The sequence below is a fragment of the Rhamphochromis longiceps genome, linkage group LG4 (assembly GCF_057381845.1).
Source record: "Rhamphochromis longiceps isolate RC_006_pf linkage group LG4, R_longiceps_female_GT1.1, whole genome shotgun sequence".
In the NCBI taxonomy this organism is placed as follows: domain Eukaryota; kingdom Metazoa; phylum Chordata; class Actinopteri; order Cichliformes; family Cichlidae; genus Rhamphochromis; species Rhamphochromis longiceps.
Genome location: NC_140560.1, coordinates 37,499,477 through 37,569,162, shown reverse-complemented (window position 1 = coordinate 37,569,162; position 69,686 = coordinate 37,499,477). Strand labels below are relative to the sequence as shown.

The 69,686-nt window shown below is 44.3% G+C and overlaps 6 protein-coding genes and 1 long non-coding RNA gene across 9 annotated transcripts; 5 read left to right on the top strand and 2 right to left on the bottom strand.

The window, feature by feature from the left end:
- Nucleotides 1-6,327: 6,327 nt before the first annotated feature.
- LOC146672315 (GTPase IMAP family member 9-like) lies at nt 6,328-8,108 on the top strand. Its single transcript, XM_085405317.1, has 2 exons — nt 6,328-6,352; nt 7,360-8,108. Exons 1-2 carry the CDS (start codon nt 6,328-6,330, stop codon nt 8,106-8,108), a joined length of 774 nt encoding a protein of 257 aa, XP_085261443.1.
- Nucleotides 8,109-17,119: 9,011 nt separating this feature from the next.
- On the top strand, nt 17,120-19,423 carry LOC146672314 (uncharacterized). The gene is made up of 4 exons (XR_014911623.1): nt 17,120-17,447; nt 17,805-17,955; nt 18,322-18,412; nt 19,007-19,423. It is a non-coding gene; the product is annotated as an uncharacterized LOC146672314 (long non-coding RNA).
- Nucleotides 19,424-20,514: 1,091 nt separating this feature from the next.
- LOC146672313 (GTPase IMAP family member 9-like) lies at nt 20,515-21,386 on the top strand. Its single transcript, XM_085405320.1, has one exon. The coding sequence runs from the start codon at nt 20,622-20,624 to the stop codon at nt 21,384-21,386; it is 765 nt and encodes a 254-aa protein (XP_085261446.1). The 5' UTR covers nt 20,515-20,621.
- A 3,237-nt stretch (nt 21,387-24,623) lies between these two features.
- mettl23 (methyltransferase 23, arginine) lies at nt 24,624-28,461 on the bottom strand. Its single transcript, XM_085404896.1, has 5 exons — nt 28,194-28,461; nt 27,347-27,451; nt 26,762-26,999; nt 26,122-26,206; nt 24,624-25,349 (listed from the first exon to the last, which is right to left on the bottom strand). Exons 1-5 carry the CDS (start codon nt 28,296-28,298, stop codon nt 25,154-25,156), a joined length of 729 nt encoding a protein of 242 aa, XP_085261022.1. The 5' UTR covers nt 28,299-28,461; the 3' UTR covers nt 24,624-25,153.
- Nucleotides 28,462-28,584: 123 nt separating this feature from the next.
- On the top strand, nt 28,585-37,600 carry jmjd6 (jumonji domain containing 6, arginine demethylase and lysine hydroxylase). Its single transcript, XM_085404895.1, has 6 exons — nt 28,585-29,018; nt 29,823-30,211; nt 31,312-31,598; nt 34,797-34,932; nt 35,090-35,228; nt 36,491-37,600. Exons 1-6 carry the CDS (start codon nt 28,890-28,892, stop codon nt 36,620-36,622), a joined length of 1,212 nt encoding a protein of 403 aa, XP_085261021.1. The 5' UTR covers nt 28,585-28,889; the 3' UTR covers nt 36,623-37,600.
- Nucleotides 37,601-42,195: 4,595 nt separating this feature from the next.
- LOC146672310 (uncharacterized) lies at nt 42,196-62,379 on the top strand. Of its 3 annotated transcripts, XM_085404893.1 has the most exons (5): nt 42,198-42,706; nt 50,975-51,557; nt 52,866-52,965; nt 54,740-54,810; nt 58,724-59,254. In XM_085404893.1, exons 1-4 carry the CDS (start codon nt 42,458-42,460, stop codon nt 54,771-54,773), a joined length of 966 nt encoding a protein of 321 aa, XP_085261019.1. In that variant the 5' UTR covers nt 42,198-42,457; the 3' UTR covers nt 54,774-54,810; nt 58,724-59,254. The 3 variants fall into 3 exon arrangements, with proteins under 3 accessions (XP_085261018.1, XP_085261019.1, XP_085261020.1); XM_085404892.1 differs by lacking the exons at nt 54,740-54,810; nt 58,724-59,254 and adding an exon at nt 61,667-62,379 and having other exon boundaries at nt 42,196-42,706; XM_085404894.1 differs by lacking the exon at nt 54,740-54,810 and having other exon boundaries at nt 42,199-42,706; nt 58,724-59,248.
- A 2,425-nt stretch (nt 62,380-64,804) lies between these two features.
- Nucleotides 64,805-65,629, bottom strand: LOC146672309 (GTPase IMAP family member 4-like). Its single transcript, XM_085405316.1, has one exon. It carries the CDS (start codon nt 65,600-65,602, stop codon nt 64,805-64,807), a length of 798 nt encoding a protein of 265 aa, XP_085261442.1. The 5' UTR covers nt 65,603-65,629.
- Between the last annotated feature and the right edge of the window lie 4,057 nt (nt 65,630-69,686).

The window sequence follows — 69,686 nt, the reverse complement described above, 5'->3', positions numbered from 1 at the left end:
GGGACAATGGGCTGGGAGGTCAGTTCCTTAATCTTAATTATGCAAATTCTCGAGGCCTGGAGTTCGAGACCCCTGATCTAAGTGCTCTGTTGGGATTGTATAAGTGGAGGAGTTCAGAGAGATAGCTGGGCGCTAAATTATTTAGAATTTTAAAAGTGAACAAAAGAATTTTAAAATCTATGCGATATTTAACAGGGAGCCAATGTAGTTTGGCTAAAATTGGAGTGATGCGTTCATAGATTCTCGTACCTGTTAAAAGACGCGCAGCTGCATTTTGAATTAACTGAAGCCGGTAAAGAGAAGAGTGTTGGAGGCCGGAGTAGAGGCAGTTACAGTCGTCCAGTCTGGATGTGATGAATGCATGGATAAGCTTTTCAAGGTCCTTTAAAGGAGGGAACGGCTTTGCTTTGGAAATCTGACGCAACTGGCAAAAGCTGTTTTTTTTACCACAGTGGAGACCTGTTTCTCAAGTTTTAAAGAGCCATCCAGGAACACTCCGAGGTTTCTTACAGTGAGCGAGAGATGGCTAGCGAGAGGGCCTAGGGCATCAGCTAACTGGTCTAGCAGAGTGTGACTACCAAAGACTATGATTTTTGTCTTATTCTCGTTCAGTGTAAGAAAATTATGTGATAACCAAATTTTAACTTCATGCAAACAGTTGAACAGAGGTTGCAAAGAAGCAGACACATTGGATTTCAAAGGTGAATAAATCTGGATATCATCAGCATAACAGTGAAAGGAGATGTTGTATTTACTAAAAATTAATCCCAACGTCAACATGTACAAAGAGAAAAGAGCAGGACCGAGCGCGGACCCTTGAGGCACACCACAATAAATAGGGGCAGAAGCTGAGGAGTGTTGCCCCATAGCAACAGAGAACGACCTCTCTGAGAGGTAGGATTTAAACCAAGTTAAACCGTACCTTTGAGACCAACAACATGTTCCAGTCTTGACAGAAGAATGTTGTGGTTAACCAAAGCAGCAGTCAAGTCAAGTAAAACTAAAACCACGGAGTATCCAGAGTCAACAGTTAAAAGAAGATCATTAACAACTCTAAGTAAGGCTGTCTCTGTGCTGTGGCGAGGTTTCAAACCAGACTGAAACTTGTCATTAATACCATTTGCATCTAAAAAGGCCTGAAGTTGTTTTAGAACTACCGTTTCCAATATTTTGGAAATAAAAGGGAGTTTGGAGATCGGCCTGTAGTTAGTGAGACCATTAGGGTCAAGATTTTTCTTTTTCATAATAGGTTGCACAACAGCATGCTTAAAGACAGACGGTACACAACCTGATGACAATGATGCATTCAGCAGAGATAAGATACAAGGACCAATAACATGTAAAGCTTCCTTAAAGAAACGAGAAGGAAGAATATTATGCGGGGAACCAGAGATTTTGAGATGATCAATTATATCTTTTAAAGCAGAATAAGACACTGGCTCAAACTGTTGGAAGACAGTCAAGCATTCAGAGGCTGGAACTGGGTCTAAAACTGACGATGAATGAGATGGATGAGAAGCCCTTAGAGCTGAGATTTTATCAGAGAAATACTTTAAGTATTTATCACAAAGAGCAGGGGAGGCATCCCTATAAGTGATAGTGTTAGGGTTTACCACAGAGTTAAAAGTATTGAAAAGGGCTCGGGGGTTGTGGCTATTAGTCATGATAATGCTGGACAAAAAGGCAGATTTGGCAGCTTTAACAGACTTTTGATACTTTTGATATAATTACGGAGGATGTCCAGAGAGACGTGGAGTTTGTCTTTCCTCCATTTTCATATCTCATCACTCTCCACTTTCTGTTCATCTGAGAAAAAGACACAATTTGCTATTGCATTGATCGATTATTTATTATCCACACTTAACAACTCTTGCACCTGATCCATAATAAAGCAATGATAGAAAAAATGTTATAGAACCAAAGCATTGTGTTTATTTATTTTTTTCACTAGCTGGGCCCACATCCTCATTTTAGGTTTGACAGCGTTTTAGTAGGTAAAGGTGATGCTTGGACATGAGTTGAGCTGTGGTTTGGGGAAGGCCTCGAAGGGGACTGGCGACGGCTCCCATGCCTGGCAGATCCCCAAAGAAGGCGTCCCCTAGAAGGTCGAAGATCTCAGCAGTAACAATTTGATTTTCAATTCAACGTATTTATACGGCACCAAATCACAGTGACAGACGCCTAAAGACCCTGCAATGATGTCTGGCAGAACCAGGCTCACGGAGTGGCGGGGCCATCTGCTGTTTTTGGGGTGAGAGAGAGAGAACAGGACAAAGATAAGTGCAGGGAGAGCGAACGCCGAGTGACATCCCCACCGAAAGGAGAGGGAAATAACTGGTGGCAGGCCAGCGAAGATGAACAGCCCTCAGTAAAGTAGTCGAGGATTTCATGAAGTGGAGTGGATGAGCTCGGACAATTAGGAAGGAATGTTTGGAGAAGAGATCAAATGAAGGGTTGATTAATTGAAACACTGACTGGAGGAAAATTGCCTTCTGTAATGATCAGCCCCCAAATTGTCAGAGAGCAGAGTGCGAGTCCACCAAACTTCATGGGAGATGATAAGATGTTTAGACGTAGTCAGAACTGTGAGTTGGCTTAGAGAGCGGTCTTGAATGACGGTGTCGAGGGTGGATGCTAGATGATGCTAGTGAAAGCACATGAAAAGTGATGGGACGCCATGAAGAATTAGGCGCATTGTGCGGTTTGGATGTCTTAAAAGGGGCGATAGAGGACAGAATCTGGTATCCCCGAACCATGAAAGTTCGCTGGTGCTTTGCAAAGACAGGAAAGATGGCAGAGAAACTGGCATCTCGGTGCCGGCAGGGTTTGTTGCTACATCTTGCGGAAGACTGGACAAAACGGAGAAACTGGTTAGAGGAATGGGATCCCAGTGCCGAAAGCTTGCTGCTGCCATTGCAAATGATGGAAATAGGGAGCCTAGCATCCCATTCACACACACACTGACACAGATACACACTCACTCCCCTTCCCCACTCCAAACTCCTCCGATACTTGCCTCCCATCCGGCGCAGACGGTGGGTCAGCTGGAATGTGCAGTGATGCAGCGACCCTGATGCCGCTTACTCGGCTCACTCCCTGTTGCTTGTCATGTGTTTTCATGGTGTTATGGTGTGAAGATTCATGCACTTTTGTGCTGTGATGTTTTTGTTTTCTGAGCAGAGTTTCTTTGTTCCTCCTCGACTGTCCATTGTTATTATACATTTCATTGTTTTCTTTACATTACCTGTTGTGACCTGCCTCCCCAATGTGATGTATGTACGTTTAGAAAAGGTCCAATTTTGCTGCAGGCAACTGCAAGGGACAAATAAAGGCTTAAATCAATCAACTATAGTCTATGTGCACTTTCCCCTCCTGAGTCACCTGATGGTTTGCCAGAATCTCTTCGAGGCAGTCCAAAAGTCTTTTTCCATGGCCTCTCTGAACTCCTCCCACACATGAGTTTTTGCTTTAGCCACTGCCCGAGCCTTGTTCAGCCTGTTGGTTCCTGGTTGGCTTCCTCTGAAGTTATCAAGGCTAATCAAGCCTGATAGGACTCCTTCTTCAGGCTGGTGGTTCCCTTTCACCTCTGATGTCCACCATCAGGTTCGGGGCTTACCACCTTGACAGACACCAACCACCTGGAAGTGCTGAACAGGGTCCATTCAGACTAGTGCGCCCTTGCAATGCTGTCAAAGATCTGCTGCAGGTGGGTGTTGAAGATCAGTAACTCTACCCCAGATAGAGCAAACTATTTCCTGGATCTTCTGCTCATAGGGGTTTTTGAGTCGCTCTTCATCTGGTCCCTCACCCAGGACCAATTGGCCATGGGAGACGCTACCAGGGGACAAAAAGCCCCACAAGACACACAAACCCCTCCACCTTGATAAGCAATGGCATATAGAAAGTATTATTTTTATGTCATAGCTGATCAGAGGTAATATAGGCATTGATAAATAACAATTAGCATCCTGAAAGCCTCTGTGATCCAGGCACTTTAAGTATTTTAAAAACCTTTTCCAAACTTAAATAAGTTAAAATTTAAAGTAAAGTAAAAGGAGACTTTTCATCAATCTATCCCACATGAGATGAACCAGATCAGAAACAGATTCAACATCATGGCATCAGCACTGCTTTCTGCTCCTCTGCATCACAGCCATGAACCTGCTGCAGGTGATTCACACTGTGATGGATCCATCACACTGATGCTCACAGCTGGGTCTGGAGAGCACCGAGCTGAACTTAACCAGATGTTGTCTTCAGACTGTGAGTCTTGGAGTGTAAAGCTGATGGGGATCAGCTCTCATCGTAGCTGCAGACACTTCAGGTCACTTCACCATTTAGCCTCAGCCTGTGGCTGTATCCCAATTCAGGGTCTGCAGCCTTAAAGGCCGCATTTTAAGGCCGATTACATCACAGCGACGCGCCGAAGGCTGTCCCAATTCAAAGGCTGCTCGAAATGCGGCCCTCAAATGCGTCCTTCATTTCCCTGAATTTTAAGGACGTGGCAGTGTAGACTTCGTGGCCCAACATATCCCAGAATGCATAGCGCGGCGGTGGGTGTGGATAAATTTGCCGAAAAAAACGGCGGATGAGGGGCGGCTGAAGAGTAAACTTTAAGTACTGAATATTATGTCACTTATTTATGTGCAAATGTTTAATAACGAAGAACATTAAACATTCCTGTTGGCCACATGTCGGCAAAGTCATGTGACATTAGTGACGTTTGTACTAACTTGGTTTTAAAGCCTTTACTTTAAAATATACGCCGTTCAATAGCTGAGCTTAATCTTACAGAGAATGATCAAAGCTCATGTAGAAACAAACAAATGAACAAAAGATTTTCTCCTTCATTTCTGTCAAACAAAGCTGTATGACACATTTCCAGCTGTTAGTATCATGGTTGCTAGGCAACCTGGGCAGCGCAACAGAGGCTTTTTTTTTTTTAACTTTATTGACAAACAACAGTATCAGCGCAACGGAGGCTAGACCGTCCCATTACACAAGCCTCGCACTTCCGGCCTTAGCGGTCTTTGAGTACGCGGCCCTTGAGGATCGTTGAGGCTGCGTACTTTAAGGCTGCAGACCCTGAATTGGGATACAGCCTGTGTCAGACGTTTCAAACCCAGACAGACCAGCAGGTGTAGTTTCTCCTGTGGCCACCAGAGGGCAGACGTTCAGCAAACAGCTGCACTGCTCCTCAGAGTCCAACATCCTCAAACCAGGAGGCGGGCTCAGTGCTGGGGAGGAGCTGGACCATCAGAGAGGAGGGGGTTATCAGAAGTGAGGAGAGGAGCGCGCTCAGTCAGGACGGCTCACTGCTCCTCTGAGCATCACAGGGAAACACGAGTGATTTAAGCCTTAAAGCTGTGATTTTTAAAGTGTTACCTCAACCACACTGATGTAGCTGCTGTTGTAATCAGAGGTTGTCAAAGATTTTCATTTCAAAAGCCAAAATACCTCTCGCCCACACTCTGACCCACAACTTTTCTCAGTCATTTATGATAAAAGAGTTTAAGGGTTTGAGAACAGCTTGGTCGTTGAAGCTGCAGCTGGTAGCTTATAATAACATATAACCTCCAATAAAAGTCCTGGAAATTCACTCACAAAACTGAAGCTCAGATTTCTTAGAGGGTCTGTTAGTACAGTAACCTCACAGACGATGTGTCATATCAATGAAAATGCTCCAGCAGCACAAACACTGTGCAGAGATCTAGTTCAGGGACTCCAGTTAGCTGAGGTGAAGCCTAGAAGACTGCTAGCGGCTACCTGTGTCACCATCCACCTGTCTGAGCGTTTTCTGGTCTGATTACTGACCTGGAAGATCCGCAGTAAAAACAAAGGAGAAATGCACATTTCAAGACAAGAAATAGTCGCCTAACATGTTTCATTTTTGAATAGATATTTCTGATTCCTGTGTAAAAGAAAGGACGTGTCCTTTCTATCAAAGGTCGTCGTACTGATGTGCACTTCTGCCAGCTCTACGCAGGATCTTTGTGAACGGCTTCATTTTATTTTCAGGTCCTTGCATCATCTTTTTTGTACACACTGTTTTAAATACCACGTCCCACTTTCTTAAAAAGAATTAAACTAATTAAATTTTAATAAGTGAAAAATCCCAGCACCCTGTTGGTTGAACCTTTCTTTTTTTGGTCCTTGAGTCTGCATCTCATTCTGACTCGTGCTCTGTGATTGGACGGCTCTTTCGGAAACCAGTTTGGTGATGTGTGTTCAAGGGGAGGGAACTATACAGACGTTATTATAAAAACATGAAGTTACAAAGAAGAGGACCCACTCGTGACTGCCCACCAACCACATCTAGCAGGCAGGATGGCCGGCAAACATGCAAATGATGGTAAGAACGTTTTATATTTGAGCTTTTGGATGAACCAGCAGAGCGAGGACTCGTTCTCTTCCTCAGACTAATATTTCCAGGTTTACGTTCGTGTATGTTAACTGTCAGCCTGTGGAGTTACCTGTAACTTTGAAAGTAACTTTCCATTTCTCACACTTTGGTGTTTTAGTCAAACTCAGCTTTCTTGTCACATTCAACAGATGCTGCCAATATTCAGTGACGCTTCCACCGTCACACAACAGCTGCTCGTTATACTGTTCATGTTATTAGACAAAAACACAGAGAACAGCAGTTCATCTGGAGAATTCAGTGAAGTTTAAAGACTTCAGCTGCAGATGTTCACTGCACGATTTAAACTAAATGTTTAAAGTTTAGAGTTTCACTCAAAGGTCCCTTACAGATGTTTTACTAACTTGGTGTTTCAGCAAAACTAGAAAGTCATTTTGTTTCTGACATGATGTAATTTATGTTATTTATTTATATTTATAATGGAGTGCTTTACTATCATTGGTTGTAGTTTAATAGTTACAGTTTCAGACATTTTCTTCCTTTTAGCTGTTTAACTGTATTCTCAGGGCAGAGCTCCAGGAGGCGTGAACATCATTAATGCTCCTAAAATTATTTTCATACTTAAATAAAACTTTACTTTCATTTCTATCCATGTATTATACTGAAAGGGTTTTCTTTAAATAGATGGCTGCCTGGTTCACATGGCAGGTGACTGCTGCAGAACTGAGACGCCTTAAAAACCATTTGAAGCCTTTCAGGTGTTTTGCAGCATTAGACATAAAGAGCACCGAGTCATCAGCAAAGCAGCGTTTAGCTCAGTGAGACTCTACAAAGCTGGAGTCAGCTGTTCAACCCAGACTAACTGATCATGTCTTTGAAAAGCAAAGGAAGCAAATAGGATCAATTTAAGCTAATGTCAGTTGTTGTTGTCTAGATCAGTCACACTGTGACTGCTGCAGTGTTGATGTGTGATGAATGTCGTGTAAATTCTCAAACAGGGCCGACAAAGCTGAGGATTATCCTCGTTGGGAAGACTGGAGCTGGGAAGACTTCAACCATCAACACGTTCCTGGGTAAACCTGCTGTGAAGAAGAACCGCCTTCTCTCAGATACAACACCGTGCAAGACGGAGACGGCACAGTTTGGAGACCAAGAACTGGTTTTAGTTGATACTCCTGGTCTGTGCCACACCAACTATAAAAAAGAGGAAGTGCTGAATAAGATCACTGCATCCGTGTTTGAGGCTGATCAGGGTCCTCATGTGTTCCTGTATGTGCAAAAATGGGTGGGAGATAACACACAAGACGAGAAACGAGTGGAAGCCCTGAAGAAGATGTTTGGCGACGCGTCAGGGCCTTACTTTTTCCTCTTGATGACTGTAGATGGAGCTGAGGATGAGGATAAGATAACAAAGTTTACTCAGAGAGTTGGTTTTAAAACAGAGAACTATTGTGTCCTTAACAACAAAGGTGAAAAAGACCAGAAAACTGAAAAGGTAAAGGAGCTGGTGGACAAAATCAATCAGGTGGTGCAAACTAACAAGGCAGAGGGCAAAGAATATTACACCAAGGAAATGTTGGAAGAACATAAGAACAGGCTGAAACCAACATATCAGGTCAGTGATGCAAACAGGGACCTGACCTCTGTGGTGGGGGGCTTGTTAGCTTCTATGCTGGGTGAAGAATTAGCTCAGAAAGTGATACAGTTTAATTCTTACCTGGCAAAGGAGTGTGATGAATGGCTCTGACTGTAGCCGTGCAACAGCCACTTACAACATCCAGCACGATGAAAAGGATCAGCGAGGGTCATGAGACTTTTTCTTAAACTGATTATGTGACTTAAAGCCTTCAGACTGAGTTTGAAGAAACGACATTAAACATCCTTTGATGCATTAACGACCATCCAGCCCTGTTTTTAATGCAGCGCCGCCCGAAGATCACGAGCGTCCAAACCTGATGAACGATGTTGTTGCACAGAGCGTCTCTGAGTGTTGATGTCACTGTGCTGTGGCTGATGATGAGCATTATTCTGAAATTGTTCTCCAGTTTGTAGATGCAGGTTTGTGCTGATTGGTGAGCTTTTATTTCTGACGCTGCGTCTCTCACCCTGATCGAGACAACCAGCGGTTTCCTCTCAGTACCTCTGAGACGTGTTGACATTGTCATTTCATATGTATTCTTCATGATTTTTAATGTTCCCCTTCTGTTTTTCTTCACATTTGAATGTTTTTGGAGTTAGGTTCGGACACATTGGCAGTTTACTTTCATGCTTTTGATCGATTAAAACTGTGAACATTTTTGCTGCTGCAGGACTTGTTAAAGTTGCTTCCTTATATGTTTTTTCTACAGTTTGTTAAATTTGCAGAAACAATGATAAAATGTCCAAATTAAAATAAATTGGCCTTTTAAATGTCACCTGTCCCGACTCTCTTTCTACTCGTGTGCTGTTTTTTTCTGTTATAACGTTAGATTGCCGAGTGCTGCAACTTTATTCCAGCATTAGTTGGGATGTAAGTATAAAGGAACGAGCTCTTTATGCGCAGGTATTTATGGCTGCAGCTGTATTACCAATGCTAACATTCTCTTATTTTGAAAAGCATTGATACGGCCTCTCTTTCCCCTCTTGTCCACAGCTCATATAGCTCAGCGCACACACAGGCATGCATTAGACTGGATCGTTAGCCTCACTTCTATAAACTTGATTAATTTTGTAAAGAACAATTCTCACACACAAACAACGAGTCCTCTTCAGCTCTGCGGTTCAGAGTCAGCAGCAGCTGAGATTTAATCATGTGGAGTTTATCAGCACTGACAGAGACATTCAGGCTCTGACTCAGCTCCTGTCCTCCTGCTGTGACCTGAAACAGCCTCAGTGCTCCATGTTTATGCCTCAGGTCCTAAAATGCATCAGAGGTTTGTGAGACCAGCTCTGCTGAGTTAGTGATGTCTCTGTTGCCTGTCCATACAAACATAACAAATGTTAATTATGTTCGAGTATTGTTAATGACTGAGGGCGGGAGTAATGTGGACACTGCTCCAGTCTGTCGTGGTGAAGCAAGGAGGGGAAAGTAAAGCTGTCAGTTTACCTGTTCCTGGTCTCATCTGTGCTCATGAGCTTTGGGTAGTGAAGAAATGAAAGTGTGAATACAAGAAATGAGTTTGCTCTAGAGGATGGCCGTATTTTCTGGAGTGATGCGGTCAGGAGTTCAGTCAACAGCAGCACACTGACGTGGTTTGGGCACCTGACGAGGATGCTTCTGGCAGCTTCCTGTGTGAGGCGTTATGAGCATGTCCATATGAAAGGAGACACCTGGGCAGACTGAGGACACTGCTCCTGAAGACATAAGAAATTATGTCTCTGGGTGACTTGGTGTCTCGCTAGAAATAAGTGCTTGGGTTAAGGAGGTCTGGGCATCTCTGCTGAGACCACTGCCTTCATCATCTGGACCTGGAGAAGAGGCAGAAAATGGTTGGATGGATGTGGCAACTGTGTCAATCAGCTAAATGTGGCACTGCTGCCTGACCCCCAGATCTGTCAGACCCCATCAGGATCCCCCTCAGAGCTGAGGACGCCATCATCCACCTGATGCCTGTTATCGGACCCGGAGTTAGCAACATCCCCCAAGAACCCGAAGAGCAGAGTCCTGGCCCCTAGCCCTGCCAGTGTAGCAGGAATGATGAGGATGATGATGCAGCAGCAGCCGTTCTTCTCTGCGTGAGGAGCTTAATGTTGTTCGTGTGTAATTTACGTTGAGTAGGCTAACCACGTTATTACATTAATGCATGTAAGGTGAACTAGCAAACATCATCATAGCTACATGCGGCTGTCTTCTTGTTTGATGGCAGATGCTCCCTTCACCCTGGCCAAAAAGGCTAAAATGACCAAAGAAAAAGAGGGAAACAGCTGAACATGAGAGGTTTAGGACAAAGTTTGTGTTTTTTCCATTGTTTAAGCACTGCTTCCAGCCAAGAGTGATACCATATATGCCCCATAGCTGCAGAAAAGGCTAACATTGTTATCTTTTTACAAAAAAACAGCTGAACATGAGAGGTTTTTGGACAAAGTTTGTGTTCTCCATTCTTTAAGCACCGGTTTGAGCACCGTTTAAGCACCGGCACCGTTTCAAAAGTACCGGTTTGGCACCGGTATCGGATAAAACCTAAACGATACCCATCCCTAGTTAAAACACCACTGCACTTTACAGGAAGAGCCAGAATCGTCTCTGAGGTCTTTTAACATCTGTCGGACAATGCTCAGGATTTTCTATGATTTTCTATGAGTCTGTTGTGGCCAGTACCATCATCTGTGCTGTTGCATGCTGGGAAAGCAGGTCAAGGGTCACAGATGCTAACAGACTCAATAAACTGATCAAAATGCAGTAATGTTGTAGGGATGGAGCTGTAAAGTTCACCTAATGCACAGCACACAGAGCAGTACACCCTCTTGCACATGCTCGACTGTAAAAATAACAAATAACAAAGTTCTACAGTTTAGAGTAAAATGTCAATCATATATATTTACTCTCTGTAATATTTTGCATATTTATATTTCTTAAATTTTGTCAGTTTCTTTGTAAAATATTTGTATTATTTGATTTAGTTCAGTCTGTTCTTATTGTCTTGGAGCAACTATAACCATATCATTTCTTCTGGGATTAATAAAGTATTCTGATTCTGAGCAAGGTTTTAGTCTCCCACCATGGTTTTATCCAACACTGACAGATAAATGCTCCGTGAAAAGGCTGCGTTAGGACACTGGCTGTGGTTAATAACCTGGGTTACAGACCGAGTGTACATGATCTTTGGTGTTTGTTTTTCCTCCTTGCCTTTTAGTTTACGTTTCACTAACAGCTACAGTCACCTGTGTCACCATCCACCTCTCAGTTAAAGAGACCACGCCCCTAATTATGCAGACTTAAAGCCTTAGTTGAAGCAGGTGCGTTGTAAAAAGCTCAGTGCAGGAGCCTCTGCTGGACATTAGAGGAACTGCAGGTTTTGGTGCTTCAGTGCTGATGGTTCATCTCATCCTGACATTTGATCTGAATAACAAACACATTAATGCTGTTTTATTGTGATGTTTCCTGTTGTCGTCAGAAGGTTAAGTGTGAGGAGGCAGACCTGTGGAAATGCACTCTGATGATGCACTTTTTTCAGCCTTCTGATTGGTTTCTTTCAGCCGGACTTCTGATTGGACAGCTGAAGTTTAGGGGAGGGAACCAGGAGCAGACTTGAATATAGAGGTGAGTTGGAAATGTAAACAGTCAGAAGAAGACATGGATGGTCGTACTGCAGTGGAGGTACTGATTGATCCACAGCCCATGGGTGAGTGTATTTGTCCTGCAGTGATCCTCAGGCTGGTGTGTGCTTTGAGTTTTGGGACAGTCATTATTTCCTGAAACATAAAACAGGAGCAGCTCTTTGCTTAAATCACTGGGACACGATTTCAGTTTCAGTCTGAAATGTTTTTTAGTTCACACATGTTAGGTTTGTTCATTTACTCTCAGTCTAAAGCTTGATCAGCACCAAGCTGCACTCAAAGAAATCATTTCTGATTTTTAAGCTGTAAAGATTTTATATCACAGATAAGAGGAAAATAACCAAATGAATCTCATATGACTCTTAATATTTGAGTCAATAATAGAAATTATAAATATGTAATAATTCAAGTTTTATAAAACTCTGAGCTGATGAGTTGATATTAATAAAAGTTTTAAATGTATCATCTGCTCATGAAATAAAACAGTTTCTGTTTTTTTAATGTGAATATTTTTATCGCACTTTTAAAACAAAGTTGTTCAATAATCAGATCCTTTCATTTTATAGAAAAACTATTGATGAGCTGTAAAATCATCATCAGGTGATCTGACAGTAAAGGTGATAAAGTCAGCGTTCAGTCCTGATATTTTAGGAGGCTTTATGATGGTGAGATGATTTTTTATTCTGGTATTTCTGGACGTTTTCTGTTTCAGTCAGTTCAAATCTATCGTGACAGCATTTCGCCGCCATTTTCCTTGCGATCCTCTAAACGTCTCGAACCTGTGCGGTTAAATCCATCACATCTACGACTTTAAACTATAAATGTGATGAAATCAGTTTCTGTGGATTCACTGAAGTCTTTGTTCTTGGAGTGAAGCTGAAGCTTCTTCATATTTGGTTCTGGACACTCGGACTTCTTCACCTCTGTTCAAACTTCCTGGTAAGTAAACTGATTTATTAACAACAGTTTGATTTTTAATATGATGAAATAAACGAGGGTGACAGCGAGCAGTTAACCAGCTTTACTTTGGTATCAGTAGCATTAGCTTTTGTGTTGATGTTAATCCAGCTAATAAACTGTAATATGCAAATGCTATAAATGAACTTTTAAACCTGACTTTGGTCCAGTTCTCTCATTTTCACTGCCTTGTTGTGTCTGTCGGTCTTTAGATGCAGTTCTCTCCTCGTTGGTAAGGATGCAGACTTTCTTTTCAGCAATAATTTTCAGATCATGAGTTGAATATTTTTGTAAACACTAAATGTTTCATGTAAAAAGTCCTGACTCCTCTTCATGTTTAATCCTCTGCAGCTTCTATCAGATTCAGTCTGCAGCGATGTGGAACCGAGTCTGAAATAATTCTCCTTTGGTGAGTGCAAAGTTCTCAGACATGAACAAACTTATATGGAGGTTTTATGACTCTTTACAGACACAGGTTATATAAAGCAGGATCACAGTGACGGCTTCATGTTCTGACGCTTCTCTGAAACACTTCCTGTTAAATCTGTTACTCCCAGTATTTCAGTGTATCACAGATACGTTAAACAGCTGGTAGCTGTCCACAGACGAGACCCAGGCCTTCCATTAAACTTCATGAGTGGCCGTTACCTGCTGGCATAGCAGCTGTTTGTACTGATGACCCAGAATGAAGCTTCTATGTGCACACCTGTGCTCTGCCTCAGCATCGCCCAGCTAAATCTGTGTGCCATCGATTTACTCAAGTTTCCAGAGGACATAAAAATAATGAAGTCCATGTCACATTCAGTCCAAAAACCTTTCTTCAAATGTTGATCTCAATCCTAACAGTGACATTTTGTAGTTTTATTGAATAACACTGAATTCAAACAGTGACCACATCCCTTCATTTTTATATTTTATGAATAAACCTGATTATATCCATGTGAAACAATGAGTGTGATTTGTCCTCATATGTCTCGGGTCTGTTTTTTACAGAAGCTCCATCATCGGCTCCGTTTATTTAAAGAGCAGATGAAGATAACAGGCGTCATATGGGCAAATCAAATTTGTTCTATTTTCAAACAAAAGCGATATCATGAAGTCTAAAGGTTCTGCCTTTTAAATGTTTTTTATGAGACAGTGTCAAAATAAGACCATTTTTATTGATTCTCATTTTGTTTTGTCTTTTAAGCCACAGTGGGACTCCATAAACTGTTTCATGGCCGAAGTGTATCTCTACAGGACGAGACACTCAATAGAAAGATTGTTGTGTCTGGATGTCACTCTGAAACAGGTCGTGTGATAAATACTGAACTCTGGGCCATCTCTGTCCCATCTTTGCCAAACCATGTGCCATATTTTATTTGGGATTTTTGGTTAGAGTTGGGAGCCTAAACTGGGCTCTACATCTGCAGATGCACCAGAGCATGCCCGGTCAACAGGACCCCACCAGAGGCGGAGCCAGCCATTTTATACACCCGGGCTTAGCCCTATCCGGTCTTTAAGTGATGACGTGACAAATCCTACTTCCAGGCCTAAAGTAGTCTGCGTTTAATATGGCTTTTGTGTTGTTAACATGTTTAATGTTTTGTATTTTCTTCAATTTAATCTCAAAAAGCTCCTAAAACAGTCAGTGATCACTGTTGACCTCCCTCGGCTTTTATTACCGCTAATCATTTATTTAAGCTCAGTTTTTTTTTTTTGTATTGTATTGTATCTTTATTTCAGACATATGCAGAAAAAACAACAACAATAGTTTTAACAGTTTTAACCTTACGATGTAGCTACAGCCCAGGGATTCCAAACCCCCTCAGTCAGGACATGCTATATTGTATTTAGATGGAAGCTAGCGAGCTAACTTCCTTTAAAACTTCCTAACTTCCTTTCCCCTTCCATCAGTACATAACTGAAACCGATTTAGAGAGTTTGTTTAGCCGTGGAGGGTAACAACAGAAAGTATGAAATAAACACACATGTAAGCAAGGGCTGGGCGATATATCGAGTTTTTTAAAAATATCGATATATTTTTATATGAGATATAAGATGTGACAATATCTTTTATATCGATATAGTCTATGTTACGTTATAATTATAGTTGTGGAGCCACAAGTTTGCCTCTCTTTCATCCACTTTTGTCTTTACGCAACGTTACTCGACCTTGCCTCTCCTTCACTGAACACAACTCCCCCTCCTTCCCCATCGCTTCACCTGCAGGCAGCGACAAGATGGACACGGCAAATCTCCGTTAACGAGTTACTGCGCATCGCCCCATGCGTGGGGCTGGACGGCATCAACGTGTTAACGAGCTAACCACGCTAACAAGCTAACCACGCTAACGCCACGCTTTTTGTTATGCACAAAAACAACAGTTTTCTTTTATTTATGGAGCATTATTATTTAATAAATGCTGATAATTTATTTTTGAGTAGTTTTTTTCATGTACATCTATGCTGTATGTTAATAAAAGTGCCTGTGTGACATCTGGGACACAGCTTTGACTAAGAACTCTCTGTTTGTTCTTACTTTATGGCTTTAAAAAAAATATCGAGATATATATCTTATATCGCCATCCAGCTAAAAAATATCGAGATATGAATTTTGGGTCATATCGCCCAGCCCTAATGTAAGCTAAGACTCTCTAAAAAACAGCATTGTTGTTGTTCAGCTTTTCATTTCGCCATTTGTTGATTCACTCGAAGAACAAGTAACGTAATATGGGTCAAGTGATCAGTTTGATATCAATCTTTTGTGATACACCGTCATATTTACATTATTTGTACAGTAGGAATGATTTGCTTTTGTACCTGGTGAAACTAAGCTCTCCTCTGTGCAGCAAACTCGCAGGCAGCAGCTTCTCCCCCCTCGCTCACATGTGTAAGTGCTCAGTCGCCCAGTGCCTGAGCTCGGATCATACCAAAATTAGGGGGGATTTACGACTGTGCGTCATGTAGTTTTTGTTTTATACAGTTGTCAGTCAGGCATCTAACTATGAAACAAATAACACTCCAAGACCCCGGGCTTCTGATAAGATTACCCGGGCTTAAGCCCAGTAAGCCCGGGTTTGACCCCATCCCCCCCCAAAAAAGAAAACATCAGTATATTAATCAGCAGCTTAGAGTTGCTGGTTGCAGCATGCTTTGCTAGCTTTAAGTCAGCTAACTTTACTTGACCAGGAAATTAATCCCGACTCCAGGTTTCTCCAAACTCTAACTATATCCATTCCTGATTAGAGCCACACCTTTTTGTCCTCATGCTGAAGCACACTTGGGTTCTGCTGCAGGACTCTGTAGTGACCTCAAAGTCCCGACCTGAATCCGATTGAGATGCTGTGGCATGACCTTAAAAAGTTGGTTCATGCTCAAAAACCCTCCAAAGATGAGTGGGCCAAAACTCCTCCACAGTGCTGGAAGATTCATTGGCAGTTACAAGGTACATTTGAGATTCAAGAGGTTGTTCTTCCGAAACATGAGATACGAGCACGAGAGATTTTGGGCAATCTTTTTTTGTGTCTCTGCTGAAAGATTTTGTGTTTCCTTGTCTGTGAACGTTCTTAGTCATCGTAGTCTAAGGAGCTTAGAAAGAAAAGCTTCTGGACTTTCTTAAGTTGCTTGAAGACGTTTCACCTCTCATCCGAGAAGGTTCTTCAGTTCTAAGGTCAAATGGTGGAGAGTCCCAGATTTAAGTCCAGTGGCACATGAGCCAAGGTGTGAAACTGGGTGTGGGTCCCAATCAGCCAGAGTTTCGGGTGTGTTCATTGTGAAACCTGGCCCCACCTTATCATGTGATTTCCTGAGGACAGATGGCCCAGGATGTGAGTGGGCGTTAAGGCGTCTGGGAGGGATCTCAAAACTGGAGATAGATGGCAGAGAGTTGGTGTCGTAAACCCCGCCTCTGTTCAAAGATGGTCACTCACAGTGGACATAGATGCTTCTTTCACTCCTCTTTCAAACCATCTGTCCTCTCTGTCCAAAATGTGAACATTGGCATCCTCAAAAGAGAGGATCCTCTTTTGAGAATTTCTAAGCTCCTTAGACTTTGTGTTTCCTTGTTAATAAACGCTGATTGTTCATTCCTCCTGCCTTCATGTTTTATATTTCCTTCCTCGCAGCTGCTTTATGATTTATGTCAATGCTGTACACTGAAAAAAAGGGACTGGCCATCTCTTGGATTTATGTAAGCATCTTGCATGTATTTAACACAATTGCCTCATGTTTTAAAGTTAAATGTAACTATATAGTGTAAAAACTACATGATATGCAGAAAGGGTGTATTAAATTGTTCATATCATGTTCAGGTGAAGTAAGTTAATAAGATAGCAACGTTAAATCTCGTGAAACCACGCGTGATTTCATCTCGCGGGCTTTGGATCGTGGTTTAAAAAAGGCATCCATCTCAGTCAAGTCGAGCAGCCAACTCTACGTTTTTGGTATGTCTTGATTTTTTGAATTAATTTTTACCATATTTATGTAACATGCTAAAAAAGAGCCGTTAGCTTATTTGCTGTTTTATCTGTTGTCAAAGAATTGGCGCTTTTTCATCTGAATTTGTCTTTGGCACAAGAGCCGTAATATCACATTAAACCTAATTACGAGGCACTCATAACATAATTTGGTTTTCTGTGTGAATAGATTTGTCAACTGACTCTTCAGTTACATTGTGTATTTACTGCACCGTGGTGTTAGTGAGATTTTGGACATTGAACAGCTTTAGCTAATATCATCAGCGGCATTATGCTAGCTTACATCCCTACCCCTCCTGCCCTCACCTGCTGTCCTTTTGTTTTTGTTTTTGTTTTTTTTGCTGCACATTGAGAGACCACATCTATTCTGCATTTCACCAGGAGTCAGCTGATGGATTGTGGGTTCAAGGTGTTATGGTAAGAAAGTATATTCTATTTTCGTTTCTGTAACTTAATTATAATAGGTTTTTTATAATTATTAGGTGCATGCATACTCACCCTATTAATACAACTGAGAAATCCAAAATCTGCCATAGGTTTATCTTATACCTGTATGTATTGCCAGAAAGGTGATTACTGGACTCGCATTAATGCACACTTGAACTGAAATGAGGTTGTAACTTGTGGGTTGTTGGGTTGCAAATCAGAAACAAACATCTTTGGATTTTTTTAATCCCATAAGATCTGGAAACACAGTTTTTATTCAACAAAACATTACTGATTAACCAAGCACAGTGCCTGCTGTTATTTCAAAATAATTTTATGTTATTTCAGATAAAATGCAGCATTCCAGTGCATCCCAACCATGCATACAGTCAAGGTTTCTGACGGAGCTGAGTTTCTCTCTGACAGTCTGCTGAAAGTGTTTGCAAAGTGATCGGGGGAACAGGGCACAAAGCTAAAGGATGTAGCTGCCATGATGACAGTAAGAACTTTAAAATTCTTTAACTACAAAGTATATATGTATTGCATTAGGTCAGTAAAAGATTTTTATGCTACATCCATTGAAACCGTCAACTATTACCTGTGAGTACCGATTCCACTAAAGGGATGCCATAATTTTCGTCATGCATTTACTGGCCCACTGAGAAAAAATTATCTTTTTTTAAAAATAAATGTTCTGGAAACTATATATCCATAAAGTTGATGTCAAACAGGAACTTTTGATATTGCTTTGTAGATGCTGGTGTTGCATGTTGACTGGTTTAAAAAGTCAAGAGTTTTTGTCTGGGATCATTTTCTTCTGTGCTACTGAAAAGTTCACAAATCTCTGTTTTCTTTGTTATAATAGTCAAGGATGACATTAATGCTCGGAGTCCCTCATCAAAGTGCTCCGCATCTGTGTGAAAGACAATTGCAACATCTTGGTGCAGGAGTTCATGGTGAGTGTTTTATGAGTAGATTGTGGATTTGCAACATTTAAAAATGCATTTAGTTATCCACTTGATCCTCATTGGACTGGTTAGGACCAGTAGTCCTCTTTAATAATTTGAAGTTCACATGAGGCCTGGTAGTGAACTCGGCCGCCGGCCCTTGAGGCCCCATCCCCACCCCTGTATTAGGGGTCACATCAGTGTGAAAAAACTTTAAATTTGTCATTCTAGTGAACAAAGGAAAATCCCACCAATATTTACATTAGCTTTTGTTTGAAAAAATGACCAACTGACCAACAGCTAACCAAATTGTGGGGCTGAAAGTCTAAATTCTAACATCTTCTGAGTGACATAACCTGGATTTCTGATGGGCCGGTGTCTTTCTAACAAAAACTAATGTAAAGCATTTGAAATTATTATGTTTTTCACCCTCTCTTAGAAACTCTGTTAGACCATGAATGGCAGCATGGCAGGCCACTCTTTGGCTATAGCTATTTACTATGTTGCTTGCATTGGTTTAAATTACTCTAACATTAGAACTGGTAGATTCAAAAGAGATGAGTTTAAAAAGGAATCTTAAAGAAATGTTTTGTGTTTAACCAGGACTTGACTGAGGCCACTGCACAGATTGAGAAAACCACAATGAACATCTGTCTCCAGAGATGCGCCAGGCAATGACTTTTCTGATGTTGTTTTTCAAGATCTGGATAACGTGACCTTTGCAGTAGCCATGCTGTTTGGACCTTTTTTATTCCTTCAACATGAGTTACCCATCACAACTCTGCTACACTTTTGAGGTGATTCAAAGGGTGGTAATGGAGTTGGATGCAACTCAGCTCTCAAGAAAAGCTCACAACTAAGACAAAACTGCTCCTGCAACGAAGCTCACTGTTATGCATGTGAGGTGACCAGCTCTAGGTGAGAGGACATTTAAATCTCACACTTGTTCTGCTGCATTTTTGAAGCTCAATTCCAGGAACGGATCGCAGGGTTCATTTTTATATACTCTGCAACTGCCATGAGGACAAGCCGTTTTTTTTGTTGTTTGTTTTTCCTTTTGCTCTGTACAAGTTCTCTGTTTGTCTGTTTGGCAGCATTTTTAAATTTGTCTTTGTATTTTTTCTTTCTTTTACTAGTGAAGAGATGTAGCGTGAACAGTTATACAGTCTAAATATCCCATATGGGTCGTGTGAAATGGTATTTTCAATTTCATTCAGTTGAAGTAAAGAACGTTGAATATTTCTAAGTGTGCTGTTTTGAACCAAGATGTCACAGTATGATCAGTGCTGTATTTTTTGACAGTCACTGTATCAATGTTATTTTTGCGTCTCTTGAATAAAGGTTTTGACCTGCAAGTGCTAATTTCTTTAGTTATTGGGGTAAAATGGGTAATGTTAATAGGAAGGTGTTTGCCAATTCAGTAACCTAATTTAATGTTAATGGAAACTAACATTACCTCAAATTGTTTAGTTATAATTGTTGTTTAACTGAATCTTGATGTCAGAGGCCTTAAATAGAATGTTTTGATTTGTTCTTTCCCAACATTTTTCAAAAGAAACAGTCCAATTTCTTTGCTGTGATTGATTCCAGAGAACACGGAAGAACTGACATTATTTAACTGTTGATTTATATAGATTCAGTGGAGGAGTAATGTCAGTTTAATTCTTTACCTACTGCAGTGAAATTAGACATTTTGTTTTGAAAGGTTACTGGTGGATGCCAGCAACCATCTTGGAAGAGAACAATACAATCTGTTATAAGGCCTCCATTTGAAAATTGTGTATTTGATACTAGAATATAATAGCAAAATGTAATTTGAAGATAACATGTAGTATTTAAGTGACCAAGTAGTATTGGGTAAAAGTTATCGAATGGTGTTGGGATAACGTGAGAAAATTGTGAAGGATTAAAATATTCCAAGAGCTCAAATTACTTCATCAAAACATGTTTAAGTCACATTTTATCAACACAAATTGCACAGGTTTATTGAACATGAATAAATTGTGTTAATTTAACTCAATTGTTTAAGTTGCTGCCGAAGCAAAACATCTGTGTGCAACAAATGTCCACCATTGAATTAAGTAAAACATATTTTTTTCAGTGTAAGAGATGGTGACTGGGACAGTTCTCACATACTAATATTCTTCCAACAGATGACCTGAGGATCGTGCTGTTTGGGAAGACCAGGGTTGGTAAAAGTACTCTAGGAAACATCATCATGGGGAACACAGAGACTTTCACCTCAAAGGATTCGTCCAAAGATCGCACACAGAAATCCCACAGCACTGTGGAAGGTCAAAAAGTGACTGTTGTTGATACTCCAGGTCTGTTTAAACCTGGAAAACATGAAGATGAGCTGGTGAACGAGATCAAGCGATCCATTGATCTTGCCAGTCCTGGTCCTCATGTGTTCCTGCTGGTGCTGAGGTTCGGTATGATCACCTCTGAAGAATTAGAGGTACTGGAGGTTTTTGTGCGCACCTTTGGCAGACGTGCATTGGCCTACACAACAGTGGTGTTCACCCATAGAAATGAAGATGAAGACTATGAAGCTAACATACAGGAGGCTATGATCGAGAGTAAGGATTTCAGAGAACTCATTGAGCAGTGCCAGTGGAGATATTTTGCTTTTAACATTGAAGACAAAAGTCCTGCTCAGGTCACCGAGCTGCTGAAGAAGATAACACCGATGGGAAAAGATTACTTCTACACTCCTGACATGCTCCAAGAGGCTGGAAAACCGGACGAGCAGGACGAAAAACCAAAAACAGCAGAAACAACAGGCAGGCGTGCGCTTCTGGAAAGGACTGGATTGGTGGGAATCATTTTGGGATCTGTGGGGGGATATTTACTTGGAGGTGGTGAGCTGACGTCTACATCGGGAGCTTTACTGGGAGCTTTAGGGGGTTCAGTACTGTTGATGGGAACAACAGCTTTAGCGATGAAGGCCAAAACGCTCACTGAGAAATGCTGCAAAAAGTGAGTTTTTAGTCCTACTGGGGGATTTTGATTTAGTTAAGCTCTTCAAACTGAGTTAACCACATCTAATTTTCATATTTCAGGAAGGGTTTTTAAGACAGAGTCAGTGGTTTGCAGAGTAGTTTACAGTGAAATAAGTACTAACTACCATGGGCGCTTCGGTGTTGGTGGAGGGGAGGGCAACACGATTACTGGATACTTTCATTACTGGGAAACAAACCTAAAACAGAACATCACTTTCCTTTTGGAAGCAGGTTTCCACCTGATGAAAGTACCACTCACAGGAGACAATGTCTCATAATAATGACTCATGTCAGGTGTGAATATATCACAGGAAGTGGACAGTCTGGAAACCTGACCAGAACCAGATGTTTAGCTGTGTTGGAGCATCTAAAAGAAAGTCTGTGAGGCGCTCAGCAGAGAGTGATGAGGAGGAGAACGACCGCGGTGTTTGGATCTGCTGCTGACGTCTCAGAGCTCGATTGTACGAGTTTCCAAAAGCAGCTGAATGAATGGAGGCTCTGAGCTCCACGCTGTGGGACTCCACCACCACCCTGCCAGATGGGAGCTTTTTGTACATGAACACATCATCATTGTACATTATTATATACAACTGAACATTCACCAGGTCACCAGAGTTTAGGGTTCAGGTTTTGTATGAGCCACATGTTAATAAAAAACTAGATGTTAGATTCAGATGATGTTTCTAATATTTTGGCTTTACGATGTTTCCTCTTGTGAGTCTGAAACAACTGAAACAGGATAAAAACAGGTGAAGCCCAACTCTGGATCTGCTGCAGTGACCTGCTGGATGCTAAGTGAACTTTTATCTTCATTAACCTGTGACTGCTTTCACATCCAGTGGTGATCTGTGAGATAACACACAGTCTTTAAATGTCTTTTTGTGTGTTGGACAGATCGATAATCTATCAGTTTGATCAGGTTAGATCCTGCTGGCCGTCACAGACTCTGTTCTACATTCATACAGTTTGTTCTCATTTTAAAGGATTTTTGGGTTTCAGGGTTTTCTTGTGTTTGTTCTCCTGGATAAACTCCATGTTCTCACTTTAGGAGTTTCTACAGGACTGTTTCCTGATACAAATGCAAATGTGTGCTTCAGCTTCAGTGCAGACGGTTTTCACATGTTTGTGGATGGAAACACTTCGGTGTCTTAAACCTGTATATAGATATATATGATATATATTGTTTTCGTGCCTGAACTTGTATAGAAATATATAATCCATTACCTATACTCTAATATGTAATATGCACTCTTATGGCAATGCTAATTTTACTCATACTGTGGTCGCTCGCTATAACACGGTTCACCTTTCGCGGCCTCGCTGTTTCGCTGATTTTTTGTGTGCAATTTTGCATAATTTTTTTTGTATCATTGTGTTCTGCGTCCTGATCGACTGTAGACCATTGTCCATCTCCTCCGTGCCCTCTCTCCTGTACAGTACAGAATCACTACATTGATCCTTAGCAGTGTGACTCTGAAGTGCAGTACTGACGTTTTCTCCATGCCTTGCAAGGCACCTGCGGTAGCACTCAAGAGGCAGAGGAAGATGCTAACCATCACACAAAAAGTTGGACTTCTGGACATGCTAAAGCAAGGTAGAAGTTACCGTATTTTTTGGATTATAAGGCGCATTAAGCAAAACAAATCAAAACAAGTCAAACTTTACTGAACTCATTCTTCTTGCGTCCTCCACTTCTGTTTTAGCTGTTTTTTAAAAGCCACCACAGATCCACAGATCTCAGGCTCAAAGGGAGAGACTTCCACAGTCTGGGGGCCACAGTTACAAAACCTCTGTCGCCTTTTGTTTTCAGCCTCGTGTGTTGGACAACCAGCAAGCCCTGATCACATGACCTCAGGGACCTGCTGGGAATGTATGGACGTTCACTGATATATGTTGGTGCTTGTCTATGCAGAGCCCTGAAAGTCAAGGTCAAAACCTAAATATGATGGTCCACAGTATCAAAGGCAGAGGGCCAGACACATGCTGTGTACAAAGAAAAGAATCCATGACTCTAAGGAAACCTCTGCCAAACAGGTCAGAGTCATCATCAGTGTGTATATTAAAATCCTCGACTATAACCAGTCTGGACAGCTTCAAAGTCGAGGATAAAAAGTCGCTGAACTTTAAAAACATGCTGTTCAGGCCAGGTGGACGATACACTACAGCGCTTTATTTCCAATTTTAACCAGCTGTAGTTCAAACGATGAAAAGTGTTGACAGAAACGTTTCAGGGATTTTCAGTCATTCTGCACACCAGATGGGTTAATGGTGTTAAAAATGTTAATCGCATTGACCGTGATGGCGGATTAATTTGCATTATCGCATTAATTTTGACAGCACTAACTAGAAACTGTAGACCATGAGGAGTTCTATGGGGAATTCATATTATATAATAATTATACACATGTAATCCAGTATTTGTACTCTTGTATCAGTATATGTTAGAGCATGTTCTGTAGTCCAGAGCATGAGCACATATAACACAGTCACATCTGTCCTGATGTGAACCCACAGGCTCGTGCTGAGGAGTTTGGTAAACAGTCTAAATGATGTCTGACTGTTATTGTTATTGTGTGTTGTATTAAGTACCAGCTCTGCTTTGGATTTTGTGCCTGAACTTGTTGTGCAGGAAGTCCTGACCTTGTGCCTTTGAGCAGCAAACACATGTGAACATGCAGACAGACAGTGGGACGTGTCTGCAGACGTCTCCCTGTGTTAGTAGAGGAACATGTCCGTCTCATAGATGGACCGAGATCAGAGATGTGGAGACAGGAAATGTGGTTGCTAAGTGGTTGCTATGGGCACTGATGTGGTATAAAACAGGCCGATGAAGAAATCAGGGTCTGGTTAATTCAGTGACTCCAGGTTGTTGTGTTCTCTCTGCTCAGGTCACACACCTTTCTGCTGATATGGAGGAGCAGTGGTGCTACTCTCAGTCCCTCCCAAACCCCCTCATCCCGTCTCAGACGGCCTTTCAGTCACTACTGTGTCTGTGACCAAAGGTGAACGTAGATGAACAGCAAGCTCTCTGTTCAACAGACCAGCACAGCATTGCTGCAGATTAACTTGTTTGGTTGTGAAGGGCTGCAGTCTTCCTCATTTAGCTCCAGTTTGGTGTAATAGCTAAAGTGTGACTGTGAGCTGCTGACACGGCTCTGGGTTAGCGTGCAGTCAGGTGAGTGAACATCGTCTCAGCAGTTTTCAGATTAACTGACATGTTTTCATTCTGGTTTGGACACAAAATCCAAAACAACATCATTTTATTATCATACAACATATATATCCATGTGCGGATCACATGTGGTTTGGATATAGCCGTACACAGTCAGGCACAGTGCGAGACATTAAAATGTGCTGTTGTGTGTGAACTTTAGCTCACAGCAAACACGACTGTGAGGCCTGGAATCCACATCTGTATTAGTGAGGGTGAGATTAAGCAATCCACCAGAATCATTCACACACGTGTGTGTAAACTGCAAAACCAGCTGCTGCACTAAAATGAGTGAATTTAGAGTTAAACTCATGAATAAGACAAAGAAACCACACGCAGGAATGGCTCGCTTACGAGGAAGTTTAATCATTGTGACCTCAGGTGTCAAGTTCGGTGAAACGCTGCCCTCTGCTGCTCACAGCAGGAAGCACAGCCTCCAGCTTCAGCCTGTCAGGACTGGAAAAGCAGCCCTGACAGCAGGTCTGACCAGACACCATAAGTCACTGGTTAGCCTGGGTGCTGCTGGTGTGGTTGAGGTTATGGTGAAGCTCTGTGGACGGCCTTCTGTCCAGCATCCTCTGTCTTCAGGGTGATTTTCATCATCTGGATGCTGTGGTTGCCGGGCAGATTAGACCCGGCCAGCTCAGGTGTGTCGGCATCAAACTGGTCGAGCTGAACCTCGATGCAGCTCAGGTTCCACCTGTGCAGCAGCACCTCGATCGACCAGTCGGCGCTGAAACACACGAAGAAGAAGCTGTGAACTCTGTTTGCTCCGCTGCAGCTCTTTGTCATCAGTTGAAGAAGAGATCCGGTATCGAACCCTCAGGCTACGTGTCTGACTTTGTGACACCTCCTTTGGCTCCTTCTTAACCAAAATAGGACTTTTTCAACACAAAACACTAAATAACTGCAACCGAGTGTTTATTTTCATGATTATGTACGATTAGTCCGGTGACTTTATGTTATTTTGCACATTTTAATGAAATATAATTGTATTTACAAAATGGAGTAAAAAGAATAAAAAAGAGTAAATATGGTCATTTTTGTTGGTGTAATGAAGGATGTTCCTGGAGCGCACATTATCATGAATGAGATCACATTTTGGGTGTTAGCGTGTGCTTCGTCTCTCAGAGCTCCTTACGTGACTGTTACACTACAGAAGGAAAAACTTTTCCACATTAAAGTTTAGCAGCTTCAGTTTTCTTCTTTTTGTATTGAAAAAGATGAAAATGAAAAATGTGATTGTTTACATCAGTGATTCCTGAGCTGCTGCCCCCTGGTGGGCTGTGGAAGAACAAATTATTTAAAATAAATATCTAAATACATTAAAATGATTCAAATGGTAGTTTTAAATTAAAATTATTATAGTCATTTTTTAAAGAACAATTTTTAATCTCATGCCACTTTCTGATCACTGAAATCGCACAGACTGGGTCTGAGGCTCGTGTAGTGATCAGAGTGGTGAAGGTTTTCGTCCACAGACTGAAACAGAGGAGCAGTCGTACCTTCGTACTTGGTACGTCGTCCAGAACTCGGCTTTGGGGTTTTTTCTCAGCAGGAAAAAAACGGTCACAAGGACGTCTTCAAAATCTGTAACAGGCAACAACTCGTCATCCTCCATAAACAATGTTTGTACAATCGTTTTACATCCTGGTGCATCAACAGGAAATATATTTCACATTTCTAAACGTCCTCAAAGAAAAACAGTCCAGTCAGATACGAGTGTGATTTTAGAGAAGCTGATACAGGAGCAGAGCACTTTATAAACAGTGGAGTAATATTAATAACTGCACTTTGTTCTTCCCTGATAACACAGACGGTCGACTCAGTCCAGGAGGTGACTGAGCTGTTTCACACCTGACTTACAAACACGCCCAGCTTCACTGAAATATCAACCGAACAATTTAAAACTACATAAAAATAATGAAGAAATACCAAACTATGATGTCTACGCTACGTCCAGATGAACAGAATCAACTTTTGGAGACCAAACTATGCAGCTGACCTTTGACCTACATGCAAGTCAACTATAACATTGTCAAAATCAAAAACACATTTTTAGAAAATTTCTATCAATCAGGTTTGAAAGCGTGACGGCGTCTGAATACTTTGTTTTGCTTTCTGACAGGAAAATGTGCTGCGAACCTTCGGGATCGTAGAAGACGTCTGAGCCCAGGATGACGTCCAGCTCGGGGAGCAGGACGAGGTCCGGGGAGATCTCACCCCAGCTGACACCCACCACCGGCACGTCGCTGAGGTCGTTGGCTTCGCAGCTGCGCCTGCAGTTCTCCAAACACGCCGGTCTGTCAGCGGCATCTGACAGGATCACCACGGCACCGCACCGCGCCGCAACCACGCCGGGCAGACTCACGCCTGCGCTGAGCTGAAACAGCGTTAACGCGACTCCTTTAGGCAGCTTTGCAGCTGGTTCGCTTTAAACCACGTGTTTCTCTGATGCTGACGAGAGTGGCTTACACACTACTAATAGTCTCAGGTTTATATTTGGCACCTAAAGTGATTTTACTCATATTAATTAAACTAAACTGTCTTCACTGAAATATTAATTTAAGGTTTGTCTTATCAAAATAACCTCGAACCCTCATTCGGTTCCACTGATCTATGTTTGCACATCAAATGACTCCTCAGACGGATCGTTGACAGCTCTGCGATGCTTTGGATCAGTGTAACCTATCTCCACATGTGTGAGTCTGAATGTGTGCTCCTGCTCACCTCCAGCATCTTCTTCCCTCTCAGCTCCTCTCTGTGCATCCACAGATACTGAGCCAGCACCACCGCACACGGCCACACATACATGCCGAACTGTGGGTCGAGGACCTGAGGCACCAAAAGAATTTTGGTTTTGTGGAACAAAATTAACACATGCAGACATCTCATGGGCTTTAGTCATCTGTTAACTGTTATCCTCTGATATCCGGTTGGCCAGTAATGATAATAAGTTGAGAAAATGAACTAATCAGTTGTTAAAGTGACAGAAAGCTGTAGTCCTAATTGATTCCACATCTAAGAAACTCAAGGCTTTTAGAGTTTCTGGCTTTTCAAATCACAAATGAGTCAATCCAACGTGTGCGCACAGAAACCTGACTTTATGGATTCATTTATTTACCTCCTGCCTTCCACTTACTGTGATATAACTGATGGAGGAAACCAGGAAAATCAGCAATGATGGTCCAGTTTACAAAAATAAATATATTAGGCCGAATAAAACAGAGGACTCGAAGGTATCGTATTAAAACTTATGTATTATTTATGTACCTATGGTTAATTTCAATGAAGCGTGATTCAACAGCACGCCGGTTAAATGGTTATAAATTTTACTTAAACACAAATATGCTTGTGTATTGCCTGTATGCTGTATTAAATCGAGGATTTTAAAATGTGACAATAGTCTCGATTTGTACAAAACTTAAATTTGACAACTTTTAAGGAGCTAACACGTCGATTTCTAAACAGCACAACAACGAATTTAATTTATAATGAAGCATTAGTTTCTCACTCTGAGTGTATTTTCTGTTGCTATACACTCGGTATAATGTTACATTTACAGGTTTGAACAGACCTCGGGTATGGAGACACAGAGGGACTCCCGTGCGTTTTTCCTCTCGTCTTCAAACGTGAACACCTTATAAGCTATGCTCGGCGTTTCGGTTCCACTGTCGGCCATCCTGTAAGCATACACGCTTTTACCTGACCTTGTTACATCTACCTGCCATCAGTCCAGTTCTTTGTTTTTAGGTATAAAACCCATATTTTTATTATCCCTGAAAACCTCATGCCACAGCTAACGCCACATTGGAAACTAGTTCCGCGCAGACCAAAACAGAAAGGAGGGCGTTAAAACAGCCAATGAAAATCACGGGCGGGAAGGTTCACTCGACTGCCCAACCAATTGACACTTACCTTCCGGTAGCTTATGTAGCCAATGAACTACCAGAGGGGCGGTGGCTAATTGCGTAATCAGTTGCGAAAGCATTGTGTCACACAGCTAACAGCTAGCTGCTCCTGTTAGCTGTTTATCAAACTTTATCCGCCCGGCAGGTTTTAAGAGTTCTGTCTCATCCACCATCTCACATCGGAGGACGTGTTTATCACACACCCGGCGGGTGGCTGTGTCGTTTTATCAGAGAAACCCGGAGAAGGTGTAAGAACAGCGCAGTTAGCCGGGTGAGAGCGCAGGCTGTTGGATGTGTTTGTGCGGTATCACCGGGTTAGCTTGACAGCTAGCTGAGCAAAGATAAACACGCCGGGCGGAGGAATGAACCACAAGAGCAAGAAGAGGATCAAAGAGGCGAAACGCAGCGCCAGACCCGAACTGAAGGACTCGCTAGACTGGATAAAACACGGCTACCATGAGACCTTCGACCTGTCGCACCGTACTGTGAAGGTAACTGTTGATGCTAAGCTAACAGTGGCTAACAGGGGAGTGCAGCTTGTCACGTACACAATGTGGGAGACGTCGCCGCTGCTCGCGCCGCCGGCACGTGAGATGTTTGATATGAGCTCCTGTTAATGTCCGTCTGTCTTCATCACACATATAACACCCGAGAGCCAACACGAATGTGGAGGAACAGGCGAAGTAAAAGTACTGATAGCCGGGGGTAGTATCAATAACACATACTTAAGGTGCTGGAAGTACAGCAGGTGTATCACAGAAGCAGACGGTTATATTCTCTTAATAAACTTTGTTAACATTTTATAAAAGTACTTGCGAAGAAAAATCGATCAAAGTTTCGACCAAACTTTATTCATAAAGCACTTTTACAAACTGTAATTCAGACATTTAGTGGCCACTGCAACCGAAAACGATGAAACACAAAACACAGTAAAAGACAATACACTGGTAATGACCTAAAATAACCGTGTTATAATAACGACCCCGTAATATAATGTAAAAAGATTAATACATCAAAGATAAATAGTAAAATATTCATGATACAAAATAGAATGAAGTATATTGGGCACAAATACTCTTTATTTGTTCATCCACAGGAAGTGTTTTCCCTCCATTAAATGTTAAAATTTTAACGATGTGCAGGATTTAAACATGGGAAGGTTTCACAGTTTGATCTCATGAAAAGCAGGAAAACACCAAACTGAGCTGCAGCTGTGTGACGTTCGGGAGTGGCATTACAGCTGTTATAAAAGACATATAATGGTAATATGTAACGCACTCTGTGCTGTGTTTCAGGACAGTGTGGAGCGCGTGGACACCCTCCATCTGACCACAGAGGAGTTCATCGAGCGCTTCGAGCGCCCCTACAAGCCCGTCGTCCTCCTTAACTGTCAGGAGACCTGGCCCGCACGGGAAAAATGGACGCTGGAGCGCTTAAAACGCAAATACCGCAACCAGAAGTTCAAGTGTGGTGAGGATAATGACGGTTACTCAGTGAAGATGAAGATGAAGTACTACGTGGAGTACCTGGAGTCCACCCGTGACGACAGCCCGCTCTACATCTTTGACAGCAGCTACGGTGAACACGCCAAGCGGCAGAAGCTGCTGGAGGACTACGATGTTCCCGTCTTCTTCAGGGACGACCTCTTCCAGTTTGCAGGAGAGAAGCGCAGGCCGCCCTACAGGTGAGTGGTCTTATCTGCTCCGTCTCTATCCAATCAGGAGCACTCGCTCTTCATTTGATCAGCTGATTGGTCAGATCTCTATTGGCTGTAATTTGACCTCTTGATGGATTATTTGATATTTTTGATTTGTTCGGTTTCATTTGGCTTTTGAGCCCTCAGATTTCACCAATATGTCGTCCCAGTACCCACATTAACCCTCTTGATTGCTGGAGGCAGATTAAACTCTAAAATAATCAGCGTCTTTAACTTCTATAATTGGCCGTGAAGCACCTGCAGCCGAAACCACAGCTGTTCTTTTATTACCTTCTACAGCAGAGCGCAAACTGGGCCTCTCCAGCCTATTTCCTCTTTCACTTATATTTCATGTGAAGGCTTCTCGGCTCAGCAGGACACCTTCAGTTCAGTTTGTTTGCTTTTACAAAGGTTAGGATTTTTTAATGAAATATTTTTCAGTTTGAATGAAGCAAAGCAGGAAGAACTGATGTGTGAAAGATGAAAGAGGAGGGCTTTGTAGTGCATCCTGAGGAGGACGGCATCATCCACAGTCACTTTCTGAAGCCGGGATAACTTCAGCCCTTTCCCTGACCTCATGACGTTTTCCACTGAGGCAAAGTGATTAGAAAAAGACAGAGGAGGTAGCTTCTTGCATCCAGCACGAGTCCAGGTCCGAGGGGCTCAAACCTGCATTCTGTCTCAGGTCCAGCAGGAACGACTCCTGTGGTTATAGTCTGAGAAAATGTGTCTGACCTCTGCAATGACTTTCCTGATGAGTTTATGGTTTCAGGTCTTATTAAATAAAGCTTGAGTTGAGATTGGAAATTGGAACAGGAAGCGGGGGAAAGTTTAAGGCAGGGGTGAGCGAACTCCAGGCCTCAAGGGCCGGTTTTAGATGTGTCCTTGATCCAACACAGCTGATTCAATGACCTGGTAATGAACTAATCATTTGATTCCGGTGTGTTGAACCAGGCTTTAAAACCTGCAGGACACCGGCCCCAGAGGCCTGGAGTTTAAGGAGTGTTGTAGCAGTCATGAGCTACTGCCAATCTTTAGTTTCTCTGAGCTTGTGACGTCTGATTTCATTCGCTTAATTTCCCCCACAGATGGTTTGTGATGGGCCCGGCCCGGTCCGGCACCGGCATCCACATTGACCCGCTGGGCACCAGCGCCTGGAACGCTCTGGTTCAGGGACACAAGCGATGGTGTCTGTTCCCCACCAACACGCCACGGGAGCTGATCAAAGTGACGAGAGAGGACGGCGGCAACCAGCAGGATGAGGCGGTCACCTGGTTCAGCGTGGTTTATCCCCGCACGCAGCAGCCCACCTGGCCCGCAGAGTTCAGACCGCTGGAGATCCTGCAGAGACCCGGGGAGACAGTGTTCGTGCCCGGTCAGTGAGGATGTGCTGTGATGGCTTCTGTCCGTAGGGATGCTCTTGATTCATTTTTAATTCAGTTTATCCGTCCGTCCATTCTCTTTGGCTTGTCCTTGTCAGGGTCACGGAGGGGGGCTGGAGCCTATCACATCTAACATGGGGTGAAAGGCGGGTACATCCTGGACAGGTCGCCAGTCTGTCGCAGGGCTAATTCAGATTATCAACAAAAACAAAACGCAGAAAATATACAGAAAGATCAGTCAATCCTACAAAGTGGTGTCGGTGTGTTTACATGCTGCTGTTATGCTGTTTAAACCCTCTAACTCCCAACCTGTTAGCCGCCCCTCCCTGAGCCTGGTTCTGCCGGAGGTTTCTTCCTGTTAAAGGGAGTTTTTCCTTCCCACTGTCGCCAAAGTGCTGCTCATAGGGGGTCACATGACTGTTGGGTTTACTCTGAATTATTATAGATACAGTGGGATGCAGAAGTTTGGGCAGCCTTGTTCATAGTCATTATTTTCCTGTATAAATCGTTGGTTGTTACAATAAAACATGTCAGTTAAATATATCATAGAGGAGACACACACAGTGATATTTGAGAAGTGAAATGAAGTTTATTGGATTTACAGAAAGTGTGCAAGAATTGTTTAAACAAAATCAGGCAGGTGCATAAATTTGGGCTCCACAAAAAAAATAAATGAAATCAATATTTAGCAGATCTGCCTTTTGCAGAAATTCCAGCCTCTAAATGCTTCCTGTCGGTTCCACTGAGAGTCTGGATTGTGGTTGAAGGTATTTTGGACGATTCCTCTTTACACAACATCTCTCGTTCATTCAGGTTTGATGGCTTCCGAGCATGAACAGCTCTCTTTGACTCACACCACAGATCTTCAATAATATTCAGGTCTGGGCTGAGATGAACGTTCCAGAACGTTGTACTTGTTCCTCTGCATGAAAGCTTCAGTGGATTTTGAGCAGTGTCTCGGGTCGTTGTCTTGTTGAAAGGTCCAGCCCCGGCGCAGCTTCAGCTTTGTCACTGATTCCTGGACATTGGTCTCCAGAATCTGCTGATACTGAGTGAAATCCATGTGTCCCTGCACTGGCCACACAGCCCCACAGCATGATGGAGCCACCACCATATTTTACTGGAGGCAGCAGGTGTTGTTCTTGGACTGCTGTGTTCTGTTTCCTCCGTGCATAACGCCGCTTGTTATGCCCAAATAACTCAGTTGTAGTTTCATCAGTCCACAGCAGCTTATTCCAGAATGAAGCTGGTTTGTCCAAATGTGCTTCAGCAAACCTCAAGCAGCTCTGTTTGTGCTGTGGGTGGAGCAAAGGCTTCCTCTGCATCACTCTCACATGCAGCATCTCCTTGTGTAAAGTGCACCGAATGTTAGAACGATGCACAGCGACTCCATCTGCTGCAACATGATGTTGCAGGTCTTTGGTGCTGGTCTGTGGGTCGACTCTGACTGTTCTCACCGTCACTTCTGTCTATCTGAGATGTTTCTTGGTCTGTCACTTCGAGCCTTAACTTGAGCTAAGCCTGTGGTCTTCCATTGTCTCGATATGTTCCTAACTGTAGAGACAGACGGCTTGAATCTCTGAGGCAGCTTTCTGTGTCCTTCCCACCACGATGCTGAACAATCTTTGTCTTCAGGTCATTTGACAGTTGTTCTGAGACCCCCATGTTGCTAGTCTTCAGAGGAAATTAAAAGAGGGAAACTTACAATTGACCCCCTTAAATACTGTTTCTCATTATTGGATTCACCTGTGCATGTAGGTCAGGGGTCACTGAGCTTACCGAGCCAATTTGAGTTCCAATAATCAGTCCTAAAGGTTTGGAATCAATAAAATGACAACAGTGCCCAAACTTATGCACCTGCCTGATTTTGTTTAAACACTTACTGCACACTTTCTGTGAATCCAATAAACTTCATTTCACTTCTCAAATATCACTGTGTGTCTATGATATATTTAACTGACATGTTTTTATTGTACCAATGATTTATACAGGAAAATAATGACTATGAACAAGGCTGCCCAAACTTTTGCATCCCGCTGTACGATATAAAGCACCTTGAGGTGACTGTTCTTGTGATTTGATGCTTTACAAGTAAAACTGACTCGAACACGTTCAGAGCATCTGATTGGTTTTTGTTTAGCACTTCTGACGTCTCGTCAGGGTTTTGCTTCCTCCATTAAAAAGAATTCGCTTCCATACTGGCTTCATTATTCAATCCATCTTTTAATCTGTATGCATGTGAGTCATGTTTATTCTTATTACAGTTAAATGACCTGTATATGAGTATGTGGGGGTCTTTGTTTTAATTCAGTGTTTTTGTACTGTAGCACCAAATCATAAGAACAGTCAGGTGCTTTACAGGCACAGGTGAAGGACGACAGTAATTCAGAGAAACCCTCACTTTGGTGACCGTGGGAAAGAAAAACTTGTACATGGAACAGTCGCTCAAACAGACACAGCAGATCAAGGTGAATAAAATGTCGTTCATCCACAGCTGTTGTATTTTGCACAGGCACTGGTCGGGCAGCTAAGCTTCGTGTTTTGAGCACTGTCAGCCTTTCAGTTCCATCCAGGAACTCGCATGTGCTGATGACAGTGATGTCACTGACGGTCAGTGACTCTAGGCTGGTGTTCAGTGTTTACAGTGGATGAGTGGGAATGCTCGCTGACCCAGCCGTGACCCGACAGCGGCGCCGACCTTTCAGAACGCACTGACCTACATTCACGTAATGCCGACAGAGCTGATGGTGATGAGCACGGATTAAACCCTCAGCTGCTCCTTGGGCACCGCTCCAGGTTTTAGTCCTACCTAACAGACAGCACAGAGACAGGAGGGAGGTGCTGTCTGTTAGCGCCCACATCGCCCTGAAAGGTCCCCACTGACCGTTGTGTCACCTCACCAAAGTGCCAAACACACTGAATTTAATGAGACGGAGATGAGCAGAAAGGTGGAAGCTCAGCTCGAGTGTAGTGTGTTTGCCTCGCCTGCTCTACCTGATGAGCCGAACCGACACCCAGTGCATTTAACGGCTATGTCGGTAATGTCGTCGATTCTGGTTTGTAAGACAGTCGGACTTCTGTGGAAACAGGTCGATGTCCCAGTGGGGCAGCTGATATCGAGCAGAGCCACGTTCGGGTTGTTCAGATCTTTTTGCTTTTTGGTGTTGAACCATTTTTTCGTCTTTCTGTAGGCGGATGGTGGCACGTGGTCCTCAACCTGGACACGACAATCGCCGTCACTCAGAACTTTGCCAGCTCAGTTAACTTCCCCATCGTGTGGCACAAAACGGTTCGAGGACGTCCCAAACTCTCCAGGAAGTGGTACCGGTAAGGACGGGTCAGGAGGAGGACGACATCTTTAGATGTGAATTATCTCTTTGTGGTCCCAGTCTGAGTTTTAGGGTGGACTAGAATGTGAACTGTAGCTGGTAGAGTGAGGACTTCTCGCAGGCTGCGCTAACGGTGGCTGCTTTTGTTGTTTCAGGATCCTGAAGCAGGAGCGGCCCGACCTGGCGGTGCTGGCAGACAAAGTGGACCTGCAGGAGTCCACGGGCATCGCATCGGACAGCTCCAGTGACTCGTCATCGTCCTCGTCCTCCAGCTCGTCAGACTCAGACTCTGACGTATGTGCTGACACACATACACACACACTTCCTGTGATGGAGGCAGTGGAGGTGTATATGAAGGTGTACAGAGATGTCTGTGCAGTGCTGTGCAGAAGTCTTGGACCTCAGTTCTTTACATATTTTGTTAGGAAAATGTGCACCAAGTTACTGAAACATGGAAATGCAGTAAACACAATACAGAGTGTATAGTTCTGATGAGCTTTGAATATTTGACCGTCAGCTCGGTCTGAACTCTCATCTCTGTAAGGATCTTCGGGAATAGTTCTCCAGATTATTCCAAGCTCTTCTTCGGATGTTTCTGCCTTTTTGTCTATGAAACTGGTTCTGTCTGTTATGTGTAGACTCGGCTCTGGTTCATTCTCGAGTTCGGAGGCTTTACAAACAAACAATCGTCTGAAAATGCTCAGGTACAACGACTGGACTGAAAATGAGTGAAAAAGCGGCCAAAGACCTTCAGAGAGCAGGAGAAGAGTCTGAGGCTTTTGCACAGAATTATAGACAAACCTGTAGAGACTCCAGGCTGGGCTGCGTGTGGCCTCATCGTTTCTCACAGCTGCATCACCAGCTGGGCAGACGAGTGCTCCTTAGTTTATAATCTCATAAATTATAAAAACAATTATGAAGCTACATTTATGCTAACACGTATTCTCCTGTTTATTGTATGTAATACTCACCACCACCAGCAGGGGGAGTGGTGGTCTTGGAAGCTGTTTAGAAGAAGGTAATGATTACTGTATGTGGAGCTGTAAGAGACAAAGCGTCCAACAGTACTTTTGCTCCAGATGTTGTTCTGAAACACCTGTGAAACGATATCACTCCTCATCTTCCACGTTTATGTGAAGCGTTTAAGTTTTAGACCAAGGAGGAAAATCCAAATCACTGAGGGCGGTCGTCCTGCAGAGTGTTTTTAAATATTCGCAGCAGCAGACGTAGGTGAATGCCGAAATGAGATCCGGCACCTGGCTGCAGGATATAAAGTGTGATCGCTCAGGTACAGTCCTGGCTTATATTGATCCCAGCTGTCACATCACACCTGAGCTGGCAGCAGGGTTCTTACTGATGCAGTGACGAGGTGCGTCTGTGGGAGTGCACGCACGCCTTAAAGTTGTCCCTGACAAATACTCCATTTTTATAAAAGGTGAACGTCAGACTAACAGGAAACACACAAACTTCCTCTGGAAAACGTTAAAAACTCGTACTTGTAGTTTGTCGCCACTGTGGAACCCGTCTGAGCATGTGCACTCTGTCTCCTCCCACAGGCGGGGTCGGGCTCTGAGGGCGACGCCATGTCTCACCGAAGGAAGAAGAGACGCACCTGTGGCACGGCGGCCAACGGAGACACGAGCAGCCAGGATGACTGCGTCAGCAAGGAGAGGAGCTCGTCACGATGACCTCCGCCCGGCGGCGGTGACTCTACGGCTCCAGCTGCTTCTCGTCTCGCTGAAGGTGTGAAACCCTGAGGAGGAGGAGACCTGCCACCACTGTGCTTTTCTCTGTAGCTTCTGTAAGGATGAGGCTGTGAAGAGGCGTTTATGGAGCTGGACGGCTTTTGAGGGGCGTGTTTAACTGTAAACGAACTGCCGGCGGGCGTCACACTTTGAGCAGGATTTCACCGGCACTTCAGCTTTTCCACCATTTCTCCAACTTCAATGTCAGTTTTCTGCTTTTCAAACTCTGATAGCGTCTCCGGTTTCTCGCCGTCGACTCGCTGGTCGTCTACGTGAATCTGAGCTCTTTGGTGCTTTGGGCGGTGTACATGGGAACGCCTCCGGAGCCGCTGTCTTAAAGGGACTGTAATTGTCCCCCTGACGTTTTCACAAAGGTTCCAGTGGAATATTTTTATAACAGAACATTTGCAGTTTGAGTTTGTAGCAGAGAAAGTTTCTAAAAATCCCGATTGATCCGAACGCAGCGTGACACAAACCGATCTCGATGTCCTTTTATGAAACATGTAGTAATCAGCTGCCTCTCCAGTGAGCTCTTATCTCATGGACAGACTCCCACTCTCCACCTGCTGCAGGTGTGCGCAGGTGTGCGCAGGTGACCCACCCCCCACCCAGCTTCCCCTCAGAGGAGCCTGAGGGAAGAACAGGCACCTGCGGTCCATGATGGAGGAGGTGGAGTGCAGCTGTGGGGCGAGATCGTCTCTGGAGAAGCAGCTGAAAGAAGTCGAAAACGACCACAACAGCAAGACAGGAAGTGACAGGCCTAGCTAGTTGGTAAGGACTCAGCTTTCAAAATAAGAGCGCATCACGGTTAGCTGGTGGTCCTTTGGTGTTGGCTTTCGTGCGCTGATGCGGTCGATGAGTTTCTGATGTGATGCCTTTTAAACAGTTCCCTGATTGAAGGACGTGAGCGGCGCTTTTAAACACGTCTTAGATAAACGTATTTTGTTCTGACAGTGTTGAACCTCGTCCGTTAGCGTGGGCTCAGATCACACCGTTAATGAATGTTTTAGATAAACGTCCACAGGCTGGGATGTTCCTCACACCCTCTCGTTTCTGCCTACGTGCACGAGCTGAAACTGGGTCAGCGTTCTGTCTCAGCTGTTTCCTGTTATCTGGAGAGACGAGGGTGGCGGCGTCCACGTCTCAGGTCGGCGCTTCGTTTCTGTTCGTTTGTTTGCAAACTGTCTTAAGAACCAGATGTGACCCGAGGCCCGGTCCTCTCCTCTCCACCTGACGCTGAAGTCATGGAGGTGTCAACTTAGCGCCTTAACGTGCCAGACGGAGACTTCCTGCCTGCTGTCTGACACTTCCTGTTCGAACCAAACAGACTAATGACATTAGAGCAGGACCTCTGCAGCTCTCAGCTGATGTTTCTACTTTGTGCCAAAATCAAGAGACGAACAGCCGAGAGGTCGTGGACGGCGGTGGCGTGTGGGAGGAGCCTGTTAGTTTGTTGTTGAGTATCAGCTGAGGCTTCATTTGAATTATTCATAAACTTTCTGACCACAGCAACTAAAATCGTATCGTAACAGTGAAAACGGGCTCGCGTGCGGCTGTTTAAAGGGACGTTTCGCCCCAGTGATGCAACGTGTCCTCCAGCCTGTCCTGAGTTTGTCGCCTCAGAGCAAAGTGAGAGAGTTTTTATTTATGTATATATTTTTTTAGAGGTTTGTCTTCTTCACCATGACAGCAGTGACGCTCCAAGTACCAAAAATCCATTAAAAAAACCTTTAGAAATCTCGACCCGGTCACTGTTCGGTTTAATGAGTAATCTGTAATCATGCAGTCTGATATTTGTCTGCAAGTCTGGAGCTGCTGAGGTTTTTAAACGTTCAGGAGAAGCAAAGATGTCTGCCACCCCAGCACAGCAGGTGACTGCAGGCTGGAGGGAACTTTTATTCTGAGTCTTTGTCGGGCGACCTGTCACTACACTGGACACGAAATATAAACATCACCAAACAGAAATGAAACTAAAGATGTTTTATTTCCTCATCAAATGTTTTTTCTAAACAATCAGAGAAACGTCTCATTAAAGCCCAGATCTGTTTAATCTCCTGTCATCAAACACAATAAACCAGAGTCAGATCGCCGGCTGCACCTGTGCGTTCGCTTCCTGCCGACCTGTCGCGTTAAAGTGCCTGACAGTGCTGTGACTGACTGTAGGGGGCGCTGTTTTACCTGTTCTCAAAGGCACGCTGCTGCTCTGTGACGCCGTCACACGGTGCCTTTAAGTGAAGGTGTGCGTTCTGTGTCGATGACGAGAAGCTCAGATGTGTGATTGAGTTCATTGTTGCTCAATAAAAGTTTTCTATGATTGAAACATCGTCTCATTTTTTCTGTTCCTGTAAAAACTGATTTCAGCTGAAAAATCACTGAAATAAAGTTCATTTACTTTTCTAAGGAGCTCCTTAGACTACGATGACCTGCATGACTGAAAACCTTCACATTCATTTACTTTTCACGCTGCGCTCCACGCTCTGTGACCGGCTACAGAACAGTGTCAGGATCGCAACAGGACTTCAGCCAGCATTACCACAAACACTTCCACAGGGTTGCGTCCTCAGCCCCACCCTCTACACCCTGTGCATCATACTGAAGTTTGCAGATGACACTGCAGTGATCGGTCGCATCACTGGTGGGGACGAGGCGGCTTATAGGAGAGAGGTGGCCGGTCTGTCATGGTGTGAGGACAACCTCACCCTCAACACTGATAAAACAAAGGAGATGATAGTGGACATGAGGAAGAAGAGGAGGCCTCACCAGCCACTGTTTATCCGGGAGAGTGAAGTGCAGAGGATGAGCAGCTTTAGGTACCTGGGCGTCTACATCAGTGAGGACCTCACCTGGACACCGAACACCACACAGCTGGTCAAGAAGGCTCAGCAGCGGCTTTCCTGAGGAGGCTGAGGAAATTTGGGATGCCGGCCAACATCCTCCGCAGCTTCTACAGCTGCGCTGTGCAGAGCACACTGACCAGCTGCAGCACTGCTGCTGTGGACCACAAACGCCTGCAGAGAGTGATAACAGGAGAAGATCATCAGGGCCCCGCTGCCCTCTCTGCAGAGCATCAACCATCGCAGAGTCCAGAGGAGAGTTGCCTCCATCCTCAAAGACCCCACACACCCCCAACACGGACTGTTCACACTTCTCCTCCTGGGACGAAGGTTTAGGAGTGTGAAAGCTACTCCTCCTTCCCCACAGCCATCAGACTCTTGAACCTACCTCAACTGCAATTTGCACTCTAAGCTCCTTTGTACATGCCTTTACATTGACAACTGCATACCTCACTTGTCTTCATTTACATGTCTTTTACTATTTTTATCCTTATTTTATCCTAATAACTTGTCTTATTTTTATCCTCAGTTTGTTCCTTCAACCCTACCAAACTTGTGTGTGTGGACAGCAAAGGAAGAATTTCATCGCACAGAGAAATTTCTTCTGTACATGTCACACAGTGGAAATTTGTATTTATCTTGTATATTGTTTTTGTTCTGATTTTGGTGTTTGTTTGTGGGTGTCGTTTTGTTTGCATGGTTTTTAGTGTTTTATGTGACATGGTTTTTGTCCACTGTGGACTGGCTGCACATGGGACAAATTAGCTGATAGGGACCACCTGCTGAGGCAGGGGTGTGTCCAGAGGTGGCCTATCAGCTGTGTAAAGACCTTTTAAAAACAGGCTAGCTGGGCACTGAAGAGAGAGGCCCCAGACTGGAAGGTTAATGCGAGATGGCCAGTGTGATGCGGCGACCCAGTCCTGACCTCATGGAACGGCAACAGTAAGAGACGACGCGTGTGATTGGCAGCAGGGCAGAGGTTCTGGCCCCTATTTGTTATGTTACAGGACACCGACGCAAGGGGAGCTGTGGCGGTGGTCGCATGATGGATTCGGGTGCAGAACGCAAGCCGGGCTGGGAAGTGATGGGCCAGCGGAAGGACAAGAAGATGGGAGGCTCTTTCTTGTCTGCCGAAGACGAGGCTGGCGTGGACTCTGCTCTAAAGAAGGAATTCCTGGCCTGCTGATGGACCCATAATGAACATGTGGCATAATTATAGCAGGGGGGGGGTTTAGTGAATGTAGAAAATGGTAGTTTTACGGGTTTTAGAATTGTTTTTAGTAGAGAGCAAACATTTTATTACGTACATTTTAAGGGTGTTTTTATTTGTGCTCCCTGGCCCAGTAATAAACTGTTCCTGATCAGACCTGCTTCCTCGCTGTGCCCGTGGTATCTGACTCGCTTGCTCCCCCTTGTATTTTAAAGAATCTTTCTTTTTAGCGTGACATTCTGGCGCGACCGCTTTAGTGTCGCCGCGCGTTACATACACATGACAATAAACCCTTTAAATCTTGAATTGTTTATGCAGCCCAACAGGATTATTAAAAATATGTTTTAGAAAATAAAATGCATCGTTTCTCTGGGCTTGAACCTGAAGCTCGTTTTCTGAAGTGTTTCAGGAGAATTTAATAATCAGATTTTTAAAATGTGCTCTGCAGGTAGGAGATGTGTATGTTAAAATCTGAACTGCCACATTATTAGGTACACCTCGTTAGTACATCCATGAGACTCCGCCCTCAGAGGGACCAACAACCCCGCCACCGTCACATCACCCTGATGCTCAGGTTGAACTTCAGCGGCTCGTCTTCACCATACCTGCGTGTGAGCAGCTGCTGCCATGTGATTGGCTTATTGGTTCATTATTTAACAAGCAGATAACTAGGTGTGCCCAATCAAGTGTACGCACACCATTTATAACCTTTGAAACGTCTGCTGGTTGGCAGGCTTCTTGTCTGTTGTGTTTTAAATGTGGGAAACAAAAAACATTTAAAGATTTATTTAGTTAGAACACAAGTTGATCTTTATTCTCATCGTAAGCACCGCCGAACTTGATGTGCGACCATTAGAATGAAAGAGCAACAGAAAAGAAAATATTCAGTCATAAATAAAAAGAATAGATAATAATTCTGATAATGGCAGCGGAACAGATCCTAACAGGTATTTCAGACTCGCACTCTGACTGCAGGTATTGCACAGGAAATGCTCAGCACGTGACCGCTTAAAGCTGTTGTTCAGCCTGATGGTCGGGCTGCAGTCCGAGCAGAGCTTCCGGTGCCTTTGAATTCACTTTAAAGAAAAGAAAACTAAATGCCCACGCAGACACTAGGCTTGGGGCTTTGCTTTGGTAAGCAGCTTATCTGCTTGAAAATTAGCCCTCGATGCCTCTTTTACCCCTTTGTTAACGACTTTTATTTTGAAATATCTAACTGGGTTTACATGCTGTTTGTAGGGTTTATAATTTTTGAAACCATTCTTCAATGCTGTGGTAGCCTGTGTGTCAGATAGTTTAAAGTTGTATAAGTCCTGTTCATTTGAACAAGAAGCCGGCGAGTTATTGTGCCCTACATGTCAGGTCTCTTATTTTGAAAAGTACAAACGACTGGTTTGTATTAAACACTCTGAACCCGCATTTGAGTTTTCGGTCTTTAATTTCGAAAACCCACTTGGAGTATTTTATTTTGAAGCAGATCCGGCTGCTGCCCCTGTGTGTGTGTGTGTGTGTGTGTGTGTGTGTGTGTGTGTGTGTGTGTGTGTGTGTGTGTGTGTGTGTGTGTGTGTGTGTGTGTGTGTGTGTGTGTGTGTGTGTGTGTGTGTCAGCTGTTGAGGTCAGATTGTGTGAGGAGGCGGGATGAGGCTCAGTGTGTGATCGCAGCCTGATTAACACACACGGTCCTCAGCCTCCTCTTGAACAAACACACACTCCGTGACTTTTCGGCTCTTCATCATGGACTTGGACCCCGCCGTCATCGTCCCCGCCATCCTCTTCACCGTCGTTGCCATTTATTTCGCTACGTCGCTCCTCAGCAGGAAGCCCGATGTCTCCTCCTCGTCTGCCGGGAGCAAGAGGTCCAAACTCGGGTACGGAGACGACCTTCTTCCACAAGGAGCTCTGGAAGAAGAGCCCGAAGCCTCCCTGCGACCAGAGCCTCCAGCTCCGAGCGTGGAGGACATTGGGGCGGCCGAGACGATCCAGGTGAGCTCCATCGATGCTGTTATTGATCAGACTGGTGTTTGTTTGTTTTGTTTTTTTAAAGAAGCGGCTACTTTTAATTGATAAAACGCAGATCTACGAACCCGGGAAATGAACTTTAGTTCCAAAACTGATCAATAAGCAATAAAAGATGTAAGAAGTACAAACGAGACGCAGTTTGTAACTGCAGCCTGTCAGACAGGAGCCTTTAATGCCTCAGTCCTTCAGTTTCATCACCTGCGTCTGAAGAAGGCGGTACCAGATACTTTAATCATTTACTGTCACTTTATATAAACAGATGATTAAAAAGAGAATAACAGCAAACACCAGGTTATTGTTTGTCCACAGGAGACATACTCTCCCTATCTCCCCCTCCCTGTCTCCCTCTCTCTCTCTCTCTCTCTCTGCCTCTCCCTCCCCCCCGTCTCTCTCCCTCCCTCTCTCCCTCCCTCTCTCTCATATTGGCTCCTTTTCACTGGATAAAGTTCAGATAAACTTTCTCATTAAGGTAAAATGATGTTTCCTCTGTAACAGTTTCGGACCAAACGCAGTCGATCTGTGTTCGTGTGTTTAGGTTAACGGTGATTGGCTGAAAGCATAACTGGCAGATCAGACAGAGATGACAGGAAGCTGCTGTTTATTCAGTCTGATTATTGGAGGTGATGGCAGGTGCTCCTTTACGTCCACATGAACTTCCTGCTTGAATCGGTTTATTTTAGTGGCTGTTTGTTTTTGTTTTACATCTTTATTTATATCGACTAATCACTAACTAACATATTAGTTACATATCAGTGAAACTGCAGTTATCACAGACTGTATATGGAAAACGGACGTCGAGATACTGACTGTTGCCATCTTGGTTTTTTAAACCAAAAATAAAAGAAGGCTAACAATAGCAACCTTTAGCATTACTTTAGCATCACAAAACCTTATTATTATGTTACGTTGTGTTTTTCTATCATTCTGTCACTTCGCTGCTCTTGTTTGCACATTTGCACGGGCACTTTGTTTCTGCTGTCTGATAACAAAAAAAAAAGCTTCCTTAGATAGTTAGATAGTTTGTTTGTTTGTTTGTTTTTTCTTGTTAATTTATGCTGTAATTTATGTTAGGTCAGTCTGTCTTGTCTCTGCTAGCCAGCTAACTAGGCCTCTTAGTTAGCTAGTTTAGTGTTTTCTGTTAATTTATGTTGTAAATTTATGTTGCATGTAGCACCTTGGTCCTGGAGGAATGTTGTTTCGCCTCACTGTGTACTGACTGTATATGGTTGAAGTGACTATAAAGCCAACTTGACTTGACTACTTCTCAGTAACAGCCAATCAAAATCTAGCTCAGCCTTATTGGACAGTTTGTTGGTACAGGGACCTCACAGCAGACATATTATTGGTCACATGATGTCATTAACAATGCTCCCAACCGCACAAACAGGTCCAGAGGTCCAGCTCAGGTGAAGCTAGCAGATGCAGGAGCCTTAATGCCAACATTAAGCTCTCTCTCTCCCTCCTTTTGCACAAGTCGAGCAGCGTGTCAGGTTACATTTCACTGCAGGTTATACTTGTATAACTATGCGTGTGACGAATAAAGAGTCTTGAATCTAAATACAGTTTAAACAGGTGAGCTATAAACAGGTGTTGTGAAGGAGGAAACGATCCACAGAGGCCGACAGTTTGTGCATCGGGCTGTGAACATGTGTATTTCTGCAATAAAGGTTTAACATGGGAGCCTCTAGTGGACGTGAGAGGAACTGCAGCTTGTAGAGCTTCATTTGGATGTTTGGTTGCCCCGAGTTACCACCTGCTCTCCTCGAGCTACCTGTGTGTGTTGCTCTGTGAGTGATTAATAACCGTCCACCAGTAAACGGCGGGTGCACTCTGGACTGACGACTGGAGGCCCGATGCCCAAACATGGTCACCACCTTTTCCCTGTGATTGGTGGATTTGCTTGTGCACACTCTGACTCGTCTTTATGGAAATGTTGAACTGTTTTTGGGAGGGTGGAGTGAAATGCACACACAAGCTGTGGTGTTGGACTCGTTTGAATACCTGCTGATGTGAGAGCTGTTAAACATGCAAACCATCTGCCCGCCATCTTTAAACAGCCTGCAGAATGTGTAACAGGTCTCCGACTAACCGTCTATATTTGGTGCCAGACACTAACTCCACACTGACACCACCTATAGGAGGTGGGTGTGGCGCTGTGGCGTGGGCATGTTTGACAGCTGTGAGCTCAACCTGCTGATCCCACTTTTTAAATCCAGCGACTCTGAGTTGCTGAGCCTCCTCTGATAACGTTACCCAAGCACACCGAGCTGCAGCTGTCAGGCTTACTGTACGACTGCCGCAATGCATCGTGGGCCATCTCACAGCGTTCATAAAGGACGTCTGTCTGAGAGCTGGAACACAGCGAGTGTTGTTTTCTGTGTGGGAGTGACAGCAGCACAGCCAAAGGGACACTGGCTGCACTTTCTATTTTACCTCAAACTTACATTCAGACAGAAGGAAGAAAGTTTGGGAATCAAACCCTCAGCCTTCCTGCTCCGTAGATGTGCTGTGGAAGAGTTTCCTGCTCTGACCGTTGGAATAAAACACTGTTTAGTTTGGATTATTTGACTTAGTCAAATGATCATTTTGTGGTGTTAGAGCTGGGGACCAAAACATAAGGAACATTATGTTTGGGAAATAATTATTCTAATTAGAATCATTTAAATATTAATTTAACATTTTACTGCCGCAGAGGAAAGAATTAAGACGTTTAGATTTATTCCAAGAAAATCCATGAAGAATATTCAAGTTTTAAAAACACGTGTTTTTATTTCACTGTCAGCTGATGCTTGTGCTGATTCTGATGTTCATGCAGAGACTAAACAGCAGAGCTTCGTCTCGTTCCTCCGGTGAAAGCTGCACAACGTGAGCTCACTCACATCTCCATAAATGGAGAGCTGCTTCGCCACGAGCGACACACTTTCAAAGAATGAGGAAGGAGAGGAAATGTTAACCAGCTCTGAAGAAACAACTTTCACTGTTGACTTTGAGCTAAAGATGTTTCCTCTGTGTCCACGTGTTAAACGAGAAGCAGCACTTTTTCCAGCCCGAGCACATCAGCTCAATAAAAAACTCTTTATTGCATTAATCTGGGCACAACGCGCTGCTCTCTCTGTGTTTGCCTTATCTAGGCTGCAGTCTGGATGGAGGTGGAGTAACGTTAACAGAAGGATTAGTCCAACATGCTAAGCAGAAACATGTCACAGAGTCACGCCGGCTGAACAAGAAGGAGAAATCAGGCTGAGACGCATGAAAACAGCTCTCGGCCAGATATGCCACTCGCTGCTAGAAAAACTGACCTGCTGATAGTGAAAACTCAATTTTATTTCACAACAACAGTCGCCTCAAAGTGCTTTATACTGTAAAGTAGACCCTACATACAGAGAAAAACCCAACAATCATATGACCCCCTATGAGCAGCACTTTGGCGACAGTGGGAAGGAAAAACTCCCTTTTAACAGGAAGAAACCTCCAGCAGAACCAGGCTCAGGGAGGGGCGGGGCCATCTGCTGTGATTGGTTGGGGTGAGAGAAGGAAGACAGGATAAAGACATGCTGTGGAAGAGAGACAGAGATTAATAACAGATATGATTCAGTGCAGAGAGGTCTGTTAACACATAGTGAGTGAAGAAGAAGCACCCAGTGCATCATGGGAATCCCCCGGCAGCCTACGTCTATTGCAGCATAACTAAGGGAGGATTCAGGGTCACCTGGTCCAGCCCTAACTATATGCTTTAGCAAAAAGGAAAGTTTGAAGCCTAATCTTGAAAGTAGAGATAGTGTCTGTCTCCTGAATCCAAACTGGAAGCTGGTTCCACAGAAGAGGGGCCTGAAAACTGAAGGCTCTGCCTCCCATTCTACTTTTAAATACTCTAGGAACAACAAGTAGGCCTGCAGAGCGAGAGCGAAGTGCTCTAATAGGGTGATATGGTACTACAAGGTCACTAAGATAAAAAGAGCCAAGGTTTCAACAGGATGTGCTTGAACTCTGGGAGGAAACAGTCACAACGTTTGGTGTTTCAGGAACAACTATACATGAAATCAAACACGTGGGACTCTCGTCTTCTTTGGGTTTTATCAAACTGAGCAGCAGCGAGTCGTGGAAGCTGTGAGCCGTTCTCTCCAGCCTGACATACCTCTGCTGGTATTTCCCCCGGCCTGGCGCCGTTCCTGCCTCTCCTCCTCCCTCTGAGGCCTGCTCGGCTCTGGCTCAGTACTCCTCTGCTCCACAGAGCTGCTGGCTGGGCATCAAATCCGGGACAAAACAATGTGGTGATTACACTGAGCTTGGCACCGTCACCCTCACCACCACCGCCGCAACCACACCCTGTCCCCGCCCGGCCTCTGAGAGAACTTCCTGGTGTTTATTGGTTGTAGCTGCTGGCGCTGGGGAGGAGTTTGCTCTTTATAGCACCACCAGAGCCTGAAACAGAGGATGTGAAAGGGCCGGTCTCAGCGATTGGCCTCACACTCTGAATCTAAATGTTTGTCTCACAGATGTTGGTCTGTATGAGATGAAGTAAGATGATCTGTGTGAGAGGACACGGTGGAAGCGTCTCCGTCGTAAATGGAGGTGGAGTCAGCAGCTGAAGTGGAGATAGGGCAGCGAGCAGGAGGATAACAAAGAGTCTGTTCACACAGAGGCTGGAGCGCTCGCCTCGGCACGCTGCCCTCAGCTGAATCATACTGGGATGAAATTTATGGGAAGACCTGCAAATGACAACTGTAGCCAAGCAACCGTCTCCAAAATCAGTGGAGCAAGAATTCTTATATCAGATGAGACCAAATCACCTGCAGTCTGTAACATCCACGTGGCCCAGCTGGTGGATTGACTTTATTCTGATTAATTACGTTTTTCTTTTTCATTGTAAACTTTATAATCTCATATAACAGAAGAGCAGAGCTGTGTTCACAGCGTCCAGCTGCCTTCAAACAACACCAATAAGCCCTCATTAACATTTACCTGCTGTGGCTCCACTGTAACATTACCTGACAGCTTGAAGTAATCAGCTGACCCATCCACCCACCCCGACCTCCTCCCTGTCTCACCGAGCTCCTCGTCTGCTGTCAGAGCTGCTGTATGCGGTTCAAAGAAAACCTGAAGGCTTGTTTTGTAATTTGCAGGTGTAAGAAACTGTTTAAGAAAAGAAGCAAAGCAAAGCTTGGAGGTTGAAACGTTTGCATCGTGTGTCCGACGTCTGAGTGATCTGTCCGGTTTGCTCAGGTAGCTCAGTGAATTCCCCACATGCCAGCTGAGCTGATGCTTCCTCTGCGCCTGTTATGGAGCTGAAATGGCTTTTAGGAGCACAGCACTCAGTGTAATGTTACAGATATGCTTAGCAGGACGTGCTCTCAGAGGTGGTGAAGGCGGCGGTGACTGAGCCTAATCCACAGTGGAAGAGCTTGTTTTCCAGAATCCCAGCTTCAGCCTTTGTACGTTCTAAGTTCTTGCAATCATATCTTATAATGACTGTTAATGAGTTTAGAACATGGTCCCAATTAAAGAGCTCACAATCCTAATTTGGTGTCATAATCTGTTCTGACTGAATGAATGCAATCGCTCGTTTGAAGTCGGGCTACGAACAGAAAGCAGAAAACCTCCCGTAGCAAACGTCTCATCCCTTCACTGCATATTCATATCAAAAATAATCTGTCGATAGAGTTTAAGTCGTGTAAGTTTGATGGTTTATGTGCCGATGGTAAATTGGTCACACATTAACTTTTGTGCTGCCTGGTAGATACGTTCTCCAAATTAGGAAGTTGATGTTTGTTGCATGAAAGGACGCCGCTGCACACAATGACCTCATCACTCCTTTAACAAACTGTTTTCTGGTTTAGGCCCGGAGTCCAAACAGGGCCCGTCCTCATCGTTCTGCTGACTCACAGAGCGATTTAATGAGCTGCATTTAGCACCGTGGGTATTTCAGTGATTCAGAGCTCAGGAATTCAGAGGAAGAGACCCGTGTTTCCGGCTAAACAGATGCCATGCCAGTGTGAGGCTGTGATGGAGGGCTGCTGTGAGGTTAAGACAAGCGTGCACCAGCTGTCTCTGTGGTGAGACCAGCAGCAGACTGTGGGGTCTCTCCGGGTCAGGGCGAGACCGATGGAGCAGAGCGGGCCTAAAATCAAAAAAAGATTTCTGCCTCCATTTCTCTGGGCTCAAGATCGGTTAATACTCATAAAAATGGCCATTTCCTAGAAGACGTGTCACATTTTTGTTCATATGATCCAAACCTTCTAGTTCAGGGGCTGTTATGGTCCGCCTCATTACAACACTCAGACTGTGACACATCACTGTCTGACTGACTGAATGAGTGCGGCATCTCGGTGAAGTGTTTGTTGATGTGTGAGAGCCTCATGTAGCTCACATAAGGCAGTGTCCGAGTCCGCGTGAGGCGGAATGTAAACAGTGCAGGCAATGACCGCAGTGAATTCCCGAGGGAGATAGAAAGGGCGACACTTAACGATCAAAAGCTCCAGATTGGGCGAGCAAGAGCGTGTGAGTGGGGAGATGTTTGTGCTGTCGCACCATCTGTTGTTCACCATCAAACACACTCCACCACCTCTTTTCTTCCCCGACTCCATTGTCCTGTCCATGCAATAAACCGGAAAGAACCCCGTCGGCTGCACGGCGTGGTCTGGTATCGCTGGGTTCAGCCAAGTCTCGGTGAAGCAGAGGAGGTTGCAGTCCCGAATGTCTCTCTGGAACTTGATTCTGGCTCTGAGGTCATCAAGCTTGTTCTCGATGGATTGAACATTGGCTAGCAGGATACTGGGCATGGGTGCGCGGTGTGCGCGAGCCCGTAGCCTGTTCCTGATGCCGGCTCTTTTACCTCGAGGCCGTCGCTTAGGGTCGCGTCCTTTGTTCTCTCTCAGGATCTCCTTTGGCCAGGTTGGGTCCGGAGTTCAATCTTCTGTCAGTGTGAGCAGGAAACTGAGGGTTCAGTTCACACACCAACAGAGGAAGATGTTTGCTGGTCTGATGAGTCACGTTCAGACGGTCAGTTTGGAATCAACATGACAGCATGGATCCATCCTGCCTGTGCTCCGGCCGCTGCTCGTGTGATGGTGTGGGGAGGTTTCAGTACCAGCTTAGTATGGTTTACACTGCCCGAGTGTTGCTGCTGGCCGTGCCCATCCCTGTATGACCTCAGGCCAGCTCCAGGTCTCAAAGCTCAGATCATCTTGGACTGCTTTCTAGAACTCGGCAATGAGCTCACTGTACGCAGTCACAGATCTCAGTTTAATAGAGTTCAAAGTTCCTTCGTCTCCATAAAGCCTTCCAAGTGTTTGGTTTCTTTAACCCCTGGAGGGTCCTAGAAAAATGCATACACTATTGGGCTTAGAGCCACAAATCGACCCAAGACCCTCCAGGGGTTAAGGCCACAAGCGCCTCCTAAAGACGAGGACAGGAGGAAAGCTTGGATGGTGGTATGGCAGAGAGGCTGAGGCAGAAACCAGATCTGCTGCTTGGATGTCGATGTGTGCAACCTCAGCACAGACAGGTGCAACAGTAGAGCCAAATAGGGAGGTCAGCCGCTAAATATATACCTGGGTATATATAGTACATACACTGTACATAGCTGTATGGATGAGCTGCTGGGTGTCAAGGAAGGGACAGGTTAGCTGAGGAGGGTTTTATTTGTCCCAGTGTTGCTGTGGAGGTGCTGCGAGTGACAGTAATGACCTCCAGATGAGTTGGTCTGTGCAGAGGTCATTACAGGGAGTCCACATGTGTCCAGGTATTTTTCATTGCTGAAGTATAAGTCTTCCTTCAAGTCTGGCTGATATTACATTTCTCTGCTTCATGAAATTCTTGTTTCATGGCGGTTGTTTGGTTTTCCTCTGCGGCCCAGATTCAAAGCATCTGGGTTCGGTTCCCCGAGTCAGCAAAATCCAGCGCCAGTGAGATTTGAACAAGCAAGACAATATTTGCACATTGACGGGTTAACTGTGCTCTTACTGTGTAATAACGGTCTGTAATCCTAAAAAACATTTTGTAATAAAGGTCTTTAAAGTTATCAAAAACCAGCCTTCGTGAAATCTGTTTCATTTTCTCAAAAGCAAAAATTACTTTGAATTACAGGATGACGTCATTCATAAACTTTCCCAAAGCAGATTCCAGACTTCAGCAGGTTTATCGGGTTTATCTCAGTTTTGACAGTCGGCGAGCTGCTCGTTCAACTGTGACGTCCACTGCTGTGAACTGTTTTCATAATCTTTCTCTTTTCAGGCTGTCCCAGAACCACAACATGTCCCAGAACCAGCGCAGATATCAGAAGCAGCAGAAGATCCAGAGGTCACAGAAGCAGTCAGAGCACCAGAACCTGTGGCAGAACCAATAAAAGTGCCAGAGACAAGAGCAGAGCAACCACCAGCACCAGAAGCAGTCCCTGAACCAACAAAAGAGCCAAAGTCTGTTCCAGAATCAGTCACAGTATCAGAACTTGTCTCTGAAGCTGTGTCAGGCCCAGAACCTGTTCTCGAACCAGATGAAGCACAAGAAGCAGCAGCAGTGTCTGAACCCATACCAGGCTTGGTATCAGGCCCAGAACAAGCTGCAGAACCTACCCCAGAGTCCAAACCTGTAGCAGAGCCCTTATCAGAACCAGACAGGTCCCCTGAACTCATATCTGAACCCAAAACTGTCCCAGAACCTGTTACTGATCCAGAACCTGTGCTCGTGTCTGAAGTGGCAGCCCAGAAGTCCGCGACTGAACCCGAAGAACCGCTTGAGCAGATTCCCAGACCCAATGAAGGTCTGACAGAACCATCGCACAAGCAGGAACCAGAACCAGAGACCATCCTGGATGATGGTAAGTCTGCTAGCTGGACTGTGCATTTCTACTCTTCTGTCTCTGTTCAGAGAGGTTTTGGTCTTAGTTGACCTCGGTGGACCACATGAGTCCAGAACTGGTTTTATTTCTTGGCCAAGGACTGCCTAGTGTCTAAGTTTCCAGTAATTAAATATTAGGAGCACCCCGAGGCTCTATCCTGGGGCCTCTTCTGTTCAACATAAATTTGAAAAGCCAAACTTGTTAAAAAACCTGTTAAATAATTCAGTACAGCCTGTGTACTGATTTCTTTAGTGAAGAATGATGGTTCCTCAATTTCGCTTTATTTATTTAGCGCCAAATCACGACAACCGTTGGCTCAAGGCTCCTGAACGTCTCAATGCCAACACCTCAAAAACATTTGCTTTGAACAGTGACATGTGGTGTAACATGTATGTGACAATGACATTGGTTCAGTATATCTGCTGCTAAAACAGACTAAACGTGCTGAAAGTTTGAACCCGCTGTGAACACTGAAGCTCCCACATACGTGCTCTGGGTTTACGTGTCAGCTTCGTTTACACTGAAGACAATCTTTGAGCAGAAAACTGAGGCCAGCAGCTGCGCGTCACAGATAAGTCACTTCCAGGAAACATTAGGAGTGTACACAGATGCTGGGCTACTGAAATACAACGTGTGACCCAGAGGAATATATTTTAGAACAGCTGATTTGCTGTTAATGAATCAGCAAGGAGGAAATCCGGCTACTCCCTGTGATCACTGTGACCTGCAAGTCTGGCTCAGTATCCAGGTTCATGCATGATGCACAACCGTGCTCCGTGCGGCCGGCTGTCGACGCTGGCTGAGCCAGAGCGTGGTTACTGTATCAGCCGGCGTGCGTAGAGGTGAAGCAGCCATCTGCTGCAGGAGGATGATACTTAATCTTGAACAGGCAGCAAAGCTCTTGGCGTGCAGGCTGACGGCTCGCCATATGACCTCCAAGCTGTCACGCAGCAGCTGGAGCGACAGGTGCGTTTGTGTGCTCGGAGGTTATTGCTGCACAAATACAGTGGCAGAAATGATCAACCACAGACTGCCGTGATGTGACCGCTTGGACTTTGCTTCTAAGCTCTTTTAAATCTACAGTAAGAACTTTTCACCAAAACTGTGAGTCCTGCCGCTCTCGTTACTTCATGAAAGAAAACAGAGATGCACTTTAGTTGTTAGTCACTCAGCAAATGAATATAAAGAATAAAAAAAAGAAAAATCTTGTATTGTCAGTATGAGCTGATGAGTTAGAGCTGACATCAGCCAGATGCTAACATGTCTGCGCTCCCTCTGCTGTTCCAGATGTGGCTGCAGCTGCTGATGTGCTGAGCTTCACCCCGGGAATGAAACAGAGTAAGATGGCAGTGCTGATGACCCAGGAGGACATGGAGGAGGAGCAGAGGTTGGTTTCCTGGCTGACAGTTTCACTGCATGCTAACACTGACCTTGGTGCTGTGTGCCGTGATCACGCTGTTCTATCCTGCATGGACGGGTCGGCTGCACGGAGCAGCCAAAGCTGATTGGCTCCTTAAACCTTTCTGACACTCGGCGTGGAAGATTTGATGGAAGAGCTCAGGAAACAAAAAACAGCTGTGGTTTATTTGAACTCATCAGGTTTTAATTAACCAGCTATTGTATGGATGTGGTTAGAGAGCTGTCTCTACCAGCACGTGGCTCAGTGTGGACAATGCTGTGTGTCAGTCGAATGCTGATTGGTTAAAAGTGGGCGGGAACAGGGAAGGGCGTGACGCCATGAATGGGAGAAGCAGGAAAGGTGGAGACTTGAACCCACCGACAGTAAACGGCTGCTTCGTGTAGACTGGGCTCGGTGTGGAACCAGAACCATGGCCTCCCTTTGCACCACCTCAGGTACACCTTTGTCGTACCTGTGCTGGGAGCAGCTCTGCCTCTTGAGGCTCTTTACACACTCCTGTGTTTCCATCCCAGCAGAATTTTAACTGAGGCAGCTGATTATTCAAATCGAGACTTTTGCCGAGGACTCGGTCCGTCCTCGCTGGAGCGAGAGAGCGCTCTGGTTCGTACATCCAGAGCAGCTTCTGTCTCCTCCGTTCGTGTCTGTTCTACGCGTCCTGAGGCTGACGCTGTCTGAACGCAGTGTTATGTAATCTGCTGCTACATGCTGTCTGTGCCCGTCTGTGAGCCTGCAGCTGGACGGAGTTCCCGTTGCTTCTTTGTTGAATCACAGTTAAGTAGAGAAGCAGCCTGCGGACGAAAGTCTGGCAGATTTCACCGTTTTTATTTTCTGCTCTTGTCGGTGTGGGGCGTGCACGTCTGCAGCGCTCTGATTGGACACTGGAGCTTTGTGTGGCTTGGTGCTGCTGCTGCACTGTGTTCCTGGAGCAGGGGAGGCCTCTCTGTTCTCAGTTTGCTGAGAGAAGCTTGTGCAGAATCCTCGCCGAGCATCTGTTAAACTCTGAATGTTTGCTTCCAGCTGCGCAGTGACCTTACCTTTGTGTTCAGTCTGACCCCAGCCTCGTCAAACACCTGGAGGCCAAAACCTTCTGAGTCAGGAGAAACTCGAGAAAGGGCGAGTCCCTCCAGACTGAAGGTCGCTCCTCACTGTGGGACACAGAGGCTTGCACAAAAGATGCTAACTGACCACAAACAGTCATTTTTCTGTCCTCTTGTAATCAGCTGTCATGCATCATGTGATGGATCTACGTTAGTGCATGAGGTGTCTGCATGCAGCTGCTGCATGCAGAGAGATGGGCGTGTTTCAAAGACAGATACAGCCAGCGCTGCAGTTTGTTTTGCACAGGTTTGGGTCAAAGTTCATCCCTGATTGGTCCCAGTCCTGCTGCAGCAGCCTGATGCGTCCTGTACTGGGACTGTTGCATCCTTATTCATCAGAATACATGTTGTGCATACTGGGAGGATCACCATCATGTGACACCTGTGATGTGCTGCTCTCACTTATAATTTGGTTATGACGCCGCGTGCATGTGTCTGATAGCCGTGTTCAGTTACACACAGAATCGTGATCATCGGGCTTTTTTTAAGTGACATAAAACAAACTTTTCATTTAAGCTTCTTTTTATATCCACCCCTCCTGGAATATCCCAGCATGCACCAACCTTTTTTTTTCTGGAGAATTTGCACGTTTTTCTGGATTGTATGAGTGACGTGTCTGACAGCCTCCACCTTTATCTTTCCAGGATAGAGCTCACGTCTGATTTTACCTCTCTGTAATCAGCCTCAGCAGACTCAGTGTGGTAGGAAGGAGCTGGTAAGGAGAATATCCCCTCCCTGAACCCTCAGCCCTGCCCGTCCTTAATCACCCCTAAAGCTGCAGCACAGATAGACTGACGCCGACATTCACAGTGAGAAACAGAGCAAATGCAGCCAGTTAGATCAAAGCGTCCAATAAGAAGCTATAAACTGATTAACGTCTGTCCTGCAGAGCCGACAGCAGCTGCAGGTTTGACGTCTCTCATCTGAAGTTTCTTCAGGAGAACAAACATGTTGATCAAAGCAATTAAATGTGCTGGAGGAACATAATTAAAGAGCATCTGTAATAACTGCAATGATTTGATTATTTGAGTCAATCTGCAAAATGACGATAAAAATAAACTCTGAGAATCAGCGTTTACAGAAGCCGTCGTGTGATTCGCTTCAGCTGCAACATTAAAAGAAAACAGAATGTTACTAAAGGGATATTAAAGCCGTGCGTGTAGCGCCATTGTGGTACTTCTTTCACTGTGACCGTGGAGTCTCCTCCGTGGGGAGGGTCTGTGTTTGTGTCTCCCGTGGACGTTCGGGTCCAGCTGCTGGTTGGGTCCCTGCTGACACTGAGAACATGTTTTTGTGTTTTCTGCCCACGAGTGGGCGTGTCCCAACTTTTAATCATTTCCTGTCTCTGCAGTGAGATATTCTGCATGAGGTGCTGATGACTGATTATTGATTGGTCTATCCCTGCGGCTGATGCTCCTCCCTGTTTCACGCTCATTCCTCTGCTGTTGGTCACATGGTCTGTGTTTACACCAGCCCGCCGCTCCAGACAGCGGCTGCTTATCCTCTTATCATTATTGTCCTTCACCGTCTGCTAACAGGAAGCTCAGCCCCGCCCCTTTAACCTCCCAGCAGTGTACCAACTGAGTGTGACCCAGCAGGGACAAAAGGCGGCTGATGTGGGTCACATGTTCTCTGTGGGGATAAAGGAGACGCTCCACCTCCAGCTGCAGCAGGAGCGCGCTCAGTGTTGTGAGGCTTCACGAGCTTTTAATCTAAAAGAAAAGAGCGCCGGGGTCACGTGACCACGCTGGGGCTGACGTGAGTTTCCCAGGCTCCAGGGTTGGACGAGCTCTGGGAGCATTTTCACAGACGTGTGATGGGAACTCTTTGAGTCATGTGAAGAAGATCAGGCTTGGTGCTGCAGTCACAGCGTGGACGCGTCCTCAGACTCCCCTTCATGTGATTCGGTCCTGCTGTGCGCTGCCTTCTTTACCTCAGACAGGTGAGATGCTCCTCTTCAGTCCAGCCGCTGACCTCAGACACACAGCTTTCATTATCTCCGTTACTTCAGGGCTACTGCCTGTTTATGGAGGCAGAGGTGTGACTGAGAATCATTGGATTTGGTTTTTATTCCTGGTTCATGTTTCCTGCCAGCCCGTCTCTTTGTCCTGCGAGTATCCGGTCATCTCTGATTCAGTCTCCAGCTTTCACACACACATTTCCTGACCTGCATAAACTACTGGAACACTTGGTTGCAGAGGCCACAGTAACTCGATTTTACTGTTCGTCTGCCTCACAGACGAGTGGAGCTGCAAACTTTGAGAAAAGGCCTGAGAGCAGACGTCACAGCTGCTGCCTCGTCCGGAGCAGTTTAATTTCTGGGTGTGGACTTTGATATCACTGCTGCTGTGATTCTAGCAGCGGGCTGCCAGACTTCATATCAGCCTCCTGCAGAAACTGTGCAGCGTCAGAGCAGGGTTACAATGATTCAGACGGGGTCCTGGAGGCGCTTAAACACATCCATAAAAATAGAGGTTGAATCATTTAAGCCAAACAGTTCAGCGCTTTATCCAAAGCACAGGAAACCGTGGCCCATAATTAACGGTTGCTGTTATGGAGAAAACGAGCAGTTTGATGGAGAGTCCTCCGCCTGCGTCTGAGCTCAGTTTCTTTTTTGGACTTTTCCACTGCGCGCAGCGTGGAGCTCACCAGCGCCCTCCTCTGGTCAAACACACCACACATTCAAAAGAACCATAATAATACCTCATATTAGTATAATCAGCTGTCACACAGTCAACGTCAGCCTGGACCAGGACACTGTGGAGTTCCCCACCCCTGTCATATGGAGTATTTTATTCCACGCCGACCGTGACGAGGGGCTGCTGAAGCAGAGAGCGTTTCTAAACGTGTTAGTGACGCATGTTCAGGTGCTGTTGAAACACAATACAAGCTTTACTTGTTCCACGTCCTTCCTGTCGCGACCCCGTGGGGATTTATGGGGATGAAGCGCGGGTCGTTTCATTGCTTCAGTCGTGGTGAATGTGCAGCACTGTGGACTCGCCATCTTTATTTTGACCTGTGGGAACTGGACGACTGTCATCAACATTTTTTCCTGTTGAATTTTCTGTATTCTGATCCAGGTGAATAAATAATTCCCGGGTGGAGGTGTGTTCTGTAGCTGGAGAAACACTTCTGAGAACTTTGCTTTGTGGCTGTAGCCTGAGGCAGCAGCTGCTGTCTCACCTGTGCAGGTGAAGCGTCGCTGTGGACCGGCTGCTCATCGAGCGCTCGCCTCTGCTCGTTTATTTCTGTCTTCGCTCTGGTCTCGTCACATCTGTCAGCTTCTGTCCAGCTGTGCTGCTCGCCTGCTAACCCTGCATGCTGCCTGCTACGGCTCAGCTAACGGTGAGTGCCGCCCTTTGCTTCACCTGTCAGGAGAGCCGTCATTAACCATGTTAGGCAACGTGTCCATGAGTCGAACTAGTTAACCTAACTGACCTCTGACTCTGGTCGCCTCGATCAGCTGGAGTCACTCGTGAAGGACTTTCCACTGAACTGTTAGCTCAGGCTTCCCGGTGACCGCTCAGCAACCTGCAGTCAAGGAAACGCGTGTTGTCTCCGACTGGAGGGTGACTGTTGCCTAGGTTACATCAGCCCCAAAGTGCTGCACCTAAAACCTGTGTGTGTTTTATGTTCTGGTAGCAGACCTCTGCAGTCTCCTGTGGTTCGCACTCAGTGTTGCCAACTCCCCAGTAAGGAAAATCGCTATTGGTTGTCCTAAAAGTCGGTAAATGACGTCATCGCCTAATTTGCATAATTGGTCATGCTAATCTAATTGCACCTATGTTGTTGGAGAGAGAAATAACATCGTGGAAGAGACATAAAGGGAGTAAAAACGTCCTAAATGCATTTAGAGTTTATTTAGAACTACAAATTAAATTTCTTTTAGCAATTATTGTTTTTTTTAATGTCACAATTCCAACCCTGCTCCTTTACCCGGGCTTGGACCGGCAAGTGACCCGAAATAGGCGCTCTGGTGGAGTTACTTTGTGTTTGTGTTTATAAGTAGTTTTAAACCTTGTGATCCACAAAACAGCATAAGAGTAAAAGAACTGACTGCGTTACAGCACCCGCTGCTTGTTGAGAGTAAAAGCCATACGCGCTTTCACGTCTGAAAACTCGCTAAATATAGCGACAAAGTCGCTAAATTGGCAACACTGTTCGCACTGGATCAGACTGCAAACACCAACCACAGGAAACAGAACATTTGCTTTCAAAGTAAAAGTTGTGCCTTATCGCTGTAGCCAACACATTTCATGCAGCTTTTACTCTGAAGGCGAGCTCTGCCACAACAGCTCAGTGAGTCGTTGACGACTCGCTGCAAGTCGGCGACTTCTATGCAAACTACGAGGCACCAAAGCAACCTGGAGGAGGTTTTCGGTGCAGCACCGTTTACTTCTCTGCCCAAAAAACTTCAGCATCTATAAACCTGAATATTCGAGTAGAGTCAGTGTTGGCGTTAGCATCTCTCAGAGCTGAGGTGACTCCAGAACAACGTCACGTTAAACTGCGCTAACTCTGGTGCGTGTTAGCGTCACCGGGTTTAGATTTTCAGACGGTTTGAGTCATTTTTACAAGTTTTCCTGTAGTTGTGATCTCAAACTTGTGTTTTCTTTGTGTTCTTACAGCTGATCTGTGAGGATGAGGGGCTCTGAAGAGATGAGATAAGACCCTGCAGGAAGTCCTACTTTCTTCTCTTGTTGTTGAGTTTTGAGGTTTGAGCTGCTTGTGAAAAGCAAACGTCTTCACACCAAAGTGCCTTCAGGAGTTTCTTTTCCGTCTGCTTTTCGTGTCCAGCTTTTCTGAAGCAAACAAATTAATTATGTGAGTGAATGTTAATGAAGTTAACCTCAGTATAACCTGGTTCTCACTGCTGGTTTCAAATGAAGAAAGAAAATTAGACGACAAGCTGCAATAAAACGTTCCTGCTGGCTTCAGTGTTCAGTTGTGATTTTAAAAGTTAACCATGAAATAAAAGCGTGAAACATGTTGTTGATTCTTTCTGATCTTCATCCATCCATCCATCCATCCATTCGCTTCCGCTTATCCTTTTTCAGGGTCGCAGGGGGCGCTGGAGCCTATCCCAGCTGTCATAGGGCGAAAGTCTTTCTGATCTTTGTTTTGTAAATTCTGGATTATTAAAAGTACTTTTGCCCATTCTTGATGTTTGTTTATTCTTTCCTGTTTCCTGTTTTTGCTTCAAAGTTTAGGTGGAGCTGACAGAGACAACAGCACCATCAGGTGGTTGTTTAGAGGCAACATATGAAAAACTAAAAGTGTAACCACAGATGACACAAAAAATGAAAGTCCCTCCAAATATGGCAAACCTGCATTAAGATGTCCTCTGGCTGTAAGAGGTCAGGAGGTGAGCCTGCTGCTCAGCTGATCTCTGAGCTCGTCCAGCCTGTCGGGTTGATGAGCTCAGAGATCTCTCACTGAGAATTTAGGATCAAAAGTGATGAGTGACGAGTCTGGTTTCAAAATATCAAGATGCAGATGATTGAAACGCTCCTGTTTTATCTCAGCCTCAAGACCTAACAGAGGAGGGGCAGACGAAATACTGTCAGCTTACAGCCACTGCTGGGAATCATCAGTGGAAACACTTTCAGAGACGTTTGCAGTGCCAGAGTCTTTGGACTGGTTTCATTTAGCTGGATGTGTGTTGGAGTTAAAACTGCTGATTAATGAAGAAAATCAAATTTTGATCCACATGCAGTAACATCTGAAAGATTCTGATTGGCAGCCTCATTTTTCAGCCTGACGATGATCCCATACACACTGCCAGCGCAGTGAAAGCATGTCAACACACAGTGGAGCACTATCAGTCATGGATGGGCCTCCCCAGAGCTGGAGCTCAGCATTCCTGAAGCAGTGCGGGGACCAATGTTCCCCCCAAGCTGCGCGCGTGCACAATTCTGCACTGCTGCACGGCCTCTGCACACAGAAAAAAATCTACCTGAATTGAAATTAAAATAAATGCGTTAACAATTCTGTTCTTCAGTGTTAGTCAGACAGTGACTGGCTGCTCCTGTACGGGATCAGAACGATGCCGCCTTATCCCACATTCGTATATATGCAGCCAATCAACGTTGACAGGCTATGACAGCGTCCTTATGTGCCGACACCGCTGTTTTAGCGAGCAAAGCGGCGTGTAGTGATGCGCGAATCATGAACGAATCGTTCAGTACTCGAGAATCACTTTACTGACTCGTGAATCATGATTCACAAACCCAACTGACTCACTGACTCATCCCTGTTGCTGTTAGCAAACTCATTTCATTAGTAGAAATGTATCTAGCTTATAATTAAAATTGTGGAGAAAAACACAACATCCAGTTTCTTAACAAAAACATTTCTGCTCTGAACATGAAGAAAAAACCCTGAGTAGAAGCTCACATCAGGACAATCGCTCCTCAGTTCACAGTAGCATCGCTCTGCTAACTAAGTGTAGTCAATGGTTTTGTTGTGTGTCAGAACAATGAGGCGCCTGCTGAGTGTTACAGGTGTTACAGCAGTGACACATCTGCTGCTGTCAGGCCTGCAGGTATCAGGCTGTTGTTCTCCTTCATCTCATAGTGGACAGAAATTATTTTTTGGAGCGGCACAAATAATTTGCGTGGCATCAGATTTGATGCAGAACAGCTGATTGTTCTGTAAATAGTTTGAAATGTTTGTTTAAAAAACGCCTTGGCTGCATTTTTAGGTAAACAGCTGCAAAAAACCTTGTTGTTTGCATTACTCAGTTACTTTTTTGAAGAAGTAACTATATCATTACCTGCCCAACATTGGTCATTATTTACTGTATTTTGCAGAGTTACAGACTCTCTAACAGACCACAGACTCAGAAGTCAGAGCTTTATATGAAAAAAAAAAAGAAAGTTGTGTTTTCAAAATTGGAGTTCAAGTTATTTTTACTTCCAATAGTGTTAACATGCTACACAGGTCATGAACAAGATTTTTTTAAATTTTCATTGTAAGTGGGCTAAAGCAGTTAATTAAAAGTAGTGTAACATAAATGTAAATGCTGTAATTTGATTATTTTAATGAACCATGCATGGATTCGATGCTGGCGTGACCGTGTGCTCACGTCTGCTGTTGCTCACTGTGGTCCAAGTGTCCGCTCAGGGAGTTTGTGTGTTCAGACACATGAAACATTAGAGGGAACATTGGTAGGGACATCCTGAGGCAGAAACATCCAAAGAAGAGCTCTGAACGTCCTTCAAGAAGCCTGGAGAAGAGATCCTCAGAGAGCTGAAGGATGATGGTGCTCACACCAAACATTCATTGTCAAGCTCGTTGGCTGAAGACTTCAGCGCAGTACTGTCTAATGATGTGCTACCTGGTTGCTAGCTGCAGGCAGCTATGTAAGGCTCAGATGGTGCAGATGGTGAGACTGTTAGCTGTTTGCAATAATCTGGTTCATTCATATTGAAATCATTCAGTGAACATCCAAACCCACTATCTGAAAACACCTGAGCGAGGATCAACAATAAAAACGATCCTGGAGGCTAAACTGTTAACCGTGTGTGTGTGTGTGTGTGTGTGTGTGTGTGTGTGTGTTGACATCCCAGGGTGCAACAGGAGCAGCTGGCGGCCATCTTCCAGCTGCTGAAGGCGAACCAGGAGGTGACAGAGGCCGACATAGAGGAGCAGCTGAAGCTTTACTCCCTCTGAAACACGAGAGACGCCATCGATCTGTCCACTCAGGAAGTCTATCACCATGACCACCATCACCAGCATCATGTCTCCAGACTGCAGCTCGCCATCTGTCAGACTCTAGGGACATCACTTCCTTCCAAAGCAATGCTAGGCTAAATTGTAGTAGCAGTTTGAAGAGCGCGCTAATGGAAGCTGGCAGGCTTCAGATTCATATTCATGGCAGACACGTGAGTGCGGCGGCGTCCTCGTGACGTTTCCCCTCAAACCGCTTCATTGGCTCTCGTCTGAGAGCTTCTGACGTCACCAAAGACCAAAAAAAGAAACAGTGTGTGGGATGATTTCAGCCTCAAAGCTCACTGAACTCTTTTCTACATTAACTCTGTAAAAAACATTTCAGTGCTCATTAACAAACATTTTTCAAATATTTGCTGCAAATATTGTTATTTTAAAATAATATTAATGGAACATTTTTGCATCAAGATTGTCATGAAAACAACTTTTTTTCCGTCCACCGTTCATTTTTTATTTCATAGTTCATTTAAAGCATTTATAGTATTTTTAATTAGTTTTCATAATAATAATAAAAATGTCCCCAAGTGTCCCCCGAGCTGTGATTGGCCTCCTACTCAGGTCTGGCTGCTTCTTCTTCTGTCGCTGTTTTTCTGCACTGGAGCATCTGCAGTCACAATAAAGCTGTTTGAAATCTCGCAGTTGAGTGAAGTGTTATATTTTCCTGCAGGAAACGACAGAACACGCTGGGATGATGTACTGTAAGGCCGGCTTTTGTAGTCCATCCTGTAGACAGTGTAGTTTCAGCAGTGCAGACATGATTAAGGAGTCCAGCGTAAAAGCAGTCTGCTTCTCCTTTCCTGAGTCCTTTTAAGTCTCTCCTTCACACCTTTCCTTCACTCCATGGCCTTTTCCCACTGTGTGGAAACTGATCTGGAAAAGGAGACTTGAGTTCATGTCGGGGCAGCTGGATCAACTCACAGAGAGAAACATCAGTGCCACCTAGTGGTTAATGGTGAAACTGCAGAACAACAGGCTCAGCAGCAGAGGCTTGTTTGTTTGCAGCTGCAGGCTGTGTTTCCTCCTGTGAGCAGCAGAGGGCAGCATTTAACTAAACCACACAGGTTCAGGGCTTCACCTCTGAGACTGTGAGCAGAAACACGCTGTGCTTCCTGTTCGAGCTCTCTGCTCTTTCCTCTCACCCTCCCTTACTTCATTTTTCAGCAGAGCCGTCTGCCTTTGATTCCCCAGCATCTAAGGCTACGTCTAGGCTAGGCTAGGCTACGACGTAGCCCAAGGTGACGTCCCCACAGCAGGTTAAATACCTGGGACTCTCCATGATAGAGGTGAAAAAAACACAAAGATATTTTTGTGATTCGTTTGATTCGAGTATTTTTAAGCTGTCAAGTAAGAGTTTGATATAAAAATCTCAAACTGAAGGACCAAATCCAACCCTTTGGACATTTTAAAGTGGACATGAACAACGACATGTAGAAAGGAAAATTCTCAGCATGGATCTCTGCTCTGTAAAATGGTCTGTGAAGCTGGATTTAGGAAATAAGTGTTAAAGTTAACCCGACAAGGAAAATGTCGGTCGAGTGAACCACGGGGTTGTCGAACTGAAACAGGCTCTCCTGCACACAGTCCTCATTTATACAGTTCTCTGCAAACCCGAACATCACGGCTAACAGGAGGACATACCTGTTCCAGCACAGCCAAACATCGAAGAACCACTTACTGCTAAAGGGACTGACAGTGGAAGTGGGCACTGGCTCCTTGGTTTCTTAACATGAAGCTTATCATTGCAACACAAAAGAGACCTCCTTAGTCTGCTCTGCTCTAATGTTAGTTTCCATGTTTTCCACTGAGTTAGCAGTTCTGTCACCAGCTAGCTTACATGCATAGTAAGTCTATTAACAGCAAACAACCAACCGGTTGCTGTCACATTCTGTACTGACACAAGGTGGCGCTGAACATGTTGTACAAGCTTTAACTTATTTCACTTATTATACACCCATATCACTTTTTCTGGAGCTTAAATATTTTCCCCTCCTCTCCTGCTTGTAGCTGCTGCAGTCTGCACAGCAACCCACCAAAACCAGACAGTAGAACAGACAGGAGAGCTGACGTTAGAGGTGACAGCATCCACAGCGACACTGAAGTGTGGAGAGGTCTGTGATCACGTGCTCCACCCTAGTAACACTACAATCTCAATATCAAAGCACTGCTTCAGGTAATAAATGAAAAATGCAACATAACAGAAATTATAAATTATATTATTTTGATTTTTATTACTTTACACAGTTTTTAAAGTGATTTAAATGCTACAAAAAGAGCAATCACAAGCTCCCAGAACAGCATCTTCAAACAGCAAAACATGGAGATAATAAATTCAATGTGCAAATTTGAAAGCTGACAGTAACAGATGTTTGGCTTCTATGATTTTTCTTTTTTAAAGAGCAATTTTGGAGGATGATGTTCTGTTTCAGGTTTGTTTCCCAGTAAAGTATCTGGAGGTACCCAGTAATCTTGTGGCTCTCCCCTCCACCAACAACTGCTAATTCACTGGTGATTATTTTACTGTAAACTACTCTGCAAACCACTGAAAGTTAGATGTTTTTAAAGAGTTTAGAGAGCTCCACCAATCAGCAACCAGAATACAAACTGTACAGATGTCCCTTAGCTTGTGATAAAAGACAGAAACATCTTGTGAGGTTGAGGCACAAAACGATGATAACAGTCATTGCTCAAGACTTTCTACATTTGAAGCAATGCATGTTCAGGGATTGTAACATCTAGTCCTGTTGCTTAAAGCACAAATATCCCTTACAATATGAAAAGGTAAAAAAAGAAAAAGAGACCTGGTTGCATGAACATTACACCGACTCACTGCTGCATCATGTGGTACAAACTGGTATTAGATGAAAATACAGCCCAGGTCAAATCGTCACGGTAACGAGCCATCGTGGCCATTCCTTTCATTTTTAAAGGTTTGAATCTGTTTTTGAAACATTTTACAAAAAGCTAAATCAATTAAAAACTCACTTTTTGCAGCATTTCTCAGTGAGCGTTTTGGCCTTCATCGCTAAAGCTGTTGTTCCCATCAACAGTACTGAACCCCCTAAAGCTCCCAGTAAAGCTCCCGATGTAGACGTCAGCTCACCACCTCCAAGTAAATATCCCCCCACAGATCCCAAAATGATTCCCACCAATCCAGTCCTTTCCAGAAGCGCACGCCTGCCTGTTCTTTCTGCTGTTTTTGGTTTTTCGTCCTGCTCGTCCGGTTTTCCAGCCTCTTGGAGCATGTCAGGAGTGTAGAAGTAATCTTTTCCCATCGGTGTTATCTTCTTCAGCAGCTCGGTGACCTGAGCAGGACTTTTGTCTTCAATGTTAAAAGCAAAATATCTCCACTGGCACTGCTCAATGAGTTCTCTGAAATCCTTACTCTCGATCATAGCCTCCTGTATGTTAGCTTCATAGTCTTCATCTTCATTTCTATGGGTGAACACCACTGTTGTGTAGGCCAATGCACGTCTGCCAAAGGTGCGCACAAAAACCTCCAGTACCTCTAATTCTTCAGAGGTGATCATACCGAACCTCAGCACCAGCAGGAACACATGAGGACCAGGACTGGCAAGATCAATGGATCGCTTGATCTCGTTCACCAGCTCATCTTCATGTTTTCCAGGTTTAAACAGACCTGGAGTATCAACAACAGCCACTTTTTGACCTTCCACAGTGCTGTGGGATTTCTGTGTGCGATCTTTGGACGAATCCTTTGAGGTGAAAGTCTCTGTGTTCCCCATGATGATGTTTCCTAGAGTACTTTTACCAACCATGGTCTTCCCAAACAGCACGATCCTCAGGTCATCTGTTGGAAGAATATTAGTATGTGAGAACTGTCCCAGTCACCATCTCTTACAGCACTGACATAAATCATAAAGCATGAAGGCAGGAGGAATGAACAATCAGCGTTTATTAACAAGGAAACACAAAATCCTTTCAGCAGAGACACAAAACAAGATTCCCAAAAATGCAGAGTGGGAAACCACAGAGTGCAAGACGATGGATCAGACAAACATTAAGAGAAGGCTCTGAATTGACCGACGTGACCTGAACATGTCTGTGCAGCAGCCATAATCACAGCTGGTAGGATGAACACTAAAGAAAGGTTCCTTGGTGCTTCCTTTGTTACCTCCTTTAGCAGAGGAGACACTGGAGCATCCATATACGAAGGAGATAATCCACAGTTAAGCACCATCAGCAGCTGATGTGTGGTAGTCTGATGCTCTGAGCACCATGCTTGTGTGTTCATGGTCTTATAGAGTGATTGGACGCAGGTGAAGACAATCAAACACGTGATTTCAAACAAACTTTTGTCACTTTGTCATTATGAGGTGTTGTACGAGAATTTAAAGACGAAAAATCAAAAGGCTGTAACATGAAAAAATGTGGAAAGCTTTGTGAATTAAGCAGATCTTTCATTGGATAAAGCAAATAAAGTTTCTATTTATTTTCATGTGCAAGTCACATTAAGTGGCATAAAACTGACCAAAATCATCTCTACACAAATGTAAACATGTTCAGTTACAGATCAGCTCTGTTTTAATCACTTATTTTATGGATTTTCGTAATTGTTCTGTTTACATTGGTTACGTTGTTCTCTCTCGTGCCATCTCATTTTTGGAAGAATAACCTCTTTAATCTCAAATGTACCTTCTAATATCTTTGGGGTTTTTTTTTCAGATCTGGGACTGAGGAGCAGACTGAGAGATAAGTGGATATATGGAAATGTATATAAACTAGGGATGCACCGATACTGATAGGTATCGGTGCATCCCTAATATAAACATATTAACTCGTACTTATAGTAGTAACTCTCACTTATTTCACATTGTTATGAAATAAAATTATACATATTATTCTGTATAGATAGAACAAAAATTATGAGTAATGAATTACCAGGCTTGTTTTTTCATGTATTACTAAAACAATAATCACTGTGCAGCCACACTCTGTCTTTTTCACTCTATAACTAACTATAATCTTTACAACTAAATTTAATTAGATAATATTTTGTGACTGTTAGGTGTCTTCTTAATTTGGAAACGTGGATAATAACGAGAAGTGTAGCCTGAACACATACTGTAATGTACTCTGCCTCTAACGCCTTGCTAGAGTCGACATTCAGACTCAACTCCTCTTCAAAATGACCACGCAGACACGAGGGTTTGACTTTGACTCGGTTTACTTAGGCCAGTTGAAGTAGAATAAAACTGAGAAAACAACATGAAATGCTCTTAGAAATCAAAGACAAGGACAAATACACAATAACAGTACAAATGACTTGTTTAGCCAAAAGCGTTAGCGAATCCTCTCTTTACAACCATTTCTATTAAGCAAACACTGCAATCGCATTTCAAGTAGATTTTGTTCATTAGTAAGGATGGAACAGAATTTCATACCGACAACGCCCTTAAAGACCATCTTAAGGGAGACAATTGTTACTACAGCAGAGAACAGAAGTCTTTTCCCCAAACAATAGCATGCACTTTCTGATGACATCATAGAACAGAGACAGATTTGCGCTCGTTACACCAGGTCATGCCAGAAGGAGGCACTAAAGAGCAACTTTCTCAGGGAAAATCTATTTAAACAGAACACAGTTACATGGTGACAGACAGTGTTGGGGTGTAACGGAATACATGTACCGCCGTTACGTATTTAGAATACAAAATATGAGTAACTGTATTCCGTTACAGTTACCGTTTAAAAAGGTGGTATTCAGAATACAGTTACTTTGTTGAAATAAATGGATTACACTGCGGTACTTTCCTGTTTCATATTGTCGCGGGTCAGGACTGTTTGGGTTTTGTTTGACAGCTACGTTCTTTCGTTCCAGGCGGCAGCGTTACGGTTGCCATGGTTACAGGGCGACGCTCTCTCTCTGCGACTGTGTGTTTCCTGGGTGAGAGAGCGCCTTTTCGTTGTTGTTGTTGTTGTTGTGCTAAGCTAACAGGCAGAATGCTACAAGCATAGCTCTAAAGAATGTAGCATCATGGGCAGTGTAGTCCGTGTTGCAGGGAGAATGGACTGCCATACACGTTATGTGTCTGTGAGCGCGAGGAGGGAGGAAAAGGGGAGTGGAAAGGTACGAGTTGTCATCGAGGAAAAACGGGAGCTGGAAACATGTAAATATAATAATAACCACTGCAGCCAAGAAGAGTGCCTGACGAGCCCAGTTGTAAGTAAGCTGTTAAGACTCGACTGTACGCTGTGTTCCTGTTTTCCTCCGAAAACAATAAGTTCCGTTGGAGCCTTTCAACGCCTCTCTCTGTCTCTCGCAAGAAAAGTTGACCCACACAACAAAGTAGAGCTATTTTTTGGCTATGAGCCGACAGGGACCCCGCCGTATTAGTCAGAGGTCCCTTTACTACAGTTCGGAGTCGCGGACCTTCAGTAATAGTAATAAATCACACAGCAATAGTACATTCATGTTGTTGTAAAAAGCATGATAATATATTAAGTAATCCAAAGTATTCAGAATACGTTACTGTCATTGAGTAACGTAACGGAATACGTTACAGAATACATTTTGGGGCATGTATTCTGTAATCTGTAATGGAATACATTTTAAAAGTAACCTTCCCAACACTGGTGACAGAACACTCCCCGTCTGAAACCCAGCGGGTTTCACCTACTAATATGACAAGGTCAAACACATTTCAGTCATCTGGAGGAATGAGCAAGATCATCTCATTCACAGGTCGGACGTAAAGCTTTGGTTCCTCTTTCTTGATGACCTTTACTTGCACTTTGCGCACCCTTCCATCTTTACTGGGATACACATCAACGATAATTCCTAAGGGCCATTCGTTCCTACTGCACTGACTGTCCTTAAGAAGCACCACACTTCCTTGCTTAAGGTTTGGCCGGTCAGATGTCCACTTTGTTCGACACTGTAGCGTTGACAGATACTGTTTCCGCCACCTGTCCCAAAATGTGTTAGACAAGCTTTGGACCCTGTGCCACTGTTGCTTCAATAGGTCTTTATGACCAAAATCTCCTTCTGGTACTGGGAATGGACCTACTTTCTGGCTTCTTGAAGCAATGAAGCAGGTGTAAGAATGAAAGGATCTGTAGGATCGTTTGACACAGGCACAAGTGGTCGACTGTTCACTATGGCTGAAACCTCAGCTATGAATGTTGTGAGTACCTCATGTGTGAGTTTGGAGGAGCCCATTTGAAGAAGCATCAAGTCCAGGATACGACGTGTGATGCCGATCATCCTTTCCCATGCTCCTCCCATATGAGAGGAATGTGGTGTGTTGAAGGTCCACATACATCCATGTTCTGACAGAAACCTCTCCATGGCTTTCCCATCAAGATTTGAGGGAATCCCCATATCTTTGCAAGCTCTGGTGAAATTAGAGCATATGTTTTGCAAATGCCCTCGAATCGCCATAAACCTTCTGAATGCGTTTATGAAACTGGAGGAAACCAATGACTCAGTTACCTCAATGTGTATAGCTCTGACACACAGACAGGTGAAGAGGACAGCCCACCTCTTACTATCAGCGTGGCCTCCTCTCGTGCGACGGGCTGACACAGACCAGGGCCCAAACACGTCAATGCCGACATTGCTAAAAGGTGGTTCCATGCTGAGCCTGTCTGGTGGCAAGTCTGCCATCTTTTGAACTTCACACCTCCCTCTCAGGACAAACTGTTATGGGTAAACTGTGCAGCTGCAATGAACATGGGAAAGAAATCCATTGCAGTTATGCTGAGTAAAAATCCAACAACATGTTAGCTTAATAACAGAGTCTGCTAATTACTGATGTCACGAGACGAGCTGATCCCAGCCTAACGGAGTCCAACACAAACTCCACATGGTTAGTTGGTTCCTGTTTGCAAGACCTTGTT

Bases quoted from the DNA above. Each gene is read 5' to 3' on its own strand.
- LOC146672315 (XM_085405317.1), top strand. From the start codon at position 6,328: ATGGCCGGCAAACATGCAAATGATG. The intron at 6,353-7,359 runs GTAAGAACGTTT...ATTCTCAAACAG, and splicing joins CGGCAAACATGCAAATGATG to GGCCGACAAAGCTGAGGATT.
- LOC146672313 (XM_085405320.1), top strand. From the start codon at position 20,622: ATGGGGAACACAGAGACTTTCACCTCAAAGGATTCGTCCAAAGATCGC.
- mettl23 (XM_085404896.1), bottom strand. From the start codon at position 28,298: ATGGCCGACAGTGGAACCGAAACGCCGAGCATAGCTTATAAGGTGTTC. The intron at 27,452-28,193 runs GTCTGTTCAAAC...TTGGTGCCTCAG, and splicing joins TCTGTGTCTCCATACCCGAG to GTCCTCGACCCACAGTTCGG. The intron at 25,350-26,121 runs GTACGACTGCTC...CGTGTGTTTCAG, and splicing joins ACGACGTACCAAGTACGAAG to CGCCGACTGGTCGATCGAGG.
- jmjd6 (XM_085404895.1), top strand. From the start codon at position 28,890: ATGAACCACAAGAGCAAGAAGAGGATCAAAGAGGCGAAACGCAGCGCC. The intron at 30,212-31,311 runs GTGAGTGGTCTT...TTTCCCCCACAG, and splicing joins AAGCGCAGGCCGCCCTACAG to ATGGTTTGTGATGGGCCCGG. The intron at 31,599-34,796 runs GTCAGTGAGGAT...GTCTTTCTGTAG, and splicing joins GGAGACAGTGTTCGTGCCCG to GCGGATGGTGGCACGTGGTC.
- LOC146672310 (XM_085404892.1), top strand. From the start codon at position 42,458: ATGGACTTGGACCCCGCCGTCATCGTCCCCGCCATCCTCTTCACCGTC. The intron at 42,707-50,974 runs GTGAGCTCCATC...TTCTCTTTTCAG, and splicing joins GGGCGGCCGAGACGATCCAG to GCTGTCCCAGAACCACAACA. The intron at 52,966-61,666 runs GTTGGTTTCCTG...TTGACATCCCAG, and splicing joins GACATGGAGGAGGAGCAGAG to GGTGCAACAGGAGCAGCTGG.
- LOC146672309 (XM_085405316.1), bottom strand. From the start codon at position 65,602: ATGGTTGGTAAAAGTACTCTAGGAAACATCATCATGGGGAACACAGAG.